The sequence below is a fragment of the Heterodontus francisci genome, chromosome 44, assembly GCF_036365525.1.
Source record: "Heterodontus francisci isolate sHetFra1 chromosome 44, sHetFra1.hap1, whole genome shotgun sequence".
Lineage (NCBI taxonomy): Eukaryota > Metazoa > Chordata > Chondrichthyes > Heterodontiformes > Heterodontidae > Heterodontus > Heterodontus francisci.
Window position 1 is genome coordinate 25,610,031 of NC_090414.1, and position 71,773 is coordinate 25,681,803.

General features: G+C 47.9%; 2 protein-coding genes and 1 long non-coding RNA gene across 3 annotated transcripts in view; all 3 read right to left on the reverse strand.

Annotated features, from left to right (window-relative positions):
- Positions 1–3,539, reverse strand: part of LOC137355853 (phospholipase A and acyltransferase 3-like) — a 4,911-nt gene extending 1,372 nt beyond the window's left edge. Inside the window, exons 1-3 of the mRNA XM_068021441.1 lie at positions 3,374–3,539; positions 1,940–2,045; positions 562–830 (exon numbers count right to left, since the gene is read on the reverse strand). Of these exons, the coding sequence (XP_067877542.1) occupies positions 562–830; positions 1,940–2,045; positions 3,374–3,388 (390 nt within the window). The 5' untranslated portion in view covers positions 3,389–3,539. The remainder of the gene's footprint in view (positions 1–561; positions 831–1,939; positions 2,046–3,373) is intronic.
- A 13,160-nt stretch (positions 3,540–16,699) lies between these two features.
- LOC137355889 (phospholipase A and acyltransferase 1-like) lies at positions 16,700–55,985 on the reverse strand. The gene is made up of 6 exons (XM_068021503.1): positions 55,614–55,985; positions 47,171–47,276; positions 46,141–46,403; positions 24,153–24,258; positions 23,123–23,385; positions 16,700–17,438 (listed from the first exon to the last, which is right to left on the reverse strand). The coding sequence occupies exons 1-6, from the start codon at positions 55,626–55,628 to the stop codon at positions 17,280–17,282; spliced, it is 912 nt and encodes a 303-aa protein (XP_067877604.1). The 5' UTR covers positions 55,629–55,985; the 3' UTR covers positions 16,700–17,279.
- A 5,743-nt stretch (positions 55,986–61,728) lies between these two features.
- The window catches only part of LOC137355890 (uncharacterized), a 22,252-nt gene continuing 12,207 nt past the window's right edge, over positions 61,729–71,773 (reverse strand). Inside the window, exons 4-6 of the long non-coding RNA XR_010970978.1 lie at positions 69,523–69,666; positions 65,315–65,483; positions 61,729–61,979 (exon numbers count right to left, since the gene is read on the reverse strand). This is a non-coding gene — a long non-coding RNA (uncharacterized lncRNA). The remainder of the gene's footprint in view (positions 61,980–65,314; positions 65,484–69,522; positions 69,667–71,773) is intronic.

Here is a 71,773-nt window from a genome sequence, read left to right on the forward strand (position 1 = left end):
TCGCCTCAGGATTCCTAGCCTCTGACCTGCTCTTGTAGTAACGGTATTTATATGGCTGCTGCTGTTCAGTTTCTGGTCAATGTTGACCCTAGGATGTTGATAGTGGGGAATTCAGCGATGGCAATGCCGTTGAATGTCATGGGGAGATGGTTAGATTCTCTCTTGTTGGAGATGGTCATTGCCTGGGACTTGTGTGGCACGAATGTTACTTGCCACTTATCAGCCCAAGCCTGGATATTGTCCAGGTCTTGCTGCATTTCTACACGGACTGCTTCAGTATCTGAGGAGTCGCGAATGGTGCTGAACATTGTGCAATCATCAGTGAACATCCCCACTTCTGACCTAATGATTGAAGGAAGATCATTGATGAAGCAGCTGAAGCTGGTTGGTCCTAGGACACTACCCTGAGGAACTCCTGCAGTGATGTCCTGGAGCTGAGATGATTGATCTCCAACAACACAACCATCTTCCTTTGCGTTAGGTATGACTCCAACCAGCTGAGAGTTTCTCCCCTGATTTTCCTTCATGATCTACAAGAGAGTAGTTATGGGATCTACTCACCTGCCTCGACTTGGCTGTGTTGTACCGAAGCATTTTCACAAAGTGTTCAAGATTTGCTGCTGCTGGATTATACAGCACTTGTTTCCCAACCCATTTTTCAGCATTTTGCATTATCTGATCAACAGGTAATGGGTTCCATTCATTGTCAGAACTGTTGTTGACACAATAGGGATCATTTCCAGCAACCTTAAAGAGAGGCTCTCTTCTAACCTCAGCAAATTTGATCGAGCTGGGTAACCCAAAGTTCAATTCCACACCAGATCCTCCATCTAGAAAATATATTAAAGGAATGGTTTATTGAGGCCGATAGAATACCCAGGGTGGATATACAGTTAAAGGGAATTGGTTACTGAGGCTGGTTAAAAGTCTCTGTTAGATACAACTTATAATTCTCTGGCACCTTTCAGAGTAAATGTCCCAAGGTGTTTCAGGGAGGAGTGAAATGAGCAGCAGGGGTTAGTGAGTTCAGGAAGCTGAGCTTAGCTTTGTTCACAGGGAGTTTGAGACAGCTTTTGAAGTTGGGAGAGCAGTGTCAGGTAGTGGCAGAGCAGGGTAGAGCAATCGGGGGGGAGGTCAAACTCCACATTTGGTTGACTGGTTCCTCCAGTTTTGGACAGTTTAGTCTATAAGAAATCCAAATTTGTCTGACCTCAAAATAATCTGGAGTGGGGTCTTAACCCTTCCACCGGTTCCTCACTGCTGGCAGGGGTTTAGGGACGGAATTCCAGCAATTGATGCTAAAATGTCTGTCACCAACAGTGGATGAGAGACAAACCCCAGGAACTTAGAATGATATCACGCTGGAATTGCACCCTCCTTCCAGTGATGACACTGCAGCACCTCCACTGATGAAAGGTTGTAATTACAGCGTGACGTTTACATGGACAGTCTCTATTGTAAATGTGAATACCGTAACTTAGAATGGAACATGAATACAAAAGAAAAATACTGCAGATGCTGAAAATCTGAAATTAAAACAGAAAATGCTGGAAATACTCTGCAGGTCAGCAGCATCTGGGAGAGAGAAGCAGAGTTAACGTTTCTGTGACCCTGTATTGGAACATAACATGGGATGTGGGCATATTTAAGATTTATACCTTTATACCACCTACAAGTTCCCTTCCAAGCCACACACTATCCTGACTTGGAACTATATCACCGTTCCTTCTCTGTCACTGGGTCAAAATCCTGGAACTCCCTTCCTAACAGCACTGTGTGTGTACCTACCTCACATGGACTCCAGCAGTTCAAGAAGGTAGCTCTCCACCACCTTCTCAAGGGCAATTAGGGATGGGCAATAAATGCTGCCCTAGCCAGCGACACCCACATCCCATGAATGAATAAAAAAATAAAATTGCAAAAGCCTGTTAGCTCTAACCTGTAGTTAAGTGGATGACATCCCCATCTCCAACATAGATGGCCCAATGTTTATATAAACATTGACATATTTCGATCAAATCTCCAGGCTTGAGATGAAGGAATGACTGGAAACAAGATAAGTTTGACATTACAGGTCCGCGTGGCCATTTGAAAGTGTATTTATTTATAGTTCCTTGGATTCTAATGGTTAGAGCATGAAATAACAACAGTTATTTCTGTTGTATACTAAGTTTAGTATACAACATACTAAAATGTTCCAAGGCACTTCACATGAGAGTTATCAGACAAAATGAGACTCAGCCAAAGAGGGAGAACAGGTGACCAAAAGCTTGATCAAAGAGGTAGGTTTTAAGGAGTGTCTTAAAGGAGAGAAGTGGAGAGGTTTCGGGAGGGAATTTCAGATCCAGCCTCAGCAGCTTTCTGGGGGAGAGAGTTCCCGATTTCCACTCCCCTTTGTGTGAAGAAGTGTTTCCTGACATCACCCCTGAACGGCCCTGGCTCTAATTTTAAGGTTCTGCCCCCTTGTTCTGGACTCCCCCCTCCCCCCCCTCCTCCGACCAGAGGAAATAGTTTCTCTTTACTGACCCGATCGAATCCTTTAATCATCTTAAACCCCTCGATTAGATCAACCCTTAATCTTCTACACTCGAGGGAATACAAGCCCAGTCTGTGTGACCTGTCCTCGGAATTTAACCTTTTTGGCACTAGTATCATTCTGGTGAATGTGCACAGAATCCCGCTCCAAGGACAATATCTCTTTGCTGAGGTGCGGAGCCCAGAACTGAACATTGTTACTCCCGAAGAGGTTTAACCAGAACTTTATATAACATAACTTCCACCCCTATCTATTCCAGTCCACTGCGATAAAGACCTGTATTCCATGGGCCTTTGTAATTACTTCTTGTAGCTGCCCAATAGTTTTCAGTGATTTCTGTACTGGGAGCTCTAAATCTCTCTGCTCCTCCACAGTTTCTCACCATTTAGAACAATTACATCCTGTATTGATCTCAAACACTGTGAGCAAGTGACTAGGAGAGAGTGTGGATTCTGAAGAGACAGTCCAGGATCGACAGAATGAGTTAGACAAGGTATGTGAGTGAGCAGAACGATGGTGGATCGAATTTAAGGCGGAGAAGTGGAAAGTGCTGCCACAGGAAGGGAAGATAGATGAGCAGATATAGTCCAGGATGAAGCTAAAATAGATCCAGGAGTCTCAGAAAACCCAAAGTAAACCAAGGCAGTAAATCAAATCTAAATGTAAGTTCTAATATACTTCATCTATTTCTATTTTAATAATTGAATAGGATTTGGGATATTGGATTAACACTACCATTAATAGAATTAAACACCCGGGTCCTGTACACAGCAGTTAACATCAACGTGAAGCCAGTTAGACCCTGAGCTGAGGGTAAAGCAGTTTGAACAAACTTACATTCTGATTCCCCATTTTTGTTTAGTGGTTCAGAACCGGGATTAAAATTAGACGGCAGTAAATAGTCTCTCTCCTTCGGAGTTTCACATTCCTGGATTGGAATCAATAATATGGCTTTCTTTCTAAAGTCCACAGCTATTGTGTGTTCACTGCACCAATCCTGGACTAGCTGTGTTTCTGTATGTGGCCTGAATTGACAAATCAGCTATTAATACACCGAGGCTTCTTTCAGTTTCGATATCTCCCAGCTACAAACAGGTTCTTGTAAGTGAATATTTGTTTAAACAGCTGATCAGTCATTCTCCCCTGTCCAGGTTAACACCTATTGATATTCCTGGCCTGCTGGTAGCTCCTCTTGTCTGACAACAGCAACACCCATCTTACAGCTGTGATGAGAAAGAAGTTGCATTAATATAACACCTTTAACACTGTAAGACTCAACTGCTGTCACTCTGATCTTCAATACAGTAGCTTCAGTTTTGGGGTAACTTTATCTGGTTTACAGCCCATCTCCCACCTCTGCTGTTACCTGCTGAGTTTATACCCGTCCAACTGGTTTTTCAGCTTTATTGTTCAGTTCCTGTTCAGAAATACACCCTCCTGGCCTGAAGTCCATTTGTCCAGCACTTCCGGATCTTATAATGACCTCTAACTTTGCTACCGTGTTTCTGTCCCATGAATGGTTACAGCACAGAAGGAGGCCATCAGGCCCATCATGTCCATACTGGCTCTTTGCAAGAACAATTCTGTTACGCCCACTCCCCCGCCTTTTACCCGCAACCCTGCAAATTCTCTTTCTTCAGGTAATTGTCCAATTGTCTCCACCAAACTCTCAGGCAGTGCATTCCAGAACCTAACCACTTGCTGCGGAAACATTTTTTTCCTCATGTCACCTTAAATCGGTGTCCTGTGGTCCTCAATCCTTCCACCAATGGGAACAATTTCTCCCTCTCTGTTCAGTCTCCTCATAATTTTGAACATCTCAATCAAATCTCTTCTCAACATTATCTTCTCGAAAGACAAACCCAGCTTCTCCCATCTATCCTCGTAACTGAAGTCCCTCATCCCTGGAAACATTTTCGTAAATCCTTTCTGCACCCTCTCTAAAACCTTCACCTCCTTCCTAAAGTGCGATGCCCAAAATTGAACACAGTACTCCAGTTGAGACTGAACTTTGTTCCCATGGAAATACCTCCAGCAGTGTGTCTTCTGACACTCTACCCTTCAATAGCTTCTGGACTCACTCGCCCTCCACACCCGTTTCCAAAACTGGGCATCAGTTTGTTGATACTCCAAGCTGATTCTTTATCAACTTTATCCCAACCCAGGACCTGTGACTTTAACTCTGAACCTCCTCTTATTGTCTTCTCTCTGTTCCCTGTTTCATACCAGGACTAATATATTCCACTGCTGCTATGTAACCACATTGATGTAACTTGAGTTTTCCTGTGTCCATTTCACTGCTGCCCCAGACCCGAGCCCATCACTTCCATTTCTCTTTTCCCCCGCTGTGTTTTTCTTCCTTTCTCTTTACCCCTCCTAGGCTCCTCTCTCCTGTCATCATGACTCCTTACATTTCTCCTTCTCAGGTACTCTCGGGGAATGTATCCCCCACCCAAATCCCTACCCCAAACTTTCACCACTCTTTAATATTTCTCCTGTCTTGTCCCAGGCTTGACCTCCTCATGGATAAGCCTACAGTTCCCTCTGTGCCTCTCTATTGTCATGTTCTGAAGGGGCCATTGAAGTACTCATCACTGGCTTCTCACAAGCAGCAACCCCAATCCTACTCTCTCGCCAACCTTCCCACCCAGTGTGCCTGCGGGGGGGTTAATCTTGCTAAGCTACTTCCTGTTGATCTCACCCCTCCCAGTGCTGCCCCTGTGGACTCTGTCAGCAGATCAGCTCTCACTGCCTCCAGAATGTGTGTTCGCTTGTGACCAAGGCCCTTGCCATCCATGAGTTTATCGTGGATGATTGCATCGCCATCATGACCTTGACAGAATGTCAGTTGACAGGTGATGACACTGTTCTCCTTACTGAAGCCTCCCCACCTGGGTATACCGTCCATCGCTTACCTCATCCAGACCTTCACAGTGACGGTGTGGCTCTTATCACCAAATCACAGCCTTGTCTGTCCCCATACTCCTTGAGTTATAGCTCATGGAATAAAAGGGATTGGAGCAACATGGATACGAAATTGGCCGAGTGACAGGAAACAGAGAGTAGTGGTTAATGGATGTTTTTTGGGCTGGAGGAAGATTTGTATTGAAGTTCCACAGGGGTCAGTGTTAGGACTCTTGCTGTACAGGGCACAGTTTAAGAGTTTGTCGATGATACGAAACTTGGAAGCATTGTGAACTGTGAGGAGGAGAGTCTTTCTTCTTTCTTCGGCCTCCTTGTCTCGGGAGACAATGGGTAAGCGCCTGGAGGTGGTCAGTGGTTTGTGAAGCAGCGCCTGGAGTGGCTATAAAGGCCAATACTAGAGTGACCGACTCTTCCACAGGTGCTGCAGATAAAATTGGTTGTCGGGGCTGTTATACTGTTGGCTCTCCCCTTGCGCTTCTGTCTTTTTTCCTGCCAACTGCTAAGTCTCTTTGACTCGCCACACTTTAGCCCTGCCTTTATGATTGCCCACCAGCTCTGGCGATCACTGGCAACTGACTCCCACGACTTGTGATCAGTGTCACAGGACTTCATGTCGCGTTTGCAGACGTCTTTAAAGCGGAGCCATGGACGGCCGGTGGGTCTGATACCAATGATGAACTCGCTGTACAATGTGTCCTTGGGGATCCTGCCATCTTCCATGTGGCTCACATGGCCAAGCCATCTCAGGCGCCGCTGGCTCAGTAGGGTGTATATACTGGGGATGTTGGCCGCCTCGAGGACTTCTGTGTTGGAGATACAGTCCTGCCACCTGATGCCAAGGATTCTCCAGATGCAGCGAAGATGGAATGAATTGAGACATCGCTGTTGGCTGACTACGTTGTCCAGGCCTCGCTGCAGTAGAGCAAGGTACTGAGGGAGAGTATAGAACTTCAAAAGGACATAGACAAGTTGGTGGAATGGGCGGACAACTGACAGATGAAGTTCTTTGCAGAGAAATGTGAAGTGATTCATTTTGGTAGAAAAGAATATGGAGAGACAGTGTAAAATTAAGGGTACAATTCTAAATGGGCTGCAGGAATAGAGGGACCTAAGTGTATATATGTGCATAAGTCATTAAAGGTGGTAGGACCGGTTGAGAGAGCAGTTAATAAAGCATACAGTATCCTGGGCTTTATTAATAGGGGCATAGAGTACAAGAGCAAGGAGGTTATGTTGAACTTGTATAAGACACTAGTTCGGCCTCAGCTGGAGTATTGTGTCCAGTTCTGGGCACCGCACTTTAGGAAAGATGTGAAGGCATTGGAGAGAGTGCAGAAAAGATTCACAAGAATGGTTCCAGGGATGAGGAACTTCAGTTATGTAGATAGATTGGAGAAGTTAGGACTGTTTTCCTTGAAGAGAAAGCTCAGAGGAGATTTGATAGAGGTATTCAAAATCATGAAGGGACTGAACAGAGTAGATAGAGAGAAATTGTTCCCATTGGTGAAAGGATCGAGAACGAGAGGGCACAGATTTAAGGTAATTGGCAAAAGAAGCAATAGTGACATGAGGAAAAACTTATTCACACAGCCAGTGGTTAAGGTCTGGAATACACTGCCTGAGAGTGTGGTGGAGGCAGGTTCAATCAAGGCATTCAAGAGGGAATTAGATTGTTATCTGAAAAGGAAGAATGTGTAGGGCTATGGGGCGAAGGTGGGGAATGGCACTAAGTGAATTGCTCATTCGGAGACATGATGGGCCGAATGGCCTCCTTCTGTGCTGTAACACTTCTATGATTCTGTACTCTGGTCCCATCTCCTCCTTTGGGCATCTCACCTTGTTCCACCCTCTCATCCCTCCTTTAAAATTCTTCTTCTCTACTGCCCACCCAAATGTCAAGTTTCTCATTGAGGTGATTTCACTGCTTTCCTCCTTCAGCCTCTGCACCAAGTGACTTCTCATCCTCTGATTTTAACCCCCATTTCAATTCATCACACCCTCTCTCCTCTGAATTCACTGTTTTCTTATCCTCCCTTTGTCTCACCCTCCATATAAACTCCCCTACCAATATTCACAGACACATCCTCAACCTTGCCATCTCACCTGGTCTCTCTACACCCGTCGTGTCAATCACAGATAAGGCCATCTCTGATCACTTCCTTATATCCCTCTTGCAAGAGGTGGCAGTGGTGAGGTAGAGCTGGGTGCCATCAGTGTCCATGTGGAAGCTGACGTATGTTCAGATGATGTCATCAAGGGGCAGCATGTAGATGAGAAATACAAGGTGATCAAAGACAGATTCTTGGGGGAAAGTCCAGAGTTAACAGTGCCGAAGCAGGAAGAGAAGCAAGGCCAGTGAACCATGGTCGCAATCACATAGTTACTTATAGCAAAACAGAAGATTATGTTGACAGGGTGAGATGAAGTAGGGTGGGAGGAGGATCATGTGGAGTGTAAAGACCAGTATGGAGCAGTTGGGCCGAATGGCCTATTTCTGTCTTGTAAATTCAATGTAGATTATGATGAAGCTCAGCAGGCAGTAACATTGACTAACAGTAACAGACTATGAATATTGACTCTAGTGATCAGAGTCTTCTCGGTTCTAACACCAGGTAATCAATATCACAACAACAAATTGTTTCTCAAGCTTTATTAAAAAGACAGCGGAATACAGAGAGGATAATTCGTTAAAAAACCAGCCTTGTATTTCTCCTGCACCTTTCCCCACCTCAGGCGGTCCCAAAGGGTTTTATAGTCAATGAAGTGTAGTTACTGTTGTAATGTGGAAACACAGCAGTCAATTTATGCACAGCAAGATCCCACAAACACTGCATCTCTCCACCTCGCTGTCCTACTTTAAGAAACTCCTAAAAACCTCCTTTTTGACCAAGCTTCTGGACACCTGTCCTAATGGGTGTGAAATTCATTTACCCCAATTTTTCAGCACAGGAGCTGCAATTTGTTAGCTGCCTTCGCCCGTTGGGAACTGGGCAGCATGTAAAATTTGTCTACCCATCTGATTTTCCTGATAGTCCAGTGGCCACGAGCGGCTCCTGTGCAGCCCTGGACTCCATCGTGCTGCCAGAGAACACCACAGGGGGCTGAAGAGCTTTGTGAAGAAACCACTTGCTCCAGGCAGCCTTCCCTTTTTAAAGGTGCAGTCCCTATCAAAGGGAAGATGCAGCAGCGCACTGCAGGGAACAGGAGGATGGCACACCAGGCAAAGGGAAGAGCCCCGCTTTCCCCGATTTAGTGACACAAGTCAGAGAGGTGGAGGCCAGGAAGGAGGCCGTGTTTCCAGCGGGGAGGCAGGAGGACCTCCAGAATGAGGGAATGGGAACACATGACAAGCGTGGTCAATGCCCAGAGTGTGGCTCCTAGAACATGGCAGCAGTGCTGGAAAAATGTTTCATGACCTCACTTGGGTGGTCAAGGTGAGTGAATGTACCAGCACATCACAGCTCAGAGCTCACCTCTCACACTGCTCAATGTACCACACCTCCATCACTCAGCCAGCAGTACTACCTGACACACAGGACTCACCCCAAACATCTTATAGTGCACTTCACCCACACACACCTCCCAATCATGCCAACCGTACACTCACCTCTACACATCTCCACAAAGCTACAGCTATTCAGCTGTTCAAGGTACACCATCCAATTGCACTGACACAGTCAGTGAGATTCTGCCCTCTTCCTTGCAGGAGGAGGTTGCCCACTACTGAAGGAAAACCCAAAGGACTGACGGAGGAACAGCACACATCCACCTCCTCAGTGCCCTCGAGGAGGTGATCCACAGAATAATGGGCACCAATACTACAGAGGCAGTGGCTCTGGTGCTGCCGAGACCAGTGAAGATGATGGTAAGTTACTGCCTTATACACCTTCTCCACTCCACTCACTCCTCACCCTTATCATGAAATGGAAACTGCATGTAGTGTGACTGTGGAACTCCTGCTTTCCTCCCCACCGCCCCTTCCCTCACCCCAACCTTCCCCTTATGCTTTTGTATTTTCAGATAGTCAAGAACTGTCAGCTGCTCAGCCACTGCAGCCTCAGGAGGAAGGGTGAGAGGGAGAGGAGACCTCTGATGAAGAAGCACTGTCACTTGACCTTACACTCACAGCCACCAGCTCAGATACTGGCACGGAGCAAATGTTGGAGGTTAATGTAGAGTTGGGATCTGCACGTGGTGAGCCACCGGGCACGAATGGGCTGCAGCCAAGACAGAAAAATGGACAGTTCGTGTGTCAACTGCCTGGAAGGTGAGGTCGCAGATAAATTCTGCTGCAGGGTGTTCAGATAAGGATCTCATTGAGGTGGACTATAGGAGAACGCTGTTGAGCATTCACACTGAGATGCTTGGTACATTGGCAGGCCTATTAGACAGCCTCCAGTGATTGGCTAGGAGCATGGAGCCACCCAGCTCCACAGGGCATCACACAGAGTTTTAGACCCCATCCTTTCCACCAAGTGGAGGAAGGGAATGGGAAGGATCTCTGTGATTAACACTAAACATGACTGCCTCCCGCTTTAACTACAAACCCTCTGGCAGACGGCCCAGTCCAGTTCATTTCCATTTCGGTCACTGCCAGTTCCCAATATCCTCCTTCCATTTATTGTTGGGGGAGTCCACTCTGAACGTTACTGTCACTCGTGTTCTTAACAGCAAAGCTGGAGTGAGGACAGGACAGAGTGAGAAGCCGGTCTGCTGGTGTACTGTCCCTGCTCCTCTCGCCAGACATGGGCACCTCCTACCCTCTCCCTCTCTCTCTTCTCCCTTCTCCTGTCCTAGAATGTGCAGGCTCCAGATACCCCATTGTGTCCTCAAATTCTGAGACTGTGAACCAGACATGTTGTATCCCAGGTAAGAATGACCCAACAGCAGAGTTTCACCTGGCCAAGGAGCTTCTCTGTGGGCTTGTTCTTGATCAGTTGCCCGTGACTTTGGTGAACCCCTTGAAACTGTCTCATGAACTGCAAGGGGACCACAGACCCTCAGTTGTGAACCCCTTCCCTACTGTATGCCCCAGTCACCAGGGTTTCTTCGCTGAATGACAGGTGCCTGTTTCATGTAGGAGCCATTAGCTTTTGCACTGGAATGCTGTTTTGGGGCTGCATTAGAGTGCTAAAGTGGGAGTTTTGTGACTGAGGGTAATTAAGGGTTAGTTTTATCTAAAGTCTAGTCTTTTATTTAGCAAATTAACTTAACAGTTGCTGTTTGGGTTGGAGAAGGTGAGTTTTAGACCAGCTTTAAACAGAGTTCACTCAGGCTCCGCTTGCAACTGCACCTTGTTAATTAGATAACTGGCTTAGACCAGTTTTCAGGGGCTAGAGTCAGACAGTATAAAAGTGGGCCATCTTACAGCGCTGACTTCGTTTGCACTTGAGTGCTGACTTGGGGCTGCATTAGAGTACTTAAGTGGGAGTTTTGTGACTGAGGGAACAAGGAGCTCCTTTCATTTCCTACCTGATCTCAAAGAGCATGGGGGAAGCTGAGAGTTTCCAAAGAGCACGGCTGACTGGTGAGTAAGGTCTGGTGGGTATTTTTCAAACTGGATTGAATTATAAGTCATTGTTTTAGCAAGATTCAGTTGATTTATTTTTTATTATAATAGTCTTCTAAAGTTTTAAATTTAAAGGGTTTAGTCACGGCAGGAGAACTTAAAGCCTCTTGCTGCATGTGGGAATCCGGGAACATTTCCAGTCCCCGGGACCAGCCTGTGTGCAGGAAGTGTGTCCGGGAAGCTCAGGTTTCAGAGCTGGAACGGTGGCTGGAAACACTGGAGCATCCACGAGTCTGAGAGCATTGTGGATAGCACGTATAGAGAGGTGGTCACACCGCAGCTGAAGGGACTTGAGGAAGGAAGGGAATGGGTGACCACCTGGCAGTCCAAGAGAAATAGGCAGGTAGTTCAGGAGACCCCTGGGGTCCCGCTTGCAAATCGGTATTCCATTTTGGAGGCTGATGAGGCTGGTTCCTCCAGGGAGTGCGGACAGAGCCAAGCTACTGGCACCAGAAACAGCCTGTCTGCACAGGAAGGGGGAAAGAGAGGAAGAGCAACAGTAATAGGGGATTCTCTAGTCAGGGGAACAGATAGGCGCTACTGTGGCCATCAACGTGATTCCAGGATGGTGTGTTGCCTCCCTGGTGCCAGGGTCCAGGATGTCACTGAACGGCTGCAAGGCATCCTGAAGGGGGAGGGTGATTAGGCAGAGGTCATGGTACATGCTAGTACCAATGACATAGGTAGAAAGAGGGATGAGGTCTTGCATCAAGAATTCAGGGAGTTAGGCAGTAGACTGAAAAGCAGGACCTCTCAGGTTATAATCTCTGGATTACTCCCAGTGCCACGTGCTAGCGAGTATAGAAATAGGAGAATAGCACAGATGAATGCGTGGCTTAAGAGTTGGTGCAGGAGGGAGGGTTTTAGATTCCTGGACCACTGGGACTGTTTCTGGGGAAGGTGGGACCTGTACAAGCGGGACGGTCTACATCTGAACCAGTGGGGGACTAACATCCTTGCTGGCGGGTTTGCTAGTGCTGTTGGGAGGAGTTTAAACTAATTTGGCAGGGGGAGGGGACGCAGACTCCTAGCAGAATAGGGACACAGCTAAACACAGGAAAGCAAACAAGTCAGAGGGGATACAGCGGAAGTAAGTTTCAAGGGAGTAAGACCAGGATGGATGGCCTCTACTTTAATGCCAGGAGTATTACAGGTAAAACGGATGAGTTAAAGGCAAGGATTAACATGTGGAATTGTGATATAGTAGCCATCACGGAGACATGGTTGAGGGAGGAGCAGGATTGGCAGCTCAATATCCGGGATATAGAATCTTCAAGCGAGACAGAGGAGGGGGTTTCAGCAAAGCCTTTGACAAGGTCCCACATGGGAGACTTATCAAGAAAGCAAATGCACATGGGATACAAGGTAACTTGATAAGGTGGATTCAAAATTGGCTTCGCTGTAGGAGACAGAGAGTGATGACAGACGGCTGTTTTAGTGATTAGAAGCCAGTGTCCAGTGACGTACCACAGGGATCTGTGCTGGGTCCCCTATTATTTGTCATTTATATAAACAACATAGATGACTATGTGGGGGGTAGGATCAGTAGGTTTGCAGATGACACCAAGATTGGCCGAATGGCTAACAGTGAGGTTGAGTGTCTTGGGTTACAGGAAGATATAGACGGGATGGTCAAATGGGCAGAAAAGTGGCAGATGGAATTTAACCCTGAAAAGTGTGAGGTGATAGACTTTGCAAGGAGTAATGTGACACGGAAGTATTCAATGAATGGCCTGACACAGGGAAGTTCTGAGGAACAAAGGGACCTTGGCGTGTTTGTCCATAGATCTCTGAAGGCAGAAGGGCAGGTTAATAGGGTGGTGAAAAAGGCATATGGGCCACTTGCCTTTATCAATCGAGGCATAGATTACAAAAGCAGGGAGGTCATGTTGGAGTTGTATAGAACTTTGGTAAGGCCACATCTAGAGTACTGTGTGCAATTCTGGTCGCCACATTATAGGAAGGATGTGATTGCACTGGAGGGGGTGCAGAGGCAATTCACCAGGATGGTGCCTGGGATGGAACATTTAAGCTATGAAGAGAGGTTGGATAGGCTTGGGTTGTTTTCGCTGGAGCAGAGAAGACTGAGGGATGACCTGATCGAGGTGTACAAGATTATGAGGGGCATGGACAGGGTGGATAGGGAGCAACTGTTCCCCTTAGTTGAAGGGTCAGTTACGAGGGGATACAAGTTTAAGGTGAGGGGCGGGAGTTTTAAGGGGGATTTGAGGAAGAACGTTTTTACCCAGAGGGTGGTGACGGTCTGGAATGCCCTGCCTGGGAGGGTGGTAGAGGCAGGTTGCCTCACATCCTTTAAAAAGTACCTGGGTGAGCACTTGACACATCATAACATTCAAGGCTATGGGCCAAGTGCTGGCAAATGGGATTACGTAGACAGGTCAGGTGTCTCTAATGCAGCGGTGCAGACTCGATGGGCCGAAGGGCCTCTTCTGCACTGTATTATTCTGTGATTATGTGATCCTGTGATTCTGTCTTGAAGGCACAGATAGGGATGAGAAATTTCCACAAAATGGCAGATTTCCGACATTGGGGTTTTGGAGGTTCGCCATTGACTTTTCCCATTCCGAGTTTGAGCAAAAAACGGCTTTAAAAAAAATGTGTTCCAATTTTTTTTTTAAGCCGGTCTTTTGCTCAAAGTCAGAAAGGGACTGAGGGGTGGGGGAGAGAGAGAGCTCAGGTGGGGGGGGCGGATTGTTGAGAGAGAGAATGAGACTGGGGAGGAGGGAGAGAGAATGTGGTGGGGTAGAGCGAGTGAGACTGTGGAGGAGAAACAGTGAGACTGGGAGTGAAAAAACAAAGAGAGACTGGGGGGAGAGAGAGAGAGCGACTTGTGGGGGAGAGAGGGTGAGACTTGGGAGAGAGACAGACGGGGGAGAGAAGGAGGAGAGAGAGAGTGAGACTAAGTGAGAGAGTGAGTGAGACTAGTGGGAGAGAGAATGAGACTGGTGGTGGAGAGAGACGGGGGAGAGAGAGGGTGAGACTTGGGAGAGAGACAGACGGGGGAGAGAAGGAGGAGAGAGAGAGTGAGACTAAGTGAGAGAGTGAGTGAGACTAGTGGGAGAGAGAATGAGACTGGTGGTGGAGAGAGACGGGGGAGAGAGAGGGTGAGACTTGGGAGAGAGACAGACTGGGGGAGAGAGAGAGAGTGAGACTAGAGGAGTGAGAGAGAGTGAATGAGACTGGTGGTAGAGAGAGACTGGTGGGAGAGAGAGGGTGAGACTTGGGAGAGAGACAGAGACGGGGAGAGAAAGAGAGTGAGTGAGACTAGGGGAGAGGGAGAGTGAGTGAGACTGTGGGGGGAGAGAGAGACATAAACTGGGGGGAGAGAGACAGAGAGACTGGAGGGAATGAGACAGACTGGGGGAGAGAGAAAGAGAGAGAGACTGAGGGGGAGAGAGAAACCACAAAGAGAAAAGCGGACAAAGATGGGGGGACACAGAGCAGGGGGACATAAAGAGGGGGAGAACAGAGAGGGAGAGAGACATACACACATGGAGAAGCACAGAAACAGACACAGAGAGGGGAGAGACAGAGACACGGTGGGTGGGGTGGTGAGGGAGAGAGAGAGACACAGAGCGAGAAAGACGCAGAGAGAGGGGGAGAGAGAGAAAGAGAAAGACCAACACAGAGAGGGAGAGAAACTGAGAGGGGAGAGAGACACACACAAAGAGGGACAGACAGACAGAGAGAAGGGAGAGAGAGTGAGCGCGATCACTCCTGACAGATAGACATCGATCTAGAATACTACATCAGATGTGCGGGAAGACATTGACTACTTGTGTAAGAAAAAAACAATGCCAGATATCTCACTAAATCAGTGTTCAACTTAGTGACGAGAAAGTAAGTTAATAAATTAGTCTCCTCATTTAAAGCTTGTTCATGAAATGCACATTTTTTTTGTTTTAATAGTAAATTAAATTTCTAATGCCTTTACCTTTCCAAAAATTTGCGAACTGGCCCCGTCTGTAGGACAAACGTTGTAATGTGGCCCTTAACTTGGAAAGGTTGGACACACCTGCAGTTTCCGACCTTCACACCCAAAAGACAGGCCATAAAAAAAGTCATGACTGTTAGTTTCACTGACAATTGCTGTGAATAGGAACTACTGCCTCCACCCTTCTGGACAGCTACTTGGTTTTCTGGCAGACTTTTTACAAAAAATCAGAGCTGGCAGTTCTGGTCTTAAAATTTACTTCATCCTTCATACTTCTAGGATGTACTAAATTGTATTATAGAACATAGAACAGTACAGCACAGTACAGGCCCTTCGGCCCACGATGTTGTGCCGAACCTTTAACCTATTCTAAGATCTAACTAACTACCTACCCTTCATTGTACTATCATCCATGTACCTATCCAAGAGTCGCTTAAATGCCCCTAATGTATCTGCTTCTACTACCACCGCTGGCAGTGCATTCCACGCACCCACCATTCTCTGTGTAAAGAACCTACCTCTGATATCTCCCCGAAACCTTCCTCCAATCACCTTAAAATTATGCCCCCTGGTGATAGCCCTTTCCACCCTGGGAAAAAGTCTCTGACTATCCACTCTATCTATGCCTCTCATCATCTTGTACCCCTCTATCAAGTCACCTCTCATCCTTCTTCGCTCCAATGAGAAAAGCCCTAGCTCCCTCAATCTTTCTTCGTAGGACATGCCCTCCAGTCCAGGCAGCATCCTGGTAAATCTCCTCTGCACCCTCTCTAAAGCTTCCACATCCTTCCTATAATGAGGCGACCAGAACTGAACACAATATTCCAAGTGTGGTCGAACCAGAGCCTTATAGAGCTGCAGCATAACCTCGCGGCTCTTAAACTCAATCCCCCTGTTAATGAAAGCCAACACACCATACGCCTTCTTAATGACCCTATCAACTTGGGAACAACCCTATCAACTTCTTGTTGTCATAAAAATCAGACTTTTTGTCTTCAGCCACTAACTTTCAGACCTTTTGGTCTTTGGCCACTCTCACCCCTGGGCACAGATTATTGCCCTGTGAATTTGCTCAAGAAATGCAAAGTGGTTTGGAACAACTGATTCCCCATGAGATTACTGGTGCAGTGGAATCAAACTGCTGTACCATCACCAGCCACTCGAGGGCAGCTGTGAGTCTGGACCAGAGCAGCAGCTGAGAGCAATGTTCAGGTGAGTTCAACAACACCTTACATTTATATAGAACCTTTAGCAGAGTAAAATATCCCAGGACACTTTGCAGAGAGGGGTGGAGAGGAGGGACTTCAGTTATCTGGAGAAGCTGGGATTGTTCTCCTTAAAGCAGAGAAGGTTAAGGGGAGATTTAATCGAGACGTTCAAAATCAGGAAGGGTTTTGATGGAGTAAATAAGGAGAAACTGTTTCCAGTGGCAGGAGGGTCGGTAACCAGAGAGACACAGATTGAAGAGAATTGGGAAAAGAACCAGAGGGGGAGATGAGGAGATTTTTTTTTTACACAGTGAGTTGTTGTGATCTGGAACGCGCTGCCTGAAAGGGCGGTGGAAGCAGATTCAATAGTAACTTTCAAAAGGGAATTGGATAAATAGTTGAAAAGGAGAAATTTACTGGGCTGTGGGGGAAAGAGCAGGGGGGGAGTGGGACTGATTGGAGAGATCTTTCAAAGAGCCAGCACAGGGACGATGGGCTGAATGGCCTCCCTCTGTGCTACCTGATTCTGTGAGAAGGGAATTAATTTGACACCTACACAAGCTCCACCCAACCGATACCTGTTTGAGAATTTCCTGCTATGACTCAGAAATACAGCCCAGGAAGTCAGCATTCCTTCTTGTGAAATGTTTCCTGGAACTCTGTTCTAAACTCTCTGTGTTAGTTTCTGCCTCCTTTTATTTACTGGTTTCTCTCTGTGTCCTGCAGTTATATTGTGAGTTAATATTGCTCAGGATTCAGCTTTCCTATTTCCCACTCAATCCTTCTATCTCTCCTTTTTCTGCAAGGATAGGCTCAGTGTGAAGGGGATTGGCTTCGAAAACTCTCCAGCTGGAGCATATCAGACCCTAAAATCTGTATCAGGACCTGTAAACCATATTGGGGTCTGAAGAAGGGTGTTGCATTTCTGACATTACAAAAGTGATGGCATCTGAATGAATGGAAATAATTTGATTACATTCTTGAATTTAATGAATGATTATAGAGAATGTAGATTTAGAGATACATCACAGTCCCCAGATTGTGCACCATCTCCATTACTCATCAGTGTTTCCATAAATCACATCTTCAAGATGCAAAAAATTGCTTGATTAATGCACCAGCAGCAACTCCAGCAGCAGCTCCAACAGCAGCAGCAGCACTGACAGGAGCAACAACAACAGCACCACCAGCACAGACAGCAGCAGCAAAACTGGCAACAGGAACACCATATAGGAGTTTCTTCACCTGTGGAAAGAGATTGTATCAGTTAGAGATAGAAACAGACACCACGGTGAAGATGGTTTAAATGACTCTGTATATACTCTGCTGCATCATTGATTCCATGATCCCTAGTGACCTTCCCAATCCATTTAACATCTGCCTTGGTCTCCATTCCCATTCCCTGGAATAACCCGGGAATTCTGGCCTCACCCACAATGTCTCCATCATTCCCCATCTTACCATCCATACGGGATGCCTCATCAGCATTCTCTTGGCCAAGATCTGTAATAAAAACCAGCGACAATAACCTTTCCACAACATAGCTGGACCTGATGAGCTGAATGATCTCCTGTACTGTTCCGACTCTTTAATATTTAATATCTTTATCCAAAAACACAAACAAAACACAACATACAAACAAAAATAATCTATTCACCTTGTGCATTCCCTTAGCGCCTGTCTTGCAGGTGCCTTTGCCTGTTCTAGTGCTCCTACACAGTGTTACCCCAGTGGCTGCAGCCTGGCTGGGGAAGGCTGCTGACATTCACTGGGGAGACTGCAGATGACCTTGCAGGACATCCCTGAGCAGCTCTAGACCTTGTGGGCCCGGTTTCAGACTGCAACATCTCGGTATATGTGGCACCAGTCTGGGCTGTCTGGCTGACAGGCAACAGCCGGGGCGGCGCAGTGGTTAGCACCGCAGCCTCACAGCTCCAGCGACCCGGGTTCAATTCTGGGTACTGCCTGTGTGGAGTTTGCAAACCCAAGGGTTTCCTCAGGGTGCTCCGGTTTCCTCCCACATGCCAAAGACTTGCTGGTTGATAGGTTAATTGGCCATTATAAATTGCCACTAGTATAGGTAGGTGGTAGGGAAATATAGGGACAGGTGGGGATGTGGTAGGAATATGGGATTAGTGTAGGATTAGTATAAATGGGTGGTTGATGGTTGGCACAGACTCGGTGGGCCGAAGGGCCTGTTTCAGTCCTGTATCTCTAAACTAAACTAAACTGCTGGAGTGGCAGTGGTGGGTGCAAGAATGTTGTCATCTGAGAGAGGACAGCCAAGGGAGAGGGAGGCAGTTGCATAGTGGTAATGTCACTGAATTAGTAATCCACAGCCCAGGCTAATGCTCTGTGGACATTGGTTCAAATCCTACCACAGCAGATGGCAAAATTTGAATTAAGTTAATAAATCTGGAATTCAAAAAAATAAACTAGTCTAATAATTACCATGAAACCATTGCCAATTGTTGTAAAAACCCATCTGGTTTACTAATGTCATTTAGGGAAGGAAATCTGCTGTCCTTACCTGGTCTGGCCTACATGTGACTCCAGACCCACAGCAATGTGGTTGATTCTTAAAATGGCCCTCTGACTCTGAAATGGCCTAGCAAGCCACTCAGTTCAAGGCAATTAGGGATGGGCAATAAATGCTGGCTGAGCCACTGATGCCCACATCCCACAAATGAATTTTTTAAAAATGTTGGTGCCGGGGTGAGCAACGTGTCCGTGGTAAAAATTTTGAAGTCTGACTGGTAATTTCAGAAATGAGAAATTTCCCATTGACTTCTTCTTTCCTGACAAGTCGGACTTTAAAAACATTCACAGCTGCCAGGGGCTGGAGCAATAACATGGCTTCGGAACTCAGGACTCAAGACGGGGAGAGAGGAGAGAGATGGATACAGAGAGAGGGGAGAGAGATGGATACAAAGAGAGGGGAGAGAGATGGATAGAGAGAGGGGAGAGAGATGGATACAGAGAGAGATGGATAGAGAGAGAGGGGAGAGAGATGGATACAGAGAGAGAGGAGAGAGCTGGATACAGAGAGAGATGGATACAGAGAGAGGGGAGAGAGATGGATACAGAGAGAGGGGAGAGAGATGGATACAAAGAGAGGGGAGAGAGATGGATAGAGAGAGGGGAGAGAGATGGATACAGAGAGAGATGGATAGAGAGAGAGGGGAGAGAGATGGATAGAGAGAGAGGGGAGAGAGATGGATACAGAGAGAGAGGAGAGAGATGGATACAGAGAGAGGGGAGAGAGATGGATACAGAGAGGGGAGAGAGATGGATACAGAGAGAGATGGATACAGAGAGAGGGGAGAGAGATGGATACAGAGAGAGGGGAGAGAGATGGATACAGAGAGAGGGGAGAGAGATGGATACAGAGAGAGATGGATACAGAGAGAGATGGATACAGAGACAGAGGACAGAGATGGATACAGAGAGAGAGGAGAGAGATGGATACAGAGAGAGGGGAGAGAGATGGATACAGAGAGAGGGGAGAGAGATGGATACAGAGAGAGGGGAGAGAGATGGATACAGAGAGAGGGGAGAGAGATGGATACAGAGAGAGGGGAGAGAGATGGATACAGAGGGGGATCGGGATTGAGAGAGGGAGAGAGAGAGCAAGAGGGGAGAGAAAGAGATTAAGATCACACTTGACAGATGGACATCTATCCAGATTCTATGCATCGCTACATCAAGTGTGTGGGCAGACATTGTCCACTTGTGAAAGCAAAAACAGTGCCAGGTATCTCACTAAATAGGGAGAAATACGTTTTAAATCGGACTGTGTTTTGATGGCATTAGGTTGGCTATACACTTAATATACAGATTAACTGCCCACATGTCCGTGGCTGAGTCAATAATTTTATCAAATGTCCGTGGTACAACATGTTGGTGCCTATCCGGCAATGTTACTGAAGACCTGTGCTCCAGAACTTGCCGTGCCCCTAGTCAAGCTGTTCCAGTACAGCTACAACACTGGAATCTACCCTGCAATGTGGAAAATTGCCTGTACACAAAAAGCAGGACAAGTTCAACCCAGCCAATTAGCGCCCCATCAGTCTACTCTCAATCATCAGTAAAGTGATGGAAGGGGTCATTGACAGTGCCATCAAGCGGCACTTGCTTAGCAATAATCTGCTCAGTGACGTTCATTTGGGTTCCGCCAGGGCCACTCAGCTCCTGACCTCATTACAGCCTTGGTTCAAACATGGACAAAAGAGCTGAACTCAAGAGCTAAGGTGAGAGTGACTGCCCTTGACATCTAGACAGCATTTGACTGAGTATGGCATCACGGAGCCCTCGCAAAACTGAGGTCAATGGGAATCGGGGAAAACCCTCCACTGGTTGGAGTCATACCTAGTGCAAAGTAAGATGGTTGTTGTTGGAGGTCAATCATCTGAGCACCAGGACATCACTGCAGGAGTTCCTCAGGGTAGTGTCCCAGGCCCAACCATCTTCAGCTGCTTCATCAATGACCTCCCTTCAATCATAAGGTCAGAAGTGGGGATGTTTGCTGATGATTGCACATTGTTCACCATTCGTGATTCCTCAGATACTGAAGCAGTCCATGTAGAAATGCAGCAAGACCTGAACAATATCTAGGCTTGGGCTGATAAGTGGCAAGTAACATTCGCACCACACAAGTGCCAGGCAATCCCCCACTATCAACATCCTAGGGGCTACCATTGACCAGAAACTGAACTGGAGTAGCCATATAATTACCGTGGCTACAAGAGCAGGTCAGAGGCTAGGAATCCTGAGGCGAGTAACTCACCTCCTGACTCCCCTAAGCCTGTCCACCATCTACAAGGCACAAGTCAGGAGTGTGATGGAATACTCTCCACTTGCCTGGATGGCTGCAGCTCCAACAGCACTCAAGAAGCTTGACACCATCCAGGACAAAGCAGCCAGCTTGATTGGCACCCCATCTACAAACGTTTACTCCCTCCACCACCGACGCACAGTGGCAGCAGTGTGTACCATCTACAAGATGCACTGCAGCAACTCACCAAGGCTCCTAAGACAGCACCTTCCAAACCCGTGACCTCTACCAACACGAAGGACAAGGGCAGCAAATGCATGGGAACACCACCACCTGCAAGTTCCCCTCCAAGTCACACACCATCCTGACTTGGAACTATATCGCCGTTCCTTCACTGTCGCTGGGTCAAAATCCTGGAACTCCCTTCCTAACAGCACTGTGGGTGTATCTACCCCACATGGACTGAAGCGGTTCAAGGAGGCAGCTCACCACCAACTTCTCAAGGGCAATTAGGGATGGGCAATAAATGCTGGCCTGGCCAGTGATGCCCACATCCCATGAATGAATAATAAATAAAAAAATCCCTGGTTCATGCACCATGGAGCCATTGCCACTCTCAGCTCAGCAATCCTATTAATCTGTGGACAGATTGCCTGCCTGTCCCATCGAACACTGAGATCCAGACCCACAATGGCAGCTGTCTGTGCCTGCATGGCAGCAGGCATGGATCTCATAACCTCAGTCTGAGCTTCTGCAACATTGAGATGTTGGTTGCTTCTGCCTGTGTTGTGTGGAAGCTGGGTCCACAAGTGCAGTCATTGAGTTGGCCAGCACTGTGCCACATTGGAACCAGACTGCTCCATGCTGCTTGCTGTTGACAGGAAACTATCTGGCAGGCCTATCAATGAGCAAAGTATCTTGGTGTGCATGTTCATCGTCATTGTTCTGTAGGCCGCCCTTTCGAGGTCTTCATCTGAGTCCTACATAGCAGAACGCACCTGCAGCCTTATCCTCCAGAAAGCTGATACACCTGTGATCCTTTCTGCTTCTCCTGGTAACTCACCATGTGCAGATCCCAACCCTACACTTCCTTCTAAAGTTAGCACAATGTCAGAGTGAGACAGGGTCTCTTCACCAGTGGTGTAGTGTTGCTCTCAGCCTTCTTCTTGGGGCTGCTTTATCTGACCAGATGGCCATTCATGTGTGTCTGACAGAAGAATATCACAATGGAGGGTTGGGAAGAGGGGCTGGGGGTGGAAAGAAAGAGGTCCATGGTCACACCATCAGCATGTTGCTCACCATGCCAAATAGCAGGATGAAGGTGTGCTGGGATTTGAGAAGGGGCTTAATTCTCAATGTTCTCAGTGATACTGGATGCTTCAGGCTCTGTCACAGCCAGCCACACAATGCGGAGCACCATCTCCTCCACAGGGCTCAGGGGATGCTGGCCTGTCCTCCACTGTCTGCCCTGCTCCCTTCTATTGTGTACGGACTTGTCCAGCAAGAGAGGGAGGAATATCCATGAACCACGGAGTCCTCTGGTCTCTCTGCTTCATTTGTTTCTTCTTGCAGTCAACTGCAGTACTGGCAGTCAGCAGCAACCTCCTTTCAGTCAGTGAAGCTTCCCTTTAAGAGGGGCAGACTGTCTTTAATAGCTGGGGTCCAGCCTCACATACTGTTAGGCCCCCTGTGATTGTGCAGCCAGCCAAGAGTGTGGGTTGCATCCAGCTGGATACTGCTGTCTGTCAAATGAGGAGGCAGCATGATGTTAGCGTTGCTGACTGCATTAACGATACCAGGCACAGGAAGATCATGCAACATGACCCCCATGTGCAAAAAGAGGTGCAGACAAAATTTCAGCCCCTTGTATCAAGGTGTCTCAGGTACATGGAAGGATAGCTGCTGGCTGGGAGAGCTGAGGCACACCAGATCCCCCAATCTATAACTACCTGTGGAATCTACTCACTAAGATCTCACATTGTAGACCTGCTATTGTAAATCTCTGGAAGAAACACACGGCACTACAGTCTGCATTGCTACTGTAAACTAAACTTTATTATTGGCTGCTGCTAGTGGCACACTTCACATGCTGCACCAAGCATGGCCTCGAATAAACAAAACACTACATATTAAATGAACAATACACCACACTCACCTGAAATGATTCTTTTTTACCATATCGAAGTTCATTGACAAAGTGTTCACAGTTTGCTGTTGTTATTTTGTACTCCATTTGGGTTCCAACCTTTGCTGTAGCATTTTCTATCATCTGGTCAACAGGTAATGGTTTCCATTTCGTGTCAGAATTGTTATTGATACGGTAATGATCATTTCCAGCAACCTCAGACAGAAGCTGTCTTCTCACCTCACCATTTGCTGTACAGCTGGACGATCCAAAACTTGATACTGCATTAGAACCTCCATCGAGAAAATATATTAAATGAATGGTTTATTGAAGCTGATAGAATACCCAATGTGGGTACAGTTAAAGGGGTGGAACCTGGGCTGGGTACAGTTAACGGCAATGAGTTACTGAAGCTGATAAAATATCCCCATTAGATACAACTTACAATTCTCTGGCACCTTTCAGAGTAAATGTCCCAAGTTGTTTCAGGGAGGAGTGAAATGAGCAGCAGAGGTTAGTGAGTTCAGGAAGCTGAGCTTAGCTTAGCTTTGTTCACAGGGAGTTTGAGGCAGTGGGAGAGCAGTGTCAGGTAGTGGCAGAACAGGGTAGAGGAATCTGGGGGAAGTCCAACTACAGATATGGCCGACTGGTTTCCCCAGCTTTGGCCAGTTTAGTCTATAAGAAGTCCAAATTTAGCTGACCTCTAAATGATTGGGGGTAGGGTCATGACCCCTCACTGACTCCACCCCTGCTGGCAGGTGCAGGGGTTTAGGGACGGAATTCCGGTGCTTGATGCCAAAATCTCTGTCACCAAGAGTGAAGGATGGGCAGTCCCCAGGAATCTGAGCTCAGAACGGTGTCATAGTCTAATTACACCCTTCTTCCAGTGGTGAAACTGCAGCACCTCCTCTGGTGAAAGATTGTAATTACAGTGTGACGTTTACATATAAATGTGGACACAGCAACTTAGGATAGAATGTGGCAGATTTAAGATTTATACCTTTATTCTGCCAATGGAACAGGGTGTTGAATCTAAGTACAAAAATCTGTTAGCTCTTACCTGTAGTTAAGTGGATAACATATCCATCTCCAACATACATGGCCCAGTGTTGAAAATTACCTCGGGTTATTTCGATCAAATCTCCAGGATTAGGTTGAGGGGATGACTGGAAACAAGATGGGTTTTACATTAGAAGTCAGCGTGGGCATTTGAAAGTGTATTTATTTAAGGTTCTTTGGCTTCTTGTGGGTAGGGAACAGAATAACAACAATAACTTGCATTTATGTAATGCTTTTAATGTTGTAAAACATCCATAGTGCTTCACTGGAGATTTACCAGACAAAATGACACCGAGCCAAAGAAGGAGGCATTAGAACAGGTGAGCAAGAGCTTGTTTTGGAGGAGAGAGAGGTGAAGAGGAAATAGTTTCTCCCTATCAACCCTATTGAATCCTTTAACAATTTTAAACCCCTCGATTAGATCACCACTTAATTTTCTATTGTCGAGGAAATACAAGCCGAGTCTGTGCGACCGGTCCTTGTAATTTAACCCTTTTATCCTGGGGTCATTCTGGTGAATCCCCACTGCATCCCCTCAAAGGACAATATATCCTTCCTGAGGTGCAGGGCCCAGAACTGAATGCAGTCACAGATGGGGTTTAAGCAGAACTTTATAAAAACTGTAACATAACTTTCACCCCTTTCTATTACGGTCCTCTGAGATAAGGCCAACATTCCAATAACTTTTGTTATTCCTGCTTGTAGCTGTCCATTAGCTTTTAGTGATTCCTGAAGTTGGCTGCTCTGCTTCTCAACATTTAAAACAGTGACATCTTGTAATGATCTCAAACACTGTGAGGAACTAAGAATGGATTCAGAAGAGATAGTTCAGGAGCTATGGAATGAGTTAGATAAGGTATGTGAGTGAGCAGAATGATGAGGGCATGCCAGAAACATACCTAAAAATGAGGTAAAACAAGAAATGCTGGATTCACTCAGCAGGTCTGGCAGCACCTGGTCAAGCTAAAACACAGGACTATTTGCATGCCAAACAGCGGAAGCAGCATGTGATAGACAGGGCTAAGTGGCCCCACTTCTCCTTTTACCATTGTTATACTATTGCCTGTAGAAAACTTTTAGATTCCGTTTTATGTTAGCTGTGATTCTCTTCTCATACTCTCTCTTTGCTTCTCATTTGTTTTCTCACTTCCCCTCTGAGCATTCTATATTCAGTCTGATTCCCAATTGTATCAACCACATGACATCTGCCACATGCAGCCTTTTTCTGCTTCATCTTACTTTCTATCTCCTTCATCATCCAGGGAGCTCTAGGTCTGTTTGTCCTACCTTGTCCCCTCATGGGAATATACCTTGACAGTATCTGAGCTATCTCCTTTATAAAGCCAGTTCATTGTTCAGTTACAGTTTTGCCTGCCATTCTTTGATTCCAATTTACTTGAGCCAGATCTGTTCTCACACCATTGAAATTGGCCCTTTCCCAATTAATTATCTTGACTCTGGAATGCTGCTTGTCCTTGTCCATTGCTAATCTAAACCTTATGATACTATGACCACTTTAAATGTTCCTCTATTGACATTTGATACACGTGACCCACCTTATTCCCCAGAACCAGACCCAGCAATGCCTCCTTCCTCACTGGATTGGAAACATTGGGTGGGGGACTTCAATGTCCATCACCATGAGTGGCACGGTAGCACAACTGCTGGCCGAGTCCTAAAGGACATAGCTGCTAGACTGGGTCTGCGGCAGGTGGTGGGGGAACCAACACGAGGGAACAACATACTCGATTTTGTTCTCACCAATCTGCCTGCCGCAGATGCATCTGTCCATGACAGTATTGGTAGGAGTGACCACCGCACAGTCCTTGTGGAGACAAAATCCCGCCTTCACATTGAGGATACCGTCCATCGTGTTGTGAGGTACGACCACCGTGCTGAATGGGATAGATTTCGAACGGATCTAGCAATGCAAAACTGGGCATCCATGAGACGCTGTGGGCCATCAGCAGCAGCAGAATTGTACTCAACCACAATCTGTAACCTCATGGCCCGGCATATCCCCCACTCTACCATTACCATCAAGCCAGGCGACCAACCCTGGTTCAATGAAGAGTGCAGGAGGGCATGCCAGGAGCAGCACCAGGCATACCTCAAAATGAGGTGTCAACCTGGTGAAGCTACAACCCAGGACTACTTGCATGCCAAACTGCGTAAGCAGCATGCGATAGACAGAGCTAAGCGATCCCATAACCAATGGATCAGATCTAAGCTCTGCAGTCCTGCCACATCCAGCCGTGAATGGTGGTGGACAATTAAACAACTAACTGGAGTAGTTGGCTCCACAAATATCCCCATCCTCAATGATGGGGTAGCCCAGCACATCAGTGCGAAAGATAAGGCTGAAGCATTTGCAACAATCTTCAGCCAGACGTGCTGAGTTGATGATCCATCTCGGCCTCCTCCTGAAGTCCCCAGCATCACAGATGCCAAACTTCAGCCAATTCGATTCACTCCACGTGATATCAAGAAACGACTGAAGGCACTGGATACTGCAAAAGCTATGGGGCCTGACAACATTCCGGCATTAGTACGGAAGACCTGTGCTCCAGAATTTGCCACGCCCATAGCCAAGCTGTTCCAGTACACTACAACACTGGCATCTACCCTGCAATGTGGAAAATTGCCCAGGTATGTCCTGTACACAAAAAGCAGGACAAATCCAACCCGGCCAACTACCGCCCCATTAGCCTACTCTCAATCATCAGTAAAGTAATGGAAGGTGTCATCAACAGTGCCAGCAAGCGGCACTTGCTTAGCAACAGCCTGCTCAGTGATGCTCAGTTTGGGTTCCGCCAGGGCCACTCAGCTCCTGACCTCATTACAGTCTTGGTTCAAACATGGACAAAAGAGGTGAGAGTGACTGCCCTTGACATCAAGGCAGCATTTGACCGAGTATGGCATCAAGGAACCCTAGCAAAACTGAGGTCAATGGGAATCAGGGGAAAAACCCTCCGCTGGCTGGAGTCAAAGCTAGCGCAAAGGAAGATGGTTGCGGTTGTTGGAGGTCAATCATCGGAGCTCCAGGACATCACTGCAGGAGTTCCTCAGGGTAGTGTCCTAGGCCCAACCATCTTCAGCTGCTTCATCAATGACCTCCCTTCAATCATAAGGTCAGAAGTGGGGATGTTCGCTGATGATTGCACAATGTTCAGCACCATTCGCGATTCCTCAGATACTGAAGCAGTCTGTGTAGAAATGCAGCAAGACCTGGACAATATCCAGGCTTGGGCTGATAAGTGGCAAGTAACATTCGTGCCACACAAGTCCCAGGCAATGACCATGTGCAACAAGAGAGAATCTAACCATCTCCCCTTGACAATCAACGGAATTACCATCGCTGAATCCCCCATTATCAACATCCTAGGGGCTACCATTGACCGAAAACTGAACTGGAGTTGCCATATAAATACCGTGGCTATAAGAGCAGGTCAGAGGCTAGGAATCCTAAGGCGAGTAACTCACCTCCTGACTCCCCAAAGCTTGTCCACAAGGCACAAGTCAGGAGTGTGATGGAATACTCTCCACTTGCCTGGATGGGTGCAGCTCCAACAACACTCCAGAAGCTCGACACCATCCAGGACAAAGCAGCCCGCTTGATTGGCACCCCATCTGCAAATATTCACTCCCTTCACCACCGACGCACAGTGGCAGCAGTGTGTACCATCTACAAGATGCACTGCAGCAATGCACCAAGGCTCCTTAGACAGCACCTTCCAAACCCACGACCTCTCCCAACTAGAAGGACAAGGGCAGCAGATACATGGGAACACCACCACCTGCAAGTTCCCCTCCAAGTCACACACCATCCTGACTTGGAACTATATTGCCGTTCCTTTACTGTCGCTGGGTCAAAATCCCGGAACTCCCTTCCTAACAGCACTGTGGGTCTACCTACCCCACAGGGACTGCAGTAGTTTAAGAAGGCAGCTCACCACCACCTTCTCAAGGGCAATTAGGGATGGGCAATAAATGCTGGCCTGGCCAGTGACACCCACATCCCATGAATGAATTTTTAAAAATTATCATTTTTCTTCCATCGGATGTAGGCATCACTAGCATTTGTTGCCCATCCCTAATTGCCCTTGATAACTGAGTGTCTTGATCAGCCATTTCAGAGTCAACCACATTGCTGTTTATCTGGAGTCACATGTAGGCCAGACAAGGATGGCAGATTTCCTTCCCTAAAGGGCATTAGTGAACCAGATGGATTTTTGTGACAATTGATGATAGTTTCATCACACCATGACTGAGAGGAGCTTTCAATTTTTATTCATTAATTGAATTTAAATTCACCAGTTGCAGTGGCGGGATTTGAAACCATTAACGTTGGCCTTTGGATTACTCATTCAGTGAAATCACCACTGCCTGAAAGCTTGTTAGACATAGAGCTGAGTTGAGGTTAATGGTGGTAAACATAAAAAATGTCAAGGCCAAACTTACGTTATCCATTTTGTGTAGTGATTCAGTACTGTGTTCAAGAATTAGATGGCAGTTAACAGTCTCTCTCCCTTAGAGTTCCACAATACTTCCAGACTGGAATCGATAAACAATACGGCTTTCTTTATAAAGTCCTCAGCTATTGTATTCTGTATTCTCTGCACCAATTTTTGACTGTATATATAGTTCTCGTCTAAATTGAGTGCACTGACGCTTGTTTCAGTTTCGAAATCACTCAGGTACAAACAGATTCTTGTGAGTGAATATTTGTTTACGCAGTTTATCAGTCATTCTTCTTCCCTGTCCAGATTAACACCTTTTGATATTCCTGGCCTGCTGGTAGCTCCTCTTGTCTAACAAAGCAACTCCATCTTACAGCTGTGATAAGAAAGAACTTGCATTAATATAGCGCCTTTCACAATCAGAATCAGGCATTCTGATCTATTCAGTAGCTTCAGTTTTGGGGTAACCTTATCTGGTTTACAGCCCATCCCCCACCTATGCTGTTACCTGCTGAGTTTATACCCGTCCGACTGGTTTTTCAGCTTTATTGTTCTACAGACTGGTTCCTGATCAGAAATTCACTCTCCTGGGTGGAAGTCCATTCCTCCACCACTTCTGGATCTTATAGTGACCTCCAACTTCACCACCGTTTTTCTGTCCATGATTGATTCTCCAAAACTCTCATAGAATCGTAGAATGGTTACAGTGCAGAACGAGGCATTCAGTCCTCTGTGTCTATGCCAGCTCTATACAGAGCAACTCAGCCAATCCCACTCCCAAGGTCTTTCCCCGTAGCACTGGAAATTGTCTCTCTTCAGTTGCTTATCCAATTTTTTTGTGAAAGCCAGCATTGAACCTGCCACACTTTCCGGCAGTGTATTCCAGATCCAAACCACTCGCTGCGTAAAAACGTTTATTCTTCTGTCGTTGTTGGCTCTTTTCTTATTCAACTTAAATTTCTGTCTTCTGGTTCTTAACTCTTCCGCCAATGGGAGTAGTTTCTCTCTGTCCCTCTCTCTCTCTCTCTACTCTGTCTGGACACGTCATGATTTTGAACATCCCCATCAAACCTCCTCTCAACCTTCTCTAAGGAGAACAATCTCAGCTTCTATCCATGCAATTGAAGCCCCTCATCCCTGGAACTATTCTCATTGGGGCGGCGCAGTGGTTAGCACCGCAGCCTCACAGCTCCAGCGACCCGGGTTCAATTCTGGGTACTGCCTGTGTGGAGTTTGTAAGTTCTCCCTGTGTCTGCGTGGGTTTCCTCCGGATGCTCCGGTTTCCTCCCACATGCCAAAGACTTGCTGGTTGATAGGTAAATTGGCCATTAGCAATTGCCCCTAGTATAGGTAGGTGGTAGGAAAATATAGGGACAGGTGAGGATGTGGTAGGAATATGGAATTAGTGTAGGATTAGTATAAATGGGTGGTTGATGGTCGGCACAGACTCGGTGGGCCGAAGGGCCTGTTTCAGTGCTGTATCTCTAAACTAAACTAAACCCTTTCTGCAGCCTCTCTAAAACCTTCACATCCTTCCTAAAGTGCAGGGCTTGGAATTGAACGCAGTACTCCACTTGATGCCAAACTTCATTTCCATGGAAATACCTCCAGCAGTGTATCCTCCGACATTCTACCCTTCAAATAGCTTCTGCACTCACTCGCCCTCCAAACCTGATACTCCAAGCTGACTCTGCCTTATCATCAACTTTATCCCAACCCGGGACCTGTGACTTTAACTCTGAACCTCCTCTTATTGTCTTCTCTCTCTCTTCCCCATTTTATACCAGGACTGATATATTCCACTGCTGCTATGGAACCACATTGATGTAACTTGAGTTTCCCTGTGTCCATTCCTGTGTCCATTTCACTGCTGCCCATCACTTCCATTTCTCTTTTCTCCCGCTGTGTTTTTCTTCCTTTCTCTTTACCTCTCCTCGGCTCCGCTCTCCTGTCATCATGACTCCTCTCATTTCTCCTTCTCAGGTACTCTTGGGTAACCTTTCTCCCACCCAAATCCCTACCCCACCCCTAACTCATCACTCCTCAATGTTTCCATTCTCCTGCAACGGACCCAGGCTTGACTCCCTTGTGGATCACCCCATCACTCACCCAACAGCAATCCCTGATACTCTGGACTCACCCCTTAACATCTTGTATTACACCTCACCCACACACACACACCTCCCAATTATGTCAACAATACACTCATCTGTATAAACCTGTGCAAAGCTACAGCTATTCAGCTGTTCAAGGTACACCATCCAATCACACTGACACAGTCAGTGAGATTCTGCCCTCTTTCTTGCAGGAGGAGGTTGCCCACTACTGAAGGGAAACCCAAAGGACTGACGGAGGAACAGCACACATCCACCTCCTCAGTGCCCTCGAGGAGGTGATCCACAGAATAATGGGCACCAATACTACAGAGGCAGTGGCTCTGGTGCTGCCGAGACCAGTGAAGATGATGGTAAGTTACTGCCTTATACACCTTCTCCACTCCACTCACTCCTCACCCTTATCATGAAATGGAAACTGCATGTAGTGTGACTGTGGAACTCCTGCTTTCCTCCCCACCGCCCCTTCCCTCACCCCAACCTTCCCCTTATGCTTTTGTATTTTCAGATAGTCAAGAACTGTCAGCTGCTCAGCCACTGCAGCCTCAGGAGGAAGGGTGAGAGGGAGAGGAGACCTCTGATGAAGAAGCACTGTCACTTGACCTTACACTCACAGCCACCAGCTCAGATACTGGCACGGAGCAAATGTTGGAGGTTAATGTAGAGTTGGGATCTGCACGTGGTGAGCCACCGGGCACGAATGGGCTGCAGCCAAGACAGAAAAATGGACAGTTCGTGTGTCAACTGCCTGGAAGGTGAGGTCGCAGATAAATTCTGCTGCAGGGTGTTCAGATAAGGATCTCATTGAGGTGGACTATAGGAGAACGCTGTTGAGCATTCACACTGAGATGCTTGGTACATTGGCAGGCCTATTAGACAGCCTCCAGTGATTGGCTAGGAGCATGGAGCCACCCAGCTCCACAGGGCATCACACAGAGTTTTAGACCCCATCCTTTCCACCAAGTGGAGGAAGGGAATGGGAAGGATCTCTGTGATTAACACTAAACATGACTGCCTCCCGCTGTAACTACAAACCCTCTGGCAGACGGCCCAGTCCAGTTCATTTCCATTTCGGTCACTGCCAGTTCCCAATATCCTCCTTCCATTTATTGTTGGGGGAGTCCACTCTGAACGTTACTGTCACTCGTGTTCTTAACAGCAAAGCTGGAGTGAGGACAGGACAGAGTGAGAAGCCGGTCTGCTGGTGTACTGTCCCTGCTCCTCTCGCCAGACATGGGCACCTCCTACCCTCTCCCTCTCTCTCTTCTCCCTTCTCCTGTCCTAGAACGTGCAGGCTCCAGATACCCCATTGTGTCCTCAAATTCTGAGACTGTGAACCAGACATGTTGTATCCCAGGTAAGAATGACCCAACAGCAGAGTTTCACCTGGCCAAGGAGCTTCTCTGTGGGCTTGTTCTTGATCAGTTGCCCGTGACTTTGGTGAACCCCTTGAAACTGTCTCATGAACTGCAAGGGGACCACAGACCCTCAGTTGTGAACCCCTTCCCTACTGTATGCCCCAGTCACCAGGGTTTCTTCGCTGAATGACAGGTGCCTGTTTCATGTAGGAGCCATTAGCTTTTGCACTGGAATGCTGTTTTGGGGCTGCATTAGAGTGCTAAAGTGGGAGTTTTGTGACTGAGGGTAATTAAGGGTTAGTTTTATCTAAAGTCTAGTCTTTTATTTAGCAAATTAACTTAACAGTTGCTGTTTGGGTTGGAGAAGGTGAGTTTTAGACCAGCTTTAAACAGAGTTCACTCAGGCTCCGCTTGCAACTGCACCTTGTTAATTAGATAACTGGCTTAGACCAGTTTTCAGGGGCTAGAGTCAGACAGTATAAAAGTGGGCCATCTTACAGCGCTGACTTCGTTTGCACTTGAGTGCTGACTTGGGGCTGCATTAGAGTACTTAAGTGGGAGTTTTGTGACTGAGGGAACAAGGAGCTCCTTTCATTTCCTACCTGATCTCAAAGAGCATGGGGGAAGCTGAGAGTTTCCAAAGAGCACGGCTGACTGGTGAGTAAGGTCTGGTGAGTATTTTTCAAACTGGATTGAATTATAAGTCATTGTTTTAGCAAGATTCAGTTGATTTATTTTTTATTATAATAGTCTTCTAAAGTTTTAAATTTAAAGGGTTTAGTCATGGCAGGAGAACTTAAAGCCTCTTGCTGCATGTGGGAATCCGGGAACATTTCCAGTCCCCGGGACCAGCCTGTGTGCAGGAAGTGTGTCCGGGAAGCTCAGGTTTCAGAGCTGGAACGGTGGCTGGAAACACTGGAGCATCCACGAGTCTGAGAGCATTGTGGATAGCACGTATAGAGAGGTGGTCACACCGCAGCTGAAGGGACTTGAGGAAGGAAGGGAATGGGTGACCACCTGGCAGTCCAAGAGAAATAGGCAGGTAGTTCAGGAGACCCCTGGGGTCCCGCTTGCAAATCGGTATTCCATTTTGGAGGCTGATGAGGCTGGTTCCTCCAGGGAGTGCGGACAGAGCCAAGCTACTGGCACCAGAAACAGCCTGTCTGCACAGGAAGGGGGAAAGAGAGGAAGAGCAACAGTAATAGGGGATTCTCTAGTCAGGGGAACAGATAGGCGCTACTGTGGCCATCAACGTGATTCCAGGATGGTGTGTTGCCTCCCTGGTGCCAGGGTCCAGGATGTCACTGAACGGCTGCAAGGCATCCTGAAGGGGGAGGGTGATTAGGCAGAGGTCATGGTACATGCTAGTACCAATGACATAGGTAGAAAGAGGGATGAGGTCTTGCATCAAGAATTCAGGGAGTTAGGCAGTAGACTGAAAAGCAGGACCTCTCAGGTTATAATCTCTGGATTACTCCCAGTGCCACATGCTAGTGAGTATAGAAATAGGAGAATAGCACAGATGAATGCGTGGCTTAAGAGTTGGTGCAGGAGGGAGGGTTTTAGATTCCTGGACCACTGGGACTGTTTCTGGGGAAGGTGGGACCTGTACAAGCGGGACGGTCTACATCTGAACCAGAGAGGGACTAACATCCTTGCTGGCGGGTTTGCTAGTGCTGTTGGGAGGAGTTTAAACGAATTTGGGAGCGGGAGTGGATGCAGACTCCTAGCAGAATAGGGACACAGCTAAACACAGGAAAGCAAACAAGTCAGAGGGGATACAGCGGAAGTAAGTTTCAAGGGAGTAAGACCAGGATGGATGGCCTCTACTTTAATGCCAGGAGTATTACAGGTAAAACGGATGAGTTAAAGGCAAGGATTAACATGTGGAATTGTGATATAGTAGCCATCACGGAGACATGGTTGAAGGAGGAGCAGGATTGGCAGCTCAATATCCGGGATATAGAATCTTCAAGCGAGACAGAGGAGGGGGTTTCAACAAAGCCTTTGACAAGGTCCCACATGGGAGACTTATCAAGAAAGCAAATGCACATGGGATACAAGGTAACTTGATAAGGTGGATTCAAAATTGGCTTCGCTGTAGGAGACAGAGAGTGATGACAGACGGCTGTTTTAGTGATTAGAAGCCAGTGTCCAGTGACGTACCACAGGGATCTGTGCTGGGTCCCCTATTGTTTGTCATTTATATAAACAACATAGATGACTATGTGGGGGGTAGGATCAGTAGGTTTGCAGATGAGACCAAGATTGGCCGAATGGCTAACAGTGAGGTTGAGTGTCTTGGGTTACAGGAAGATATAGACAGGATGGTCAAATGGGCAGAAAAGTGGCAGATGGAATTTAACCCTGAAAAGTGTGAGGTGATAGACTTTGCAAGGAGTAATGTGACACGGAAGTATTCAATGAATGGCCTGACACAGGGAAGTTCTGAGGAACAAAGGGACCTTGGCGTGTTTGTCCATAGATCTCTGAAGGCAGAAGGGCAGGTTAATAGGGTGGTGAAAAAGGCATATGGGACACTTGCCTTTATCAATCGAGGCATAGATTACAAAAGCAGGGAGGTCATGTTGGAGTTGTATAGAACTTTGGTAAAGCCACAGCTGGAGTACTGTGTGCAATTCTGGTCGCCACATTATAGGAAGGATGTGATTGCACTGGAGGGGGTGCAGAGGCAATTCACCAGGATGGTGCCTGGGATGGAACATTTAAGCTATGAAGAGAGGTTGGATAGGCTTGGGTTGTTTTCGCTGGAGTAGAGAAGACTGAGGGATGACCTGATCGAGGTGTACAAGATTATGAGGGGCATGGACAGGGTGGATAGGGAGCAACTGTTCCCCTTAGTTGAAGGGTCAGTTACGAGGGGATACAAGTTTAAGGTGAGGGGCGGGAGTTTTAAGGGGGATTTGAGGAAGAACGTTTTTACCCAGAGGGTGGTGACGGTCTGGAATGCCCTGCCTGGGAGGGTGGTAGAGGCAGGTTGCCTCACATCCTTTAAAAAGTACCTGGGTGAGCACTTGACACATCATAACATTCAAGGCTATGGGCCAAGTGCTGGCAAATGGGATTACGTAGACAGGTCAGGTGTCTCTAATGCAGCGGTGCAGACTCGATGGGCCGAAGGGCCTCTTCTGCACTGTATTATTCTGTGATTATGTGATCCTGTGATTCTGTCTTGAAGGCACAGATAGGGATGAGAAATTTCCACAAAATGGCAGATTTCCGACATTGGGGTTTTGGAGGTTCGCCATTGACTTTTCCCATTCCGAGTTTGAGCAAAAAACGGCTTTAAAAAAAATGTGTTCCAATTTTTTTTTTAAGCCGGTCTTTTGCTCAAAGTCAGAAAGGGACTGAGGGGTGGGGGAGAGAGAGAGCTCAGGTAGGGGGGGCGGATTGTTGAGAGAGAGAATGAGACTGGGGAGGAGGGAGAGAGAATGTGGTGGGGTAGAGCGAGTGAGACTGTGGAGGAGAAACAGTGAGACTGGGAGTGAAAAAACAAAGAGAGACTGGGGGGAGAGAGAGAGAGCGACTTGTGGGGGAGAGAGGGTGAGACTTGGGAGAGAGACAGACGGGGGAGAGAAGGAGGAGAGAGAGAGTGAGACTAAGTGAGAGAGTGAGTGAGACTAGTGGGAGAGAGAATGAGACTGGTGGTGGAGAGAGACGGGGGAGAGAGAGGGTGAGACTTGGGAGAGAGACAGACTGGGGGAGAGAGAGAGAGTGAGACTAGAGGAGTGAGAGAGAGTGAATGAGACTGGTGGTAGAGAGAGACTGGTGGGAGAGAGAGGGTGAGACTTGGGAGAGAGACAGAGACGGGGAGAGAAAGAGAGAGTGAGTGAGACTAGGGGAGAGGGAGAGTGAGTGAGACTGTGGGGGGAGAGAGAGACATAAACTGGGGGGAGAGAGACAGAGAGACTGGAGGGAATGAGACAGACTGGGGGAGAGAGAAAGAGAGAGAGACTGAGGGGGAGAGAGAAACCACAAAGAGAAAAGCGGACAAAGATGGGGGGACACAGAGCAGGGGGACATAAAGAGGGGGAGAACAGAGAGGGAGAGAGACATACACACATGGAGAAGCACAGAAACAGACACAGAGAGGGGAGAGACAGAGACACGGTGGGTGGGGTGGTGTGGTGAGGGAGAGAGAGACACAGAGCGAGAAAGACGCAGAGAGAGGGGGAGAGAGAGAAAGAGAAAGACCAACACAGAGAGGGAGAGAAACTGAGAGGGGAGAGAGACACACACAAAGAGGGACAGACAGACAGAGAGAAGGGAGAGAGAGTGAGCGCGATCACTCCTGACAGATAGACATCGATCTAGAATACTACATCAGATGTGCGGGAAGACATTGACTACTTGTGTAAGAAAAAAACAATGCCAGATATCTCACTAAATCAGTGTTCAACTTAGTGACGAGAAAGTAAGTTAATAAATTAGTCTCCTCATTTAAAGCTTGTTCATGAAATGCACATTTTTTTTGTTTTAATAGTAAATTAAATTTCTAATGCCTTTACCTTTCCAAAAATTTGCGAACTGGCCCCGTCTGTAGGACAAACGTTGTAATGTGGCCCTTAACTTGGAAAGGTTGGACACACCTGCAGTTTCCGACCTTCACACCCAAAAGACAGGCCATAAAAAAAGTCATGACTGTTAGTTTCACTGACAATTGCTGTGAATAGGAACTACTGCCTCCACCCTTCTGGACAGCTACTTGGTTTTCTGGCAGACTTTTTACAAAAAATCAGAGCTGGCAGTTCTGGTCTTAAAATTTACTTCATCCTTCATACTTCTAGGATGTACTAAATTGTATTATAGAACATAGAACAGTACAGCACAGTACAGGCCCTTCGGCCCACGATGTTGTGCCGAACCTTTAACCTATTCTAAGATCTAACTAACTACCTACCCTTCATTGTACTATCATCCATGTACCTATCCAAGAGTCGCTTAAATGCCCCTAATGTATCTGCTTCTACTACCACCGCTGGCAGTGCATTCCCCGCACCCACCATTCTCTGTGTAAAGAACCTACCTCTGATATCTCCCCGAAACCTTCCTCCAATCACCTTAAAATTATGCCCCCTGGTGATAGCCCTTTCCACCCTGGGAAAAAGTCTCTGACTATCCACTCTATCTATGCCTCTCATCATCTTGTACCCCTCTATCAAGTCACCTCTCATCCTTCTTCGCTCCAATGAGAAAAGCCCTAGCTCCCTCAATCTTTCTTCGTAGGACATGCCCTCCAGTCCAGGCAGCATCCTGGTAAATCTCCTCTGCACCCTCTCTAAAGCTTCCACATCCTTCCTATAATGAGGCGACCAGAACTGAACACAATATTCCAAGTGTGGTCGAACCAGAGCCTTATAGAGCTGCAGCATAACCTCGCGGCTCTTAAACTCAATCCCCCTGTTAATGAAAGCCAACACACCATACGCCTTCTTAATGACCCTATCAACTTGGGAACAACCCTATCAACTTCTTGTTGTCATAAAAATCAGACTTTTTGTCTTCAGCCACTAACTTTCAGACCTTTTGGTCTTTGGCCACTCTCACCCCTGGGCACAGATTATTGCCCTGTGAATTTGCTCAAGAAATGCAAAGTGGTTTGGAACAACTGATTCCCCATGAGATTACTGGTGCAGTGGAATCAAACTGCTGTACCATCACCAGCCACTCGAGGGCAGCTGTGAGTCTGGACCAGAGCAGCAGCTGAGAGCAATGTTCAGGTGAGTTCAACAACACCTTACATTTATATAGAACCTTTAGCAGAGTAAAATATCCCAGGACACTTTGCAGAGAGGGGTGGAGAGGAGGGACTTCAGTTATCTGGAGAAGCTGGGATTGTTCTCCTTAAAGCAGAGAAGGTTAAGGGGAGATTTAATCGAGACGTTCAAAATCAGGAAGGGTTTTGATGGAGTAAATAAGGAGAAACTGTTTCCAGTGGCAGGAGGGTCGGTAACCAGAGAGACACAGATTGAAGAGAATTGGGAAAAGAACCAGAGGGGGAGATGAGGAGATTTTTTTTTTACACAGTGAGTTGTTGTGATCTGGAACGCGCTGCCTGAAAGGGCGGTGGAAGCAGATTCAATAGTAACTTTCAAAAGGGGAATTGGATAAATAGTTGAAAAGGAGAAATTTACTGGGCTGTGGGGGAAAGAGCAGGGGGGGAGTGGGACTGATTGGAGAGATCTTTCAAAGAGCCAGCACAGGGACGATGGGCTGAATGGCCTCCCTCTGTGCTACCTGATTCTGTGAGAAGGGAATTAATTTGACACCTACACAAGCTCCACCCAACCGATACCTGTTTGAGAATTTCCTGCTATGACTCAGAAATACAGCCCAGGAAGTCAGCATTCCTTCTTGTGAAATGTTTCCTGGAACTCTGTTCTAAACTCTCTGTGTTAGTTTCTGCCTCCTTTTATTTACTGGTTTCTCTCTGTGTCCTGCAGTTATATTGTGAGTTAATATTGCTCAGGATTCAGCTTTCCTATTTCCCACTCAATCCTTCTATCTCTCCTTTTTCTGCAAGGATAGGCTCAGTGTGAAGGGGATTGGCTTCGAAAACTCTCCAGCTGGAGCATATCAGACCCTAAAATCTGTATCAGGACCTGTAAACCATATTGGGGTCTGAAGAAGGGTGTTGCATTTCTGACATTACAAAAGTGATGGCATCTGAATGAATGGAAATAATTTGATTACATTCTTGAATTTAATGAATGATTATAGAGAATGTAGATTTAGAGATACATCACAGTCCCCAGATTGTGCACCATCTCCATTACTCATCAGTGTTTCCATAAATCACATCTTCAAGATGCAAAAAATTGCTTGATTAATGCACCAGCAGCAACTCCAGCAGCAACTCCAACAGCAGCAGCAGCACTGACAGGAGCAACAACAACAGCACCACCAGCACAGACAGCAGCAGCAAAACTGGCAACAGAAACACCATATAGGAGTTTCTTCACCTGTGGAAAGAGATTGTATCAGTTAGAGATAGAAACAGACACCACGGTGAAGATGGTTTAAATGACTCTGTATATACTCTGCTGCATCATTGATTCCATGATCCCTAGTGACCTTCCCAATCCATTTAACATCTGCCTTGGTCTCCATTCCCATTCCCTGGAATAACCCGGGAATTCTGGCCTCACCCACAATGTCTCCATCATTCCCCATCTTACCATCCATACGGGATGCCTCATCAGCATTCTCTTGGCCAAGATCTGTAATAAAAACCAGCGACAATAACCTTTCCACAACATAGCTGGACCTGATGAGCTGAATGATCTCCTGTACTGTTCCGACTCTTTAATATTTAATATCTTTATCCAAAAACACAAACAAAACACAACATACAAACAAAAATAATCTATTCACCTTGTGCATTCCCTTAGCGCCTGTCTTGCAGGTGCCTTTGCCTGTTCTAGTGCTCCTACACAGTGTTACCCCAGTGGCTGCAGCCTGGCTGGGGAAGGCTGCTGACATTCACTGGGGAGACTGCAGATGACCTTGCAGGACATCCCTGAGCAGCTCTAGACCTTGTGGGCCCGGTTTCAGACTGCAACATCTCGGTATATGTGGCACCAGTCTGGGCTGTCTGGCTGACAGGCAACAGCCGGGGCGGCGCAGTGGTTAGCACCGCAGCCTCACAGCTCCAGCGACCCGGGTTCAATTCTGGGTACTGCCTGTGTGGAGTTTGCAAACCCAAGGGTTTCCTCAGGGTGCTCCGGTTTCCTCCCACATGCCAAAGACTTGCTGGTTGATAGGTTAATTGGCCATTATAAATTGCCACTAGTATAGGTAGGTGGTAGGGAAATATAGGGACAGGTGGGGATGTGGTAGGAATATGGGATTAGTGTAGGATTAGTATAAATGGGTGGTTGATGGTTGGCACAGACTCGGTGGGCCGAAGGGCCTGTTTCAGTCCTGTATCTCTAAACTAAACTAAACTGCTGGAGTGGCAGTGGTGGGTGCAAGAATGTTGTCATCTGAGAGAGGACAGCCAAGGGAGAGGGAGGCAGTTGCATAGTGGTAATGTCACTGAATTAGTAATCCACAGCCCAGGCTAATGCTCTGTGGACATTGGTTCAAATCCTACCACAGCAGATGGCAAAATTTGAATTAAGTTAATAAATCTGGAATTCAAAAAAATAAACTAGTCTAATAATTACCATGAAACCATTGCCAATTGTTGTAAAAACCCATCTGGTTTACTAATGTCATTTAGGGAAGGAAATCTGCTGTCCTTACCTGGTCTGGCCTACATGTGACTCCAGACCCACAGCAATGTGGTTGATTCTTAAAATGGCCCTCTGACTCTGAAATGGCCTAGCAAGCCACTCAGTTCAAGGCAATTAGGGATGGGCAATAAATGCTGGCTGAGCCACTGATGCCCACATCCCACAAATGAATTTTTAAAAAATGTTGGTGCCGGGGTGAGCAACGTGTCCGTGGTAAAAATTTTGAAGTCTGACTGGTAATTTCAGAAATGAGAAATTTCCCATTGACTTCTTCTTTCCTGACAAGTCGGACTTTAAAAACATTCACAGCTGCCAGGGGCTGGAGCAATAACATGGCTTCGGAACTCAGGACTCAAGACGGGGAGAGAGGAGAGAGATGGATACAGAGAGAGGGGAGAGAGATGGATAGAGAGAGGGGAGAGAGATGGATACAAAGAGAGGGGAGAGAGATGGATAGAGAGAGGGGAGAGAGATGGATACAGAGAGAGATGGATAGAGAGAGAGGGGAGAGAGATGGATACAGAGAGAGAGGAGAGAGATGGATACAGAGAGAGGGGAGAGAGATGGATACAAAGAGAGGGGAGAGAGATGGATAGAGAGAGGGGAGAGAGATGGATACAGAGAGAGATGGATAGAGAGAGAGGGGAGAGAGATGGATACAGAGAGAGAGGAGAGAGATGGATACAGAGAGAGGGGAGAGAGATGGATACAAAGAGAGGGGAGAGAGATGGATACAAAGAGAGGGGAGAGAGATGGATAGAGAGAGGGGAGAGAGATGGATACAAAGAGAGGGGAGAGAGATGGATAGAGAGAGGGGAGAGAGATGGATACAAAGAGAGGGGAGAGAGATGGATAGAGAGAGGGGAGAGAGATGGATACAGAGAGAGATGGATAGAGAGAGAGGGGAGAGAGATGGATACAGAGAGAGAGGAGAGAGATGGATACAGAGAGAGGGGAGAGAGATGGATACAAAGAGAGGGGAGAGAGATGGATAGAGAGAGGGGAGAGAGATGGATACAGAGAGAGATGGATAGAGAGAGAGGGGAGAGAGATGGATACAGAGAGAGAGGAGAGAGATGGATACAAAGAGAGGGGAGAGAGATGGATAGAGAGAGGGGAGAGAGATGGATACAAAGAGAGGGGAGAGAGATGGATACAAAGAGAGGGGAGAGAGATGGATAGAGAGAGGGGAGAGAGATGGATACAGAGAGAGATGGATAGAGAGAGAGGGGAGAGAGATGGATACAGAGAGAGGGGAGAGAGATGGATACAAAGAGAGGGGAGAGAGATGGATAGAGAGAGGGGAGAGAGATGGATACAGAGAGAGATGGATAGAGAGAGAGGGGAGAGAGATGGATACAGAGAGAGGGGAGAGAGATGGATACAGAGAGAGATGGATACAGAGAGAGGGGAGAGAGATGGATACAGAGAGAGGGGAGAGAGATGGATACAGAGAGAGGGGAGAGAGATGGATACAAAGAGAGGGGAGAGAGATGGATACAGAGAGAGGGGAGAGAGATGGATACAGAGAGAGGGGAGAGAGATGGATACAGAGAGAGGGGAGAGAGATGGATACAGAGAGAGGGGAGAGAGATGGATACAAAGAGAGGGGAGAGAGATGGATACAGAGAGAGAGGAGAGAGATGGATACAGAGAGAGATGGATACAGAGAGAGGGGAGAGAGATGGATACAGAGAGAGGGGAGAGAGATGGATACAGAGAGAGGGGAGAGAGATGGATACAGAGAGAGGGGAGAGAGATGGATACAAAGAGAGGGGAGAGAGATGGATACAGAGAGAGAGGAGAGAGATGGATACAGAGAGAGATGGATACAGAGAGAGGGGAGAGAGATGGATACAGAGAGAGGGGAGAGAGATGGATACAGAGAGAGGGGAGAGAGATGGATACAGAGAGAGATGGATACAGAGAGAGGGGAGAGAGATGGATACAGAGAGAGGGGAGAGAGATGGATAGAGAGAGGGGAGAGAGATGGATACAGAGAGAGATGGATAGAGAGAGAGGGGAGAGAGATGGATACAGAGAGAGAGGAGAGAGATGGATACAGAGAGAGGGGAGAGAGATGGATACAGAGAGGGGAGAGAGATGGATACAGAGAGAGATGGATACAGAGAGAGGGGAGAGAGATGGATACAGAGAGAGATGGATACAGAGAGAGATGGATACAGAGACAGAGGACAGAGATGGATACAGAGAGAGAGGAGAGAGATGGATACAGAGAGAGATGGATACAGAGACAGAGGACAGAGATGGATACAGAGAGAGAGGAGAGAGATGGATACAGAGAGAGGGGAGAGAGATGGATAGAGAGAGGGGAGAGAGATGGATACAGAGAGAGGGGAGAGAGATGGATACAGAGAGAGATGGATACAGAGAGAGGGGAGAGAGATGGATACAGAGAGAGGGGAGAGAGATGGATACAGAGAGAGGGGAGAGAGATGGATACAGAGGGGGATCGGGATTGAGAGAGGGAGAGAGAGAGCAAGAGGGGAGAGAAAGAGATTAAGATCACACTTGACAGATGGACATCTATCCAGATTCTATGCATCGCTACATCAAGTGTGTGGGCAGACATTGTCCACTTGTGAAAGCAAAAACAGTGCCAGGTATCTCACTAAATAGGGAGAAATACGTTTTAAATCGGACTGTGTTTTGATGGCATTAGGTTGGCTATACACTTAATATACAGATTAACTGCCCCCATGTCCGTGGCTGAGTCAATAATTTTATCAAATGTCCGTGGTACAACATGTTGGTGCCTATCCGGCAATGTTACTGAAGACCTGTGCTCCAGAACTTGCCGTGCCCCTAGTCAAGCTGTTCCAGTACAGCTACAACACTGGAATCTACCCTGCAATGTGGAAAATTGCCTGTACACAAAAAGCAGGACAAGTTCAACCCAGCCAATTAGCGCCCCATCAGTCTACTCTCACTCATCAGTAAAGTGATGGAAGGGGTCATTGACAGTGCCATCAAGCGGCACTTGCTTAGCAATAATCTGCTCAGTGACGTTCATTTGGGTTCCGCCAGGGCCACTCAGCTCCTGACCTCATTACAGCCTTGGTTCAAACATGGACAAAAGAGCTGAACTCAAGAGCTAAGGTGAGAGTGACTGCCCTTGACATCTAGACAGCATTTGACTGAGTATGGCATCACGGAGCCCTCGCAAAACTGAGGTCAATGGGAATCGGGGAAAACCCTCCACTGGTTGGAGTCATACCTAGTGCAAAGTAAGATGGTTGTTGTTGGAGGTCAATCATCTGAGCACCAGGACATCACTGCAGGAGTTCCTCAGGGTAGTGTCCCAGGCCCAACCATCTTCAGCTGCTTCATCAATGACCTCCCTTCAATCATAAGGTCAGAAGTGGGGATGTTTGCTGATGATTGCACATTGTTCACCATTCGTGATTCCTCAGATACTGAAGCAGTCCATGTAGAAATGCAGCAAGACCTGAACAATATCTAGGCTTGGGCTGATAAGTGGCAAGTAACATTCGCACCACACAAGTGCCAGGCAATCCCCCACTATCAACATCCTAGGGGCTACCATTGACCAGAAACTGAACTGGAGTAGCCATATAATTACCGTGGCTACAAGAGCAGGTCAGAGGCTAGGAATCCTGAGGCGAGTAACTCACCTCCTGACTCCCCTAAGCCTGTCCACCATCTACAAGGCACAAGTCAGGAGTGTGATGGAATACTCTCCACTTGCCTGGATGGCTGCAGCTCCAACAGCACTCAAGAAGCTTGACACCATCCAGGACAAAGCAGCCAGCTTGATTGGCACCCCATCTACAAACGTTTACTCCCTCCACCACCGACGCACAGTGGCAGCAGTGTGTACCATCTACAAGATGCACTGCAGCAACTCACCAAGGCTCCTAAGACAGCACCTTCCAAACCCGTGACCTCTACCAACACGAAGGACAAGGGCAGCAAATGCATGGGAACACCACCACCTGCAAGTTCCCCTCCAAGTCACACACCATCCTGACTTGGAACTATATCGCCGTTCCTTCACTGTCGCTGGGTCAAAATCCTGGAACTCCCTTCCTAACAGCACTGTGGGTGTATCTACCCCACATGGACTGAAGCGGTTCAAGGAGGCAGCTCACCACCAACTTCTCAAGGGCAATTAGGGATGGGCAATAAATGCTGGCCTGGCCAGTGATGCCCACATCCCATGAATGAATAATAAATAAAAAAATCCCTGGTTCATGCACCATGGAGCCATTGCCACTCTCAGCTCAGCAATCCTATTAATCTGTGGACAGATTGCCTGCCTGTCCCATCGAACACTGAGATCCAGACCCACAATGGCAGCTGTCTGTGCCTGCATGGCAGCAGGCATGGATCTCATAACCTCAGTCTGAGCTTCTGCAACATTGAGATGTTGGTTGCTTCTGCCTGTGTTGTGTGGAAGCTGGGTCCACAAGTGCAGTCATTGAGTTGGCCAGCACTGTGCCACATTGGAACCAGACTGCTCCATGCTGCTTGCTGTTGACAGGAAACTATCTGGCAGGCCTATCAATGAGCAAAGTATCTTGGTGTGCATGTTCATCGTCATTGTTCTGTAGGCCGCCCTTTCGAGGTCTTCATCTGAGTCCTACATAGCAGAACGCACCTGCAGCCTTATCCTCCAGAAAGCTGATACACCTGTGATCCTTTCTGCTTCTCCTGGTAACTCACCATGTGCAGATCCCAACCCTACACTTCCTTCTAAAGTTAGCACAATGTCAGAGTGAGACAGGGTCTCTTCACCAGTGGTGTAGTGTTGCTCTCAGCCTTCTTCTTGGGGCTGCTTTATCTGACCAGATGGCCATTCATGTGTGTCTGACAGAAGAATATCACAATGGAGGGTTGGGAAGAGGGGCTGGGGGTGGAAAGAAAGAGGTCCATGGTCACACCATCAGCATGTTGCTCACCATGCCAAATAGCAGGATGAAGGTGTGCTGGGATTTGAGAAGGGGCTTAATTCTCAATGTTCTCAGTGATACTGGATGCTTCAGGCTCTGTCACAGCCAGCCACACAATGCGGAGCACCATCTCCTCCACAGGGCTCAGGGGATGCTGGCCTGTCCTCCACTGTCTGCCCTGCTCCCTTCTATTGTGTACGGACTTGTCCAGCAAGAGAGGGAGGAATATCCATGAACCACGGAGTCCTCTGGTCTCTCTGCTTCATTTGTTTCTTCTTGCAGTCAACTGCAGTACTGGCAGTCAGCAGCAACCTCCTTTCAGTCAGTGAAGCTTCCCTTTAAGAGGGGCAGACTGTCTTTAATAGCTGGGGTCCAGCCTCACATACTGTTAGGCCCCCTGTGATTGTGCAGCCAGCCAAGAGTGTGGGTTGCATCCAGCTGGATACTGCTGTCTGTCAAATGAGGAGGCAGCATGATGTTAGCGTTGCTGACTGCATTAACGATACCAGGCACAGGAAGATCATGCAACATGACCCCCATGTGCAAAAAGAGGTGCAGACAAAATTTCAGCCCCTTGTATCAAGGTGTCTCAGGTACATGGAAGGATAGCTGCTGGCTGGGAGAGCTGAGGCACACCAGATCCCCCAATCTATAACTACCTGTGGAATCTACTCACTAAGATCTCACATTGTAGACCTGCTATTGTAAATCTCTGGAAGAAACACACGGCACTACAGTCTGCATTGCTACTGTAAACTAAACTTTATTATTGGCTGCTGCTAGTGGCACACTTCACATGCTGCACCAAGCATGGCCTCGAATAAACAAAACACTACATATTAAATGAACAATACACCACACTCACCTGAAATGATTCTTTTTTACCATATCGAAGTTCATTGACAAAGTGTTCACAGTTTGCTGTTGTTATTTTGTACTCCATTTGGGTTCCAACCTTTGCTGTAGCATTTTCTATCATCTGGTCAACAGGTAATGGTTTCCATTTCGTGTCAGAATTGTTATTGATACAGTAATGATCATTTCCAGCAACCTCAGACAGAAGCTGTCTTCTCACCTCACCATTTGCTGTACAGCTGGACGATCCAAAACTTGATACTGCATTAGAACCTCCATCGAGAAAATATATTAAATGAATGGTTTATTGAAGCTGATAGAATACCCAATGTGGGTACAGTTAAAGGGGTGGAACCTGGGCTGGGTACAGTTAACGGCAATGAGTTACTGAAGCTGATAAAATATCCCCATTAGATACAACTTACAATTCTCTGGCACCTTTCAGAGTAAATGTCCCAAGTTGTTTCAGGGAGGAGTGAAATGAGCAGCAGAGGTTAGTGAGTTCAGGAAGCTGAGCTTAGCTTAGCTTTGTTCACAGGGAGTTTGAGGCAGTGGGAGAGCAGTGTCAGGTAGTGGCAGAACAGGGTAGAGGAATCTGGGGGAAGTCCAACTACAGATATGGCCGACTGGTTTCCCCAGCTTTGGCCAGTTTAGTCTATAAGAAGTCCAAATTTAGCTGACCTCTAAATGATTGGGGGTAGGGTCATGACCCCTCACTGACTCCACCCCTGCTGGCAGGTGCAGGGGTTTAGGGACGGAATTCCGGTGCTTGATGCCAAAATCTCTGTCACCAAGAGTGAAGGATGGGCAGTCCCCAGGAATCTGAGCTCAGAACGGTGTCATAGTCTAATTACACCCTTCTTCCAGTGGTGAAACTGCAGCACCTCCTCTGGTGAAAGATTGTAATTACAGTGTGACGTTTACATATAAATGTGGACACAGCAACTTAGGATAGAATGTGGCAGATTTAAGATTTATACCTTTATTCTGCCAATGGAACAGGGTGTTGAATCTAAGTACAAAAATCTGTTAGCTCTTACCTGTAGTTAAGTGGATAACATATCCATCTCCAACATACATGGCCCAGTGTTGAAAATTACCTCGGGTTATTTCGATCAAATCTCCAGGATTAGGTTGAGGGGATGACTGGAAACAAGATGGGTTTTACATTAGAAGTCAGCGTGGGCATTTGAAAGTGTATTTATTTAAGGTTCTTTGGCTTCTTGTGGGTAGGGAACAGAATAACAACAATAACTTGCATTTATGTAATGCTTTTAATGTTGTAAAACATCCATAGTGCTTCACTGGAGATTTACCAGACAAAATGACACCGAGCCAAAGAAGGAGGCATTAGAACAGGTGAGCAAGAGCTTGTTTTGGAGGAGAGAGAGGTGAAGAGGAAAGAGTTTCTCCCTATCAACCCTATTGAATCCTTTAACAATTTTAAACCCCTCGATTAGATCACCACTTAATTTTCTATTGTCGAGGAAATACAAGCCGAGTCTGTGCGACCGGTCCTTGTAATTTAACCCTTTTATCCTGGGGTCATTCTGGTGAATCCCCACTGCATCCCCTCAAAGGACAATATATCCTTCCTGAGGTGCAGGGCCCAGAACTGAATGCAGTCACAGATGGGGTTTAAGCAGAACTCTATAAAAACTGTAACATAACTTTCACCCCTTTCTATTACGGTCCTCTGAGATAAGGCCAACATTCCAATAACTTTTGTTATTCCTGCTTGTAGCTGTCCATTAGCTTTTAGTGATTCCTGAAGTTGGCTGCTCTGCTTCTCAACATTTAAAACAGTGACATCTTGTAATGATCTCAAACACTGTGAGGAACTAAGAGTGGATTCAGAAGAGATAGTTCAGGAGCTATGGAATGAGTTAGATAAGGTATGTGAGTGAGCAGAATGATGAGGGCATGCCAGAAACATACCTAAAAATGAGGTGACAGCCTGGTCAAGCTAAAACACAGGACTATTTGCATGCCAAACAGCGGAAGCAGTATGTGATAGACAGGGCTAAGTGGCCCCACTTCTCCTTTTACCATTGTTATACTATTGCCTGTAGAAAACTTTTAGATTCTGTTTTATGTTAGCCGTGATTCTCTTCTCATACTCTCTCTTTGCTTCTCATTTGTTTTCTCACTTCCCCTCTGAGCATTCTATATTCAGTCTGATTCCCAATTGTATCAACCACATGACATCTGCCACATGCAGCCTTTTTCTGCTTCATCTTACTTTCTATCTCCTTCATCATCCAGGGAGCTCTAGGTCTGTTTGTCCTACCTTGTCCCCTCATGGGAATATACCTTGACAGTATCTGAGCTATCTCCTTTATAAAGCCAGTTCATTGTTCAGTTTCAGTTTTGCCTGCCATTCTTTGATTCCAATTTACTTGAGCCAGATCTGTTCTCACACCATTGAAATTGGCCCTTTCCCAATTAATTATCTTGACTCTGGATTGCTGCTTGTCCTTGTCCATTGCTAATCTAAACCTTATGATACTATGACCACTTTAAATGTTCCTCTATTGACATTTGATACACGTGACCCACCTTATTCCCCAGAACCAGACCCAGCAATGCCTCCTTCCTCACTGGATTGGAAACATTGGGTGGGGGACTTCAATGTCCATCACCATGAGTGGCACGGTAGCACAACTACTGACCGAGCTGGCCGAGTCCTAAAGGACATAGCTGCTAGACTGGGTCTGCGGCAGGTGGTGGGGGAACCAACACGAGGGAACAACATACTCGATTTTGTTCTCACCAATCTGCCTGCCGCAGATGCATCTGTCCATGACAGTATTGGTAGGAGTGACCACCGCACAGTCCTTGTGGAGACAAAATCCCGCCTTCACATTGAGGATACCGTCCATCATGTTGTGAGGTACGACCACCGTGCTGAATGGGATAGATTTCGAACGGATCTAGCAATGCAAAACTGGGCATCCATGAGGCGCTGTGGGCCATCAGCAGCAGCAGAATTGTACTCAACCACAATCTGTAACCTCATGGCCCGGCATATCCCCCACTCTACCATTACCATCAAGCCAGGAGACCAACCCTGGTTCAATGAAGAGTGCAGGAGGGCATGCCAGGAGCAGCACCAGGCATACCTCAAAATGAGGTGTCAACCTGGTGAAGCTACAACCCAGGACTACTTGCATGCCAAACTGCGTAAGCAGCATGCGATAGACAGAGCTAAGCGATCCCATAACCAACGGATCAGATCTAAGCTCTGCAGTCCTGCCACATCCAGCCGTGAATGGTGGTGGACAATTAAACAACTAACTGGAGGAGGTGGCTCCACAAATATCCCCATCCTCAATGATGGGGGAGCCCAGCACATCAGTGCGAAAGATAAGGCTGAAGCATTTGCAACAATCTTCAGCCAGACGTGCTGAGTTGATGATCCATCTCGGCCTCCTCCTGAAGTCCCCAGCATCACAGATGCCAAACTTCAGCCAATTCGATTCACTCCACGTGATATCAAGAAACGACTGAAGGCACTGGATACTGCAAAAGCTATGGGGCCTGACAACATTCCGGCATTAGTACGGAAGACCTGTGCTCCAGAACTTGCCACGCCCATAGCCAAGCTGTTCCAGTACACCTACAACACTGGCATCTACCCTGCAATGTGGAAAATTGCCCAGGTATGTCCTGTACACAAAAAGCAGGACAAATCCAACCCGGCCAACTACCGCCCCATTAGCCTACTCTCAATCATCAGTAAAGTAATGGAAGGTGTCATCAACAGTGCCAGCAAGCGGCACTTGCTTAGCAACAGCCTGCTCAGTGATGCTCAGTTTGGGTTCCGCCAGGGCCACTCAGCTCCTGACCTCATTACAGTCTTGGTTCAAACATGGACAAAAGAGGTGAGAGTGACTGCCCTTGACATCAAGGCAGCATTTGACCGAGTATGGCATCAAGGAACCCTAGCAAAACTGAGGTCAATGGGAATCAGGGGAAAAACCCTCCGCTGGCTGGAGTCAAAGCTAGCGCAAAGGAAGATGGTTGTGGTTGTTGGAGGTCAATCATCGGAGCTCCAGGACATCACTGCAGGAGTTCCTCAGGGTAGTGTCCTAGGCCCAACCATCTTCAGCTGCTTCATCAATGACCTCCCTTCAATCATAAGGTCAGAAGTGGGGATGTTCGCTGATGATTGCACAATGTTCAGCACCATTCGCGACTCCTCAGATACTGAAGCAGTCTGTGTAGAAATGCAGCAAGACCTGGACAATATCCAGGCTTGGGCTGATAAGTGGCAAGTAACATTCGTGCCACACAAGTCCCAGGCAATGACCATGTGCAACAAGAGAGAATCTAACCATCTCCCCTTGACAATCAACGGAATTACCATCGCTGAATCCCCCATTATCAACATCCTAGGGGCTACCATTGACCGAAAACTGAACTGGAGTTGCCATATAAATACCGTGGCTATAAGAGCAGGTCAGAGGCTAGGAATCCTAAGGCGAGTAACTCACCTCCTGACTCCCCAAAGCTTGTCCACAAGGCACAAGTCAGGAGTGTGATGGAATACTCTCCACTTGCCTGGATGGGTGTAACTCCAACAACACTCCAGAAGTTTGACACCATCCAGGACAAAGCAGCCCGCTTGATTGACACCCCATCTGCAAATATTCACTCCCTTCACCACCGACGCACAGTGGCAGCAGTGTGTACCATCTACAAGATGCACTATCAGGGCCTGCGAACAGTTTCAAGGCCTGTGTACATTATCAGGGCCAGTTAACAGTTTCAGGGCCTGCGAACACTATCAGGGCCTGCGTACAGTTTCAGGGCCCATGAATAGTTTCAGGGCCCGTGAGCATTTTCAGGGCCCGCGAACAGTTTCAGGGCCCGTGACCACTTTCAGGGCCCGTGACCAGTTTCAGGGCGCGTGAACACGATCAGGGCCTGCGAACTGTTTCAGGTCCTGTGAACAGTTTCATGGCCTGTGAACAGTTTCATGGCCCGTGAACAGTTTCAGGGCCCGTGAACAGTTTCAGGTCCTGTGAACAGTTTCATGGCCCGTGAACTGTTTCAGGGCCCGTGAACTGTTTCATGGCCTGCAAACAGTTTCAGGGCCCATGAACACTGTCAGGGCTCGTGAACAGTTTCAGGGCGCGTGAACAGTTTCAGGGCCTGCGAACTGTTTCAGGTCCTGTGAACAGTTTCATGGCCCGTGAACTGTTTCAGGGCCCGTGAACTGTTTCAGGGCCCGTTAACAGTTTCAGGGCCTGCGAACACTATCAGGGCCTGCGTACAGTTTCAGGGCCCGTGAACAGTTTCAGGGCCCGTGAACAGTTTCAGGGCCTGCGAACACTATCAGGGCCTGCGAACTGTTTCAGGTCCTGTGAACAGTTTCATGGCCCGTGAACTGTTTCAGGGCCCGTGAACAGTTTCAGGGCCCGTGAACAGTTTCAGGGCCCGTGAACACTATCAGGGCCCGGGATCAGTTTCAGGACCTGCGAACTGTTTCAGGTCCTGCGAACACTATCAGAGCCTGCGAACACTATCAGGGCCTGCGTACAGTTTCAGGGCCCGTGAACAGTTTCAGGGCCCGTGAACAGTTTCAGGGCCCGTGAACAGTTTCAGGGCCTGCGAACACTATCAGGGCCTGCGAACTGTTTCAGGTCCTGTGAACAGTTTCATGGCCCGTGAACTGTTTCAGGGCCCGTGAACAGTTTCAGGGCCTGCGAACACTATCAGGGCCTGCGTACAGTTTCAGGGCCCGTGAACAGTTTCAGGGCCCGTGAACAGTTTCAGGGCCTGCGAACACTATCAGGGCCTGCGAACTGTTTCAGGTCCTGTGAACAGTTTCATGGCCCGTGAACTGTTTCAGGGCCCGTGAACAGTTTCAGGGCCCGTGAACAGTTTCAGGGCCCGTGAACACTATCAGGGCCCGGGATCAGTTTCAGGACCTGCAAACTGTTTCAGGTCCTGCGAACACTATCAGAGCCTGCGAACACTATCAGGGCCTGCGAACAGTTTCAGGGCCTGTGAACACTATCAGAGCCTGCGAACAGTTTCAGGGCCTGCGAACACTATCAGAGCCTGCGAACACTATCAGGGCCTGCGAACAGTTTCAGCGCCTGTGAACAGTGTCAGGGCCTGCGAACACTATCAGGGCCTGTTAACAGTTTCAGGGCCCGTGAACAGTTTCAGGACTTGTGAACTGTTTCAGGGCCTGTGCACACTATCAGGGCCCGTTAACAGTTTCCGGGCCCGTTAACAGTTTCAGGGCCTGTGAACAGTTTCAGGGCCTGCGAACAGTTTCAGGGCCTGCCAACAGTTTCAGGGCCTGCGAACACTATCAGGGCCCGCAAACAGTTTAAAGGCCTGCGAACAGTTTCAGGGCCTGTGAACACTGTCAGAGCCTGCGAACAGTTTCAGGGCCTGCGAACACTATCAGAGCCTGCGAACACTATCAGGGCCTGCGAACAGTTTCAGGGCTTGTGAACACTATCAGGGCCTGCAAACAGTTTCAGGGCCTGTGAACACTATCAGGGCCTGCGAACAGTTTCAGGGCCTGTGAACACTATCAGGGCCCGTTAACAGTTTCCGGGCCCGTTAACAGTTTCAGGGCCCGTTAACAGTTTCAGGGCTAGTGAACAGTTTCAGGGCCTGCGAACAGTTTCAGGGCCCGTGAACACTATCAGGGCCCAGGATCAGTTTCAGGACCTGCAAACTGTTTCCGGTCCTGCGAACAGTTTCAGGGCCCGTGAGCATTTTCAGGGCCCATGACCAGTTTCAGGGCCCATGAACACTGTCAGGGCTCGTGAACAGTTTCAGGGCCCGCGAACAGTTTCAGGGCCCGTGACCAATTTCAGGGCCCATGACCAGTTTCAGGGCGCGTGAACACGTTCAGGGCCTGCGAACTGTTTCAGGTCCTGTGAACAGTTTCAGGGCCTGTGAACTGTTTCAGGGCCCGTGAACTGTTTCATGGCCTGCAAACAGTTTCAGGGCCCATGAACAGTTTCAGGGCTCGTGAACAGTTTCAGGGCGCGTGAACAGTTTCAGGGCCCATGAACACTATCAGGGCCCGTGAACACTGTCAGGGCTCGTGAACAGTTTCAGGGCGCGTGAACACGATCAGGGCCTGCGAACAGTTTCAGGTCCGATGAACAGTTTCATGGCCCGTGAACTGTTTCATGGCCTGTGAACAGTTTCAGGGCGCGTGAATACGATCAGGGCCTGCGAACTGTTTCAGGTCCTGTGAACAGTTTCATGGCCCATGAACTGTTTCAGGTCCTGTGAACAGTTTCAGGGCCTGTGAACAGTTTCAGGGCGCGTGAATACGATCAGGGCCTGCGAACTGTTTCAGGTCCTGTGAACAGTTTCATGGCCCATGAACTGTTTCAGGTCCTGTGAACAGTTTCAGGGCCTGTGAACAGTTTCAGGGCGCGTGAATACGATCAGGGCCTGCGAACTGTTTCAGGTCCTGTGAACAGTTTCATGGCCCATGAACTGTTTCAGGTCCTGTGAACAGTTTCATGGCCCGTGAACTGTTTCAGGGCCCGTGAACTGTTTCATGGCCTGCAAACAGTTTCAGGGCCCATGAACACTATCAGGGCCCGTGAACACTGTCAGGGCTCGTGAACAGTTTCAGTGCGCGTGAACACGATCAGGGCCTGCGAACTGTTTCAGGTCCTGCAAACAGTTTCAGGGCCCATGAACACTATCAGGGCCCGTGAACACTGTCAGGGCTCGTGAACAGTTTCAGGGCCTGCGAACAGTTTCAGGGCCCGCGAACAGTTTCAGGGCCTGTGAACACTATCAGGTCTGTGAACAGTTTCAGGGCCTGCAAACACTATCAGGGCCTGTGAACAGTTTCAGGGCCTGTGAACAGTTTCAGGGCCTGCGAACACTATCAGGGCCTGCGAACACTATCAGGGCTTGCCAACACTGTTCATAATTTGCAGTCCTGAGCTTGAGTAAAGAAAGGATTGCTGTTTAGATCATGCCCTTCTCCACCACACGACATCCCAAAGCACTTTACAGATAATGAAATAATTTAGTGGTCACTGGTGTAATGTGGGAAACAGGACAGCCAATTTATGCACAGCAAGATCCCTCATAGAGCAATGTGATAGTGACCCAGATTATTTGGTTTTTTTTAGAGTTGTTGGTTGACGAATAAATATTGGCCCTCACACACAGGATGAACTCCCTGCTCTTCTTCCAATAGTGGCCATGGGATCCTTTATATGCACCTGAGAGGGTCTCAGTTTAATGTCTCATCTCAAAGATGACAACTCTGTTTTGGGTGTGATCTCAGCTGCCTTCACCAGTTTTGAGGGCGGCGAAGAAAGGAATTAGCAAGACAGGGGAGATAAGGAATAGATCAGCACCAGAAATTAAAACATAGGAACAGGAAGTGGCCATTCAGCCCCTTGAACCTGTTCTGCCATTCAATTAAATTAGATCTGTGTCTTAACTCCATCCACCCACCTTGGTTGTGTAACCCTGAAACCCCTTACCCAACAGAAATCTGTCAATTACAGTCTTGAAATTTTCAATTGACACCCCACCCACCCCACCCCCCAAACCTCCCCACCACCAGCCTCAGCAGCTTTCTGGGGGGAGAGAGTTCCAGATTTCCACTCCCCTTTGTGTGAAGAAGTGTTTCCTGACATCACCCCTGAACGGCCCTGGCTCTAATTTTAAGGTTCTGCCCCCTTGTTCTGGACTTCCCCTGACCAGAGGAAATAGTTTCTCTCTATCGACCCGATCGAATCCTTTAATCATCTTAAACCCCCCGATTAGATCAACCCCTTAATCTTCTACACTCGAGGGAATACAAGCCCAGTCTGTGCAAACTGTCCTATTAAATTAACCCTCTAATCCCTGGGATCATTCTGGTGAATCTGTGCTGCACCCTCTCCAGTGACCCCTTGCGATAAAGACCAGTATTCCATGGGCCTTTGTAATTACTTCTTGTAGCTGCCCAATAGCTTTCAGTGATTTCTGTACTGGGAGCTCTAAATCTCTCTGCTCCTCCACAGTTTCTCACCATTTAGAACAATTACATCCTGTATTGATCTCAAACACTGTGAGCAAGTGACTAGGAGAGAGTGTGGATTCTGAAGAGACAGTCCAGGATCTACAGAATGAGTTAGACAAGGTATGTGAGTGAGCAGAACGATGGTGGATGGAATTTAAGGCAGAGAAGTGGAAAGTGCTGCCACAGGAAGGGAAGATAGATGAGCAGATATAGTCCAGGATGAAGCTAAAATAGATCCAGGAGTCTCAGAAAACCCAAAGTAAACCAAGGCAGTAAATCAAATCTAAATGTAAGTTCTGATATACTTCATCTATTTCTATTTTAATAATTGAATGGAATTTGAGATATTGGATTAACACTACCATTAATAGAATTAAACACCCGGGTCCTGTACACAGCAGTTAACATCAACGTGAAGCCAGTTAGACCCTGAGCTGAGGGTAAAGCAGTTCGAACAAACTTACATTCTGATTCACCATTTTGAAGAGTTAAACAGCAGTAAATAGTCTCTCTCCCTCAGAGTTTCACAATAATTCCGGTCTGAAATCGATAAACAATACGGCTTTCTTTATAAAGTCCTCAGCTACTGTATTCTGTGTTCACTGCTCCAATCCTGGATAGTATCTATCTCTGCTGTTTACATTGACAAATCAGCTATTAGTACACCGAGACTTGTTTCAGTTTCAATATCACTCAGCTACAAGCTGTTTCTTGTAAGTGAGTATTCATTTAAACAGGTTCTTGTAAGTGAATATTTGTTTAAACAGCTGATCAATCATTCTCCCCTGCCAACGTTAACACCTATTGATATTCCTGGCCTGCTGGTAGCTCCTCTTGTCTGACAACAGCAACTCCATCTTACAGCTGTGATGAGAAAGAAAACTTGCGTTTATATAGTGCCTTTCACACTGTAAGACTCAGCTGCTGTCACTCTGATCGATTCAGTACTTTTGGGGTAACTTTATCTGGTTTACAGCCCATCTCCCACCTCTGCTGTTACCGGCTGAGTTTATACCTGACCGACTGGTGGTTTTCCAGCTCTGTTGTTCTACAGACTGGTCCCTGATCAGAAATTCACTCTCCTGAACATAGTTACTTATAGCAGAACAGAAGGTTATGTTGACAGGGTGAGATGAAGGAGGGTGGGAGGAGGCTCATGTGGAGTGTAAAGACCAGTATGGAGCAGTTGGGCCGAATGGCCTGTTTCTGTGCTGCAAATTCAATGTAGATGATGATGAAGCTCAGCCGGCAGTAACATTGTTGTTGTGTGACAGAGACCATGAATACTGACTCAAATGAGCAGAGTCTTTTAGTTTCTAGCATCAGGTAATCACGATCACAACACGTTGTGAAACTATTTGTTTCACAAACTTTATTAAAAAGACTGCGGAATACAGAGAGGGTAAAACTAAAGTAAAAAGAATGAATTGGCAGTTTCAGGGCCTGCGAACAGTTTCAGGGCCTGAGAACAGTTTCAGGGCCTGCGAACAGTTTCAGGGCCTGCGAACAGTTTCAGGGCTTGTGAACAGTTTCAGGGCCTGTGAACAGTTTCAGGGCCTGCGAACAGTTTCAGGGCTTGTGAACAGTTTCAGGGCCTGTGAACAGTTTCAGGGCCTGCGAACAGTTTCAAGGCCTGTGTACATTATCAGGGCCAGTTAACAGTTTCAGGGCCTGCGAACACTATCAGGGCCTGCGTACAGTTTCAGGGCCCATGAACAGTTTCAGGGCCCGTGAGCATTTTCAGGGCCCGCGAACAGTTTCAGGGCCCGTGACCACTTTCAGGGCCCGTGACCAGTTTCAGGGCGCGTGAACACGATCAGGGCCTGCGAACTGTTTCAGGTCCTGTGAACAGTTTCATGGCCTGTGAACAGTTTCATGGCCCGTGAACAGTTTCATGGCCCGTGAACAGTTTCAGGGCCCGTGAACAGTTTCAGGTCCTGTGAACAGTTTCATGGCCCGTGAACTGTTTCAGGGCCCGTGAACTGTTTCATGGCCTGCAAACAGTTTCAGGGCCCATGAACACTGTCAGGGCTCGTGAACAGTTTCAGGGCCTGCGAACACTTTCAGGTCCTGTGAACAGTTTCATGGCCCGTGAACAGTTTCAGGGCCCGTGAACTGTTTCAGGGCCCGTGAACTGTTTCATGGCCTGCAAACAGTTTCAGGGCCCATGAACACTGTCAGGGCTCGTGAACAGTTTCAGGGCCTGCGAACTGTTTCAGGTCCTGCGAACACTATCAGGGCCTGCGTACAGTTTCAGGGCCCGTGAACAGTTTCAGGGCCCGTGAACAGTTTCAGGGCCTGCGAACACTATCAGGGCCTGCGAACTGTTTCAGGTCCTGCGAACACTATCAGAGCCTGCGAACACTATCAGGGCCTGCGTACAGTTTCAGGGCCCGTGAACAGTTTCAGGGCCCGTGAACAGTTTCAGGGCCCGTGAACAGTTTCAGGGCCTGCGAACACTATCAGGGCCTGCGAACTGTTTCAGGTCCTGTGAACAGTTTCATGGCCCGTGAACAGTTTCAGGGCCCGTGAACAGTTTCAGGGCCCGTGAACAGTTTCAGGGCCCGTGAACACTATCAGGGCCCGGGATCAGTTTCAGGACCTGCAAACTGTTTCAGGTCCTGCGAACACTATCAGAGCCTGCGAACACTATCAGGGCCTGCGAACAGTTTCAGGGCCTGTGAACACTATCAGGGCCTGCGTACAGTTTCAGGGCCCGTGAACAGTTTCAGGGCCTGCGAACAGTTTCAGGGCCTGCGAACACTATCAGGGCCTGCGAACAGTTTCAGGGCCTGCGAACACTATCAGGGCCTGCGAACACTATCAGGGCCTGCGTACAGTTTCAGGGCCCGTGAACAGTTTCAGGGCCCGTGAACAGTTTCAGGGCCTGCGAACACTATCAGAGCCTGCGAACACTATCAGGGCCTGCGTACAGTTTCATGGCCCGTGAACTGTTTCAGGGCCCGTGAACAGTTTCAGGGCCCGTGAACAGTTTCAGGGCCCGTGAACACTATCAGGGCCCGGGATCAGTTTCAGGACCTGCAAACTGTTTCAGGTCCTGCGAACACTATCAGAGCCTGCGAACACTATCAGGGCCTGCGAACAGTTTCAGGGCCTGTGAACACTATCAGAGCCTGCGAACAGTTTCAGGGCCTGCGAACACTATCAGAGCCTGCGAACACTATCAGGGCCTGCGAACAGTTTCAGCGCCTGTGAACAGTGTCAGGGCCTGCGAACACTATCAGGGCCTGTTAACAGTTTCAGGGCCCGTGAACAGTTTCAGGACTTGTGAACTGTTTCAGGGCCTGTGCACACTATCAGGGCCCGTTAACAGTTTCCGGGCCCGTTAACAGTTTCAGGGCCTGTGAACAGTTTCAGGGCCTGCGAACAGTTTCAGGGCCTGCCAACAGTTTCAGGGCCTGCGAACACTATCAGGGCCCGCAAACAGTTTAAAGGCCTGCGAACAGTTTCAGGGCCTGTGAACACTGTCAGAGCCTGCGAACAGTTTCAGGGCCTGCGAACACTATCAGAGCCTGCGAACACTATCAGGGCCTGCGAACAGTTTCAGGGCTTGTGAACACTATCAGGGCCTGCAAACAGTTTCAGGGCCTGTGAACACTATCAGGGCCTGCGAACAGTTTCAGGGCCTGTGAACACTATCAGGGCCCGTTAACAGTTTCCGGGCCCGTTAACAGTTTCAGGGCCCGTTAACAGTTTCAGGGCTAGTGAACAGTTTCAGGGCCTGCGAACAGTTTCAGGGCCCGTGAACACTATCAGGGCCCAGGATCAGTTTCAGGACCTGCAAACTGTTTCCGGTCCTGCGAACAGTTTCAGGGCCCGTGAGCATTTTCAGGGCCCATGACCAGTTTCAGGGCCCATGAACACTGTCAGGGCTCGTGAACAGTTTCAGGGCCCGCGAACAGTTTCAGGGCCCGTGACCACTTTCAGGGCCCATGACCAGTTTCAGGGCGCGTGAACACGTTCAGGGCCTGCGAACTGTTTCAGGTCCTGTGAACAGTTTCATGGCCTGTGAACAGTTTCAGGGCCCGTGAACAGTTTCAGGGCCTGTGAACTGTTTCAGGGCCCGTGAACTGTTTCATGGCCTGCAAACAGTTTCAGGGCCCATGAACACTATCAGGGCCCGTTAACAGTTTCCGGGCCCGTTAACAGTTTCAGGGCCCGTTAACAGTTTCAGGGCTAGTGAACAGTTTCAGGGCCTGCGAACTGTTTCAGGTCCTGTGAACAGTTTCATGGCCTGTGAACAGTTTCAGGGCCCGTGAACAGTTTCAGGGCCTGTGAACTGTTTCAGGGCCCGTGAACTGTTTCATGGCCTGCAAACAGTTTCAGGGCCCATGAACACTGTCAGGGCTCGTGAACAGTTTCAGGGCGCGTGAACAGTTTCAGGGCCCATGAACACTATCAGGGCCCGTGAACACTGTCAGGGCTCGTGAACAGTTTCAGGGCGCGTGAACACGATCAGGGCCTGCGAACTGTTTCAGGTCCTGTGAACAGTTTCATGGCCCGTGAACTGTTTCAGGGCCCGTGAACTGTTTCATGGCCTGCAAACAGTTTCAGGGCCCATGAACACTATCAGGGCCCATGAACAGCTGTGACGGCTCGTGAACAGTTTCAGGGCCCATGAACACTGTCAGGGCTCGTGAACAGTTTCAGGGCCCGTTAACAGTTTCAGGGCCTGTGAACAGTTTCAGGGCGCGTGAATACGATCAGGGCCTGTGAACTGTTTCAGGTCCTGTGAACAGTTTCATGGCCCATGAACTGTTTCAGGTCCTGTGAACAGTTTCATGGCCCGTGAACTGTTTCAGGGCCCGTGAACTGTTTCATGGCCTGCAAACAGTTTCATGGCCCATGAACACTATCAGGGCCCGTGAACACTGTCAGGGCTCGTGAACAGTTTCAGGGCGCGTGAACACGATCAGGGCCTGCGAACTGTTTCAGGTCCTGCAAACAGTTTCAGGGCCCATGAACACTATCAGGGCCCGTGAACACTGTCAGGGCTCGTGAACAGTTTCAGGGCCTGCGAACAGTTTCAGGGCCCGCGAACAGTTTCAGGGCCTGTGAACACTATCAGGTCTGTGAACAGTTTCAGGGCCTGCAAACACTATCAGGGCCTGTGAACAGTTTCAGGGCCTGCGAACAGTTTCAGGGCCTGCGAACACTATCAGAGCCTGCGAACACTATCAGGGCCTGCGAACACTATCAGGGCTTGCCAACACTATCAGGGCCTGCGAACAGTTTCAGGGCCTGCGAACAGTTTCAGGGCCTGTGTACACTATCAGGGCCCGTTAACAGTTTCAGGGCTTGCGAACACTATCAGGGCCTGCGTACAGTTTCAGGGGATGTGAACACGATCAGGGCCCACGAACAGTTTCAGGGCCTGAGAACAGTTTCAGGGCCTGCGAACAGTTTCAGGGCTTGTGAACAGTTTCAGGGCCTGTGAACAGTTTCAGGGCTTGTGAACAGTTTCAGGGCCTGTGAACAGTTTCAGGGCTTGTGAACAGTTTCAGGGCCTGCGAACAGTTTCAGGGCCTGTGTACACTATCAGGGCTTGTGAACAGTTTCAGGGCCTGCGAACACTATCAGGGCCTGCGTACAGTTTCAGGGCCCGTGAACAGTTTCAGGGCCTGCGAACAGTTTCAGGGCTTGTGAACAGTTTCAGGGCTTGTGAACAGTTTCAGGGCCTGTGAACAGTTTCAGGGCTTGTGAACAGTTTCAGGGCCTGCGAACAGTTTCTGGGCCTGTGTACACTATCAGGGCCCGTGAACAGTTTCAGGGCCTGCGAACACTATCAGGGCCTGCGTACAGTTTCAGGGGATGTGAACACTATCAGGGCCCACGAACAGTTTAAGGGCCTGAGAACAGTTTCAGGGCTTGTGAACAGTTTCAGGGCCTGTGAACAGTTTCAGGGCTTGTGAACAGTTTCAGGGCCTGTGAACAGTTTCAGGGCTTGCGAACACTATCAGGGCCTGCGTACATTTTCAGGGGATGTGAACACTATCAGGGCCCACGAACAGTTTCAGGACCCACGAACAGTTTAAGGGCCTGCGAACAGTTTCAGGGCTGGTGAACACTATCTGGGCCTGCGAACAGTTTCAGGGCCTGTGTACACTATCAGGGCCCGTTAACAGTTTCAGGCCTGCGAACACTATCAGGGCCTGCGTACAGTTTCAGGGGCTGTGAACACTATCAGGGCCCACGAACAGTTTCAGGGCCTGCGAACACTATCAGGGCCTGCTTACAGTTTCAGGGCCTGCGAACAGTTTCAGGCCTGCGAACACTATCAGGGCCTGCGTACAGTTTCAGGGCCTGCGAACAGTTTCAGGCCTGCGAACACTATCAGGGCCCACGAACAGTTTCAGGGCCTGCGAACACTATCAGGGCCTGCTTACAGTTTCAGGGCCTGCTTACAGTTTCAGGGCCTGTGAACAGTTTCTTCGAAAACTGAATGTTCCCTACATTACATCAATATCTATACCTGACAACTACTTCATTGGCTGTGAAGGGTTTGGGGATGTCCTGAGGTGGAAGATGCTATAGAAATATAGTCTTTCTTTTCCTTAATGGCGATTGTTTCTTTACATTCTTTAATTTAATGAATGATTGCAAAGAATGTACATTTAAAGAGATTCATCAGAGTAACTGAGTTTGTGCACCATTTGAATACACACAGATAATCATGAAGAAGAAGGATTTCTCAGATGACTCAAAGCAGCCAAGACTCCAGCAACAGCAACAGCAACTGCACCACCAGGGACAGTAGCAACAGCAGCAATAACAGCAGCCACAAGCGCAGCAACAGTGACTTCCTTCACCTGTGGAAAGAGATTGTATCACTTAGAGATCGAAACAGAGACGACAAGTGAAGATGTTTTAAGTGACTCTGGGATTCCAGCTGTATATAATCTGCTGCATCATTGATTGCATAACCCCGAGTGACCTCCCCAATCTGTCTCTTCAATGAAATATGTGCCTCTGTCTCTATTCCATAGATTAACCAGGAAATCTCGGTGTCACCTCTCCACACCACCACCCACCCCCCCCCCCAACCCCCAACTACTGTTCTCCAATTCTCTCACTGCCAAACAGATCGAATGCTTAGAATGCTGCCATTGACTGCCGCGACTCCCCAGCACTACACCTTGTATCAAGGTGTCTCAGATACATGGAAAGATAACCGTTGTTTGGTACAGAGGCAGATTAGATCCTCCAGTCTGGAATACCAAGTTCAAAGGAAGATGGTTGTGGTTGTTGGAGGCCAGACATCAAAGCCCAGTGGTAAGTAACATTTGCACTACACAAGTGCCAGGCAATGGCCCTTTCCAACAAGAGAGAATCTAACCATCTCCCCTTGATATTCAACGGAATTACCATCGCTGAATCCCCCACTACCAACATCTTGGGGGTTACCTTTGACCAAAAAACTTAATTGGATCAGTCATACTGTGGCTACAAGAGCAGGTCAGAGGCTGGGAATCCTGAGGCAAGTAACTCACCTCCTGACTCCCCAAAGCCTGTCCACCATCTACAAGGCACAAGTCAGGAGTGTGATGGAATACTCTCCACTTGTCTGGATGGGTGCAGCTCCAACAACACTGGAGAAGCTCAACACCATCCAGGACAAATCAGCCCGCTTGATTGGCACCCCATCCACAAACATTCACTCCCTCTATCACCGACGCACAGTGGCAGCAGTGTGTACCATCTACAAGATGCACTGCAGCAACTCACCAAGGCTCCTTCAACAGCACATAGAAGGACAAGGACAGCAGATGCATGGGAACATCACCACCTGCAAGTTCCCCTCCAAGTCACACACCATCCTGACTTTGAACTATATCACCGTTCCTTCACTGTCGCTGGCTCAAAATCCTGGAACTCCCTTCCTAACAGCACTGTGGGTCTACCTACATCCTACAGATTGTAGCAGTTCAAAAAGGCAGCTCACCACCAATGTAAGGGAAATTAGGGATGGGCAACATCAGCTGTCCTTGCCAGTGACACTCACATCCCATGAAAGAATTAAAAGAAAATTGCCTGTAGATTACGGAATCTACTCATTTGATATGATGCTTTTATATCTTATCGAAGCTCATTGACAAAGTGTTCAAACACAGTCTATCCCACTGTCCAGCTCTCTCGCCATTCCCTTCAATGTCCCACCCGGTTTCCTCCCACCGTCTCATTCGCTCCCCATATGCCAATTACCACCCACTTTAACCCCTCTCACTCCCCACTCCCTTTAATATCCCACCCATTCTAATCCCACTCTCCAGCTCTCTCCCTGTGCCCTTTAATATTTCACCCCCTCGAGTCACATCCTTGTGCTCACTCTGCCTAACACAGGGAAAGAAGAATAGATAAGAGGTCCCATTCCTACTTTTGACACAGGCTATCACATAATTATTTCATAATGAGAGCTATATTTAAGATTTAAACCAATTTGTGTGGGTCAAATTCAGCAGTATTTTAAAAAAACATCTGTAACCTGGTTACTCTATACAGCTCTTCGTCCCACCCTCACAACTGCCCCCAACCCTGTCCTCAGCACCCCACCATCACATAGAGACGCTTCGGAATGTTTATATTGTTCATAATTTGCAGTCCTGAGCTTGAGTAAAGAAAGGATTGCTGTTTAGATCATGCCCTTCTCCACCACACGACATCCCAAAGCACTTTACAGATAATGAAATAATTTAGTGGTCACTGGTGTAATGTGGGAAACAGGACAGCCAATTTATGCACAGCAAGATCCCTCATAGAGCAATGTGATAGTGACCCAGATTATTTGGTTTTTTTTAGAGTTGTTGGTTGACGAATAAATATTGGCCCTCACACACAGGATGAACTCCCTGCTCTTCTTCCAATAGTGGCCATGGGATCCTTTATATGCACCTGAGAGGGTCTCAGTTTAATGTCTCATCTCAAAGATGACAACTCTGTTTTGGGTGTGATCTCAGCTGCCTTCACCAGTTTTGAGGGCGGCGAAGAAAGGAATTAGCAAGACAGGGGAGATAAGGAATAGATCAGCACCAGAAATTAAAACATAGGAACAGGAAGTGGCCATTCAGCCCCTTGAACCTGTTCTGCCATTCAATTAAATTAGATCTGTGTCTTAACTCCATCCACCCACCTTGGTTGTGTAACCCTGAAACCCCTTACCCAACAGAAATCTGTCAATTACAGTCTTGAAATTTTCAATTGACACCCCACCCACCCCACCCCCCAAACCTCCCCACCACCAGCCTCAGCAGCTTTCTGGGGGGAGAGAGTTCCAGATTTCCACTCCCCTTTGTGTGAAGAAGTGTTTCCTGACATCACCCCTGAACGGCCCTGGCTCTAATTTTAAGGTTCTGCCCCCTTGTTCTGGACTTCCCCTGACCAGAGGAAATAGTTTCTCTCTATCGACCCGATCGAATCCTTTAATCATCTTAAACCCCCCGATTAGATCAACCCCTTAATCTTCTACACTCGAGGGAATACAAGCCCAGTCTGTGCAAACTGTCCTATTAAATTAACCCTCTAATCCCTGGGATCATTCTGGTGAATCTGTGCTGCACCCTCTCCAGTGACCCCTTGCGATAAAGACCAGTATTCCATGGGCCTTTGTAATTACTTCTTGTAGCTGCCCAATAGCTTTCAGTGATTTCTGTACTGGGAGCTCTAAATCTCTCTGCTCCTCCACAGTTTCTCACCATTTAGAACAATTACATCCTGTATTGATCTCAAACACTGTGAGCAAGTGACTAGGAGAGAGTGTGGATTCTGAAGAGACAGTCCAGGATCTACAGAATGAGTTAGACAAGGTATGTGAGTGAGCAGAACGATGGTGGATGGAATTTAAGGCAGAGAAGTGGAAAGTGCTGCCACAGGAAGGGAAGATAGATGAGCAGATATAGTCCAGGATGAAGCTAAAATAGATCCAGGAGTCTCAGAAAACCCAAAGTAAACCAAGGCAGTAAATCAAATCTAAATGTAAGTTCTGATATACTTCATCTATTTCTATTTTAATAATTGAATGGAATTTGAGATATTGGATTAACACTACCATTAATAGAATTAAACACCCGGGTCCTGTACACAGCAGTTAACATCAACGTGAAGCCAGTTAGACCCTGAGCTGAGGGTAAAGCAGTTCGAACAAACTTACATTCTGATTCACCATTTTGAAGAGTTAAACAGCAGTAAATAGTCTCTCTCCCTCAGAGTTTCACAATAATTCCGGTCTGAAATCGATAAACAATACGGCTTTCTTTATAAAGTCCTCAGCTACTGTATTCTGTGTTCACTGCTCCAATCCTGGATAGTATCTATCTCTGCTGTTTACATTGACAAATCAGCTATTAGTACACCGAGACTTGTTTCAGTTTCAATATCACTCAGCTACAAGCTGTTTCTTGTAAGTGAGTATTCATTTAAACAGGTTCTTGTAAGTGAATATTTGTTTAAACAGCTGATCAATCATTCTCCCCTGCCAACGTTAACACCTATTGATATTCCTGGCCTGCTGGTAGCTCCTCTTGTCTGACAACAGCAACTCCATCTTACAGCTGTGATGAGAAAGAAAACTTGCGTTTATATAGTGCCTTTCACACTGTAAGACTCAGCTGCTGTCACTCTGATCGATTCAGTACTTTTGGGGTAACTTTATCTGGTTTACAGCCCATCTCCCACCTCTGCTGTTACCGGCTGAGTTTATACCTGACCGACTGGTGGTTTTCCAGCTCTGTTGTTCTACAGACTGGTCCCTGATCAGAAATTCACTCTCCTGAACATAGTTACTTATAGCAGAACAGAAGGTTATGTTGACAGGGTGAGATGAAGGAGGGTGGGAGGAGGCTCATGTGGAGTGTAAAGACCAGTATGGAGCAGTTGGGCCGAATGGCCTGTTTCTGTGCTGCAAATTCAATGTAGATGATGATGAAGCTCAGCCGGCAGTAACATTGTTGTTGTGTGACAGAGACCATGAATACTGACTCAAATGAGCAGAGTCTTTTAGTTTCTAGCATCAGGTAATCACGATCACAACACGTTGTGAAACTATTTGTTTCACAAACTTTATTAAAAAGACTGCGGAATACAGAGAGGGTAAAACTAAAGTAAAAAGAATGAATTGGCAGTTTCAGGGCCTGCGAACAGTTTCAGGGCCTGAGAACAGTTTCAGGGCCTGCGAACAGTTTCAGGGCCTGCGAACAGTTTCAGGGCTTGTGAACAGTTTCAGGGCCTGTGAACAGTTTCAGGGCCTGCGAACAGTTTCAAGGCCTGTGTACATTATCAGGGCCAGTTAACAGTTTCAGGGCCTGCGAACACTATCAGGGCCTGCGTACAGTTTCAGGGCCCATGAACAGTTTCAGGGCCCGTGAGCATTTTCAGGGCCCGCGAACAGTTTCAGGGCCCGTGACCACTTTCAGGGCCCGTGACCAGTTTCAGGGCGCGTGAACACGATCAGGGCCTGCGAACTGTTTCAGGTCCTGTGAACAGTTTCATGGCCTGTGAACAGTTTCATGGCCCGTGAACAGTTTCAGGGCCCGTGAACAGTTTCAGGTCCTGTGAACAGTTTCATGGCCCGTGAACTGTTTCAGGGCCCGTGAACTGTTTCATGGCCTGCAAACAGTTTCAGGGCCCATGAACACTGTCAGGGCTCGTGAACATTTTCAGGGCCTGCAAACTGTTTCAGGGCCTGCGAACTGTTTCAGGTCCTGCGAACTGTTTCAGGTCCTGTGAACAGTTTCATGGCCCGTGAACTGTTTCAGGGCCCGTGAACTGTTTCATGGCCTGCAAACAGTTTCAGGGCCCATGAACACTGTCAGGGCTCGTGAACAGTTTCAGGGCCTGCGAACTGTTTCAGGTCCTGTGAACAGTTTCATGGCCCGTGAACTGTTTCAGGGCCCGTGAACTGTTTCATGGCCTGCAAACAGTTTCAGGGCCCATGAACACTGTCAGGGCTCGTGAACAGTTTCAGGGCCTGCGAACAGTTTCAGGTCCTGTGAACAGTTTCATGGCCCGTGAACAGTTTCAGGTCCTGTGAACAGTTTCAGGTCCTGTGAACAGTTTCATGGCCCGTGAACAGTTTCAGGTCCTGCGAACAGTTTCAGGTCCTGTGAACAGTTTCATGGCCCGTGAACAGTTTCAGGTCCTGTGAACAGTTTCAGGGCCCGTGAACAGTTTCAGGGCCTGTGAACTGTTTCAGGGCCCGTGAACTGTTTCATGGCCTGCAAACAGTTTCAGGGCCCATGAACACTATCAGGGCCCATGAACAGCTGTGACGGCTCGTGAACAGTTTCAGGGCCCATGAACACTGTCAGGGCTCGTGAACAGTTTCAGGGCTCGTGAACAGTTTCAGGGCCCGTTAACAGTTTCAGGGCCTGTGAACAGTTTCAGGGCGCGTGAATACGATCAGGGCCTGTGAACTGTTTCAGGTCCTGTGAACAGTTTCATGGCCCATGAACTGTTTCAGGTCCTGTGAACAGTTTCATGGCCCGTGAACTGTTTCAGGGCCCGTGAACTGTTTCATGGCCTGCAAACAGTTTCATGGCCCATGAACACTATCAGGGCCCGTGAACACTGTCAGGGCTCGTGAACAGTTTCAGGGCGCGTGAACACGATCAGGGCCTGCGAACTGTTTCAGGTCCTGCAAACAGTTTCAGGGCCCATGAACACTATCAGGGCCCGTGAACACTGTCAGGGCTCGTGAACAGTTTCAGGGCCTGCGAACAGTTTCAGGGCCCGCGAACAGTTTCAGGGCCTGTGAACACTATCAGGTCTGTGAACAGTTTCAGGGCCTGCAAACACTATCAGGGCCTGTGAACAGTTTCAGGGCCTGCGAACAGTTTCAGGGCCTGCGAACACTATCAGAGCCTGCGAACACTATCAGGGCCTGCGAACACTATCAGGGCTTGCCAACACTATCAGGGCCTGCGAACAGTTTCAGGGCCTGCGAACAGTTTCAGGGCCTGTGTACACTATCAGGGCCCGTTAACAGTTTCAGGGCTTGCGAACACTATCAGGGCCTGCGTACAGTTTCAGGGGATGTGAACACGATCAGGGCCCACGAACAGTTTCAGGGCCTGAGAACAGTTTCAGGGCCTGCGAACAGTTTCAGGGCTTGTGAACAGTTTCAGGGCCTGTGAACAGTTTCAGGGCTTGTGAACAGTTTCAGGGCCTGTGAACAGTTTCAGGGCTTGTGAACAGTTTCAGGGCCTGCGAACAGTTTCAGGGCCTGTGTACACTATCAGGGCTTGTGAACAGTTTCAGGGCCTGCGAACACTATCAGGGCCTGCGTACAGTTTCAGGGCCCGTGAACAGTTTCAGGGCCTGCGAACAGTTTCAGGGCTTGTGAACAGTTTCAGGGCTTGTGAACAGTTTCAGGGCCTGTGAACAGTTTCAGGGCTTGTGAACAGTTTCAGGGCCTGCGAACAGTTTCTGGGCCTGTGTACACTATCAGGGCCCGTGAACAGTTTCAGGGCCTGCGAACACTATCAGGGCCTGCGTACAGTTTCAGGGGATGTGAACACTATCAGGGCCCACGAACAGTTTAAGGGCCTGAGAACAGTTTCAGGGCTTGTGAACAGTTTCAGGGCCTGTGAACAGTTTCAGGGCTTGTGAACAGTTTCAGGGCCTGTGAACAGTTTCAGGGCTTGCGAACACTATCAGGGCCTGCGTACATTTTCAGGGGATGTGAACACTATCAGGGCCCACGAACAGTTTCAGGACCCACGAACAGTTTAAGGGCCTGCGAACAGTTTCAGGGCTGGTGAACACTATCTGGGCCTGCGAACAGTTTCAGGGCCTGTGTACACTATCAGGGCCCGTTAACAGTTTCAGGCCTGCGAACACTATCAGGGCCTGCGTACAGTTTCAGGGGCTGTGAACACTATCAGGGCCCACGAACAGTTTCAGGGCCTGCGAACACTATCAGGGCCTGCTTACAGTTTCAGGGCCTGCGAACAGTTTCAGGCCTGCGAACACTATCAGGGCCTGCGTACAGTTTCAGGGCCTGCGAACAGTTTCAGGCCTGCGAACACTATCAGGGCCCACGAACAGTTTCAGGGCCTGCGAACACTATCAGGGCCTGCTTACAGTTTCAGGGCCTGCTTACAGTTTCAGGGCCTGTGAACAGTTTCTTCGAAAACTGAATGTTCCCTACATTACATCAATATCTATACCTGACAACTACTTCATTGGCTGTGAAGGGTTTGGGGATGTCCTGAGGTGGAAGATGCTATAGAAATATAGTCTTTCTTTTCCTTAATGGCGATTGTTTCTTTACATTCTTTAATTTAATGAATGATTGCAAAGAATGTACATTTAAAGAGATTCATCAGAGTAACTGAGTTTGTGCACCATTTGAATACACACAGATAATCATGAAGAAGAAGGATTTCTCAGATGACTCAAAGCAGCCAAGACTCCAGCAACAGCAACAGCAACTGCACCACCAGGGACAGTAGCAACAGCAGCAATAACAGCAGCCACAAGCGCAGCAACAGTGACTTCCTTCACCTGTGGAAAGAGATTGTATCACTTAGAGATCGAAACAGAGACGACAAGTGAAGATGTTTTAAGTGACTCTGGGATTCCAGCTGTATATAATCTGCTGCATCATTGATTGCATAACCCCGAGTGACCTCCCCAATCTGTCTCTTCAATGAAATATGTGCCTCTGTCTCTATTCCATAGATTAACCAGGAAATCTCGGTGTCACCTCTCCACACCACCACCCCCCACCCCCCCCCCCAACCCCCAACTACTGTTCTCCAATTCTCTCACTGCCAAACAGATCGAATGCTTAGAATGCTGCCATTGACTGCCGCGACTCCCCAGCACTACACCTTGTATCAAGGTGTCTCAGATACATGGAAAGATAACCGTTGTTTGGTACAGAGGCAGATTAGATCCTCCAGTCTGGAATACCAAGTTCAAAGGAAGATGGTTGTGGTTGTTGGAGGCCAGACATCAAAGCCCAGTGGTAAGTAACATTTGCACTACACAAGTGCCAGGCAATGGCCCTTTCCAACAAGAGAGAATCTAACCATCTCCCCTTGATATTCAACGGAATTACCATCGCTGAATCCCCCACTACCAACATCTTGGGGGTTACCTTTGACCAAAAAACTTAATTGGATCAGTCATACTGTGGCTACAAGAGCAGGTCAGAGGCTGGGAATCCTGAGGCAAGTAACTCACCTCCTGACTCCCCAAAGCCTGTCCACCATCTACAAGGCACAAGTCAGGAGTGTGATGGAATACTCTCCACTTGTCTGGATGGGTGCAGCTCCAACAACACTGGAGAAGCTCAACACCATCCAGGACAAATCAGCCCGCTTGATTGGCACCCCATCCACAAACATTCACTCCCTCTATCACCGACGCACAGTGGCAGCAGTGTGTACCATCTACAAGATGCACTGCAGCAACTCACCAAGGCTCCTTCAACAGCACATAGAAGGACAAGGACAGCAGATGCATGGGAACATCACCACCTGCAAGTTCCCCTCCAAGTCACACACCATCCTGACTTTGAACTATATCACCGTTCCTTCACTGTCGCTGGCTCAAAATCCTGGAACTCCCTTCCTAACAGCACTGTGGGTCTACCTACATCCTACAGATTGTAGCAGTTCAAAAAGGCAGCTCACCACCAATGTAAGGGAAATTAGGGATGGGCAACATCAGCTGTCCTTGCCAGTGACACTCACATCCCATGAAAGAATTAAAAGAAAATTGCCTGTAGATTACGGAATCTACTCATTTGATATGATGCTTTTATATCTTATCGAAGCTCATTGACAAAGTGTTCAAACACAGTCTATCCCACTGTCCAGCTCTCTCGCCATTCCCTTCAATGTCCCACCCGGTTTCCTCCCACCGTCTCATTCGCTCCCCATATGCCAATTACCACCCACTTTAACCCCTCTCACTCCCCACTCCCTTTAATATCCCACCCATTCTAATCCCACTCTCCAGCTCTCTCCCTGTGCCCTTTAATATTTCACCCCCTCGAGTCACATCCTTGTGCTCACTCTGCCTAACACAGGGAAAGAAGAATAGATAAGAGGTCCCATTCCTACTTTTGACACAGGCTATCACATAATTATTTCATAATGAGAGCTATATTTAAGATTTAAACCAATTTGTGTGGGTCAAATTCAGCAGTATTTTAAAAAAACATCTGTAACCTGGTTACTCTATACAGCTCTTCGTCCCACCCTCACAACTGCCCCCAACCCTGTCCTCAGCACCCCACCATCACATAGAGACGCTTCGGAATGTTTATATTGTTCATAATTTGCAGTCCTGAGCTTGAGTAAAGAAAGGATTGCTGTTTAGATCATGCCCTTCTCCACCACACGACATCCCAAAGCACTTTACAGATAATGAAATAATTTAGTGGTCACTGGTGTAATGTGGGAAACAGGACAGCCAATTTATGCACAGCAAGATCCCTCATAGAGCAATGTGATAGTGACCCAGATTATTTGGTTTTTTTTAGAGTTGTTGGTTGACGAATAAATATTGGCCCTCACACACAGGATGAACTCCCTGCTCTTCTTCCAATAGTGGCCATGGGATCCTTTATATGCACCTGAGAGGGTCTCAGTTTAATGTC

Coding starts and splice junctions, on each gene's coding strand:
- LOC137355889 (XM_068021503.1), bottom strand. Junction 23,386..24,152: donor TGTTATCCACTTAACTACAG/GTAAGAGCTAAC, acceptor TTCTCGATGGAG/GTTCTAATGCAGTATCAAGT. Junction 17,439..23,122: donor GTAAAAAAGAATCATTTCAG/GTGAGTGTGGTG, acceptor CTCTTTCCACAG/GTGAAGAAACTCCTATATGG.